Source organism: Drosophila virilis, chromosome 4 (assembly GCF_030788295.1).
Source record: "Drosophila virilis strain 15010-1051.87 chromosome 4, Dvir_AGI_RSII-ME, whole genome shotgun sequence".
Taxonomy (NCBI): Eukaryota; Metazoa; Arthropoda; class Insecta; order Diptera; family Drosophilidae; genus Drosophila; species Drosophila virilis.
Genome location: NC_091546.1, coordinates 17,094,985 through 17,165,879, shown reverse-complemented (window position 1 = coordinate 17,165,879; position 70,895 = coordinate 17,094,985). Strand labels below are relative to the sequence as shown.

General features: G+C 38.6%; 5 protein-coding genes, 1 long non-coding RNA gene and 4 other non-coding genes across 11 annotated transcripts; 3 read left to right on the top strand and 7 right to left on the bottom strand.

Moving 5' to 3' along the window:
• Positions 1-229: 229 nt before the first annotated feature.
• Positions 230-1,005, bottom strand: LOC26531271 (uncharacterized). Its single transcript, XM_015173430.3, has 3 exons — positions 867-1,005; positions 527-811; positions 230-466 (listed from the first exon to the last, which is right to left on the bottom strand). The coding sequence occupies exons 1-3, from the start codon at positions 939-941 to the stop codon at positions 329-331; spliced, it is 498 nt and encodes a 165-aa protein (XP_015028916.1). The 5' UTR covers positions 942-1,005; the 3' UTR covers positions 230-328.
• An 11,790-nt stretch (positions 1,006-12,795) lies between these two features.
• On the top strand, positions 12,796-29,868 carry LOC6627511 (uncharacterized). The gene is made up of 12 exons (XM_002051588.4): positions 12,796-13,189; positions 17,366-18,030; positions 18,097-18,180; positions 18,279-18,392; positions 19,125-19,321; positions 19,383-19,503; positions 19,567-19,701; positions 20,011-20,142; positions 20,503-20,646; positions 22,353-22,900; positions 24,220-24,386; positions 29,757-29,868. The coding sequence occupies exons 2-12, from the start codon at positions 17,623-17,625 to the stop codon at positions 29,825-29,827; spliced, it is 2,121 nt and encodes a 706-aa protein (XP_002051624.2). The 5' UTR covers positions 12,796-13,189; positions 17,366-17,622; the 3' UTR covers positions 29,828-29,868.
• A 56-nt stretch (positions 29,869-29,924) lies between these two features.
• Positions 29,925-33,402, bottom strand: LOC116651619 (uncharacterized). Of its 2 annotated transcripts, none has more exons than XR_004304626.2 (3): positions 33,197-33,402; positions 33,059-33,126; positions 29,925-30,063 (listed from the first exon to the last, which is right to left on the bottom strand). It is a non-coding gene; the product is annotated as an uncharacterized lncRNA (long non-coding RNA). The 2 variants fall into 2 exon arrangements; XR_004304628.2 differs by lacking the exon at positions 29,925-30,063 and adding an exon at positions 32,650-32,990.
• A 2,051-nt stretch (positions 33,403-35,453) lies between these two features.
• TRNAD-GUC (transfer RNA aspartic acid (anticodon GUC)) lies at positions 35,454-35,525 on the bottom strand. Its single transcript has one exon. It is a non-coding gene; the product is annotated as a tRNA-Asp (tRNA).
• Positions 35,526-35,996: 471 nt separating this feature from the next.
• TRNAD-GUC (transfer RNA aspartic acid (anticodon GUC)) lies at positions 35,997-36,068 on the top strand. The gene has a single exon. It is a non-coding gene; the product is annotated as a tRNA-Asp (tRNA).
• Positions 36,069-36,392: 324 nt separating this feature from the next.
• Positions 36,393-36,464, bottom strand: TRNAD-GUC (transfer RNA aspartic acid (anticodon GUC)). The gene has a single exon. It is a non-coding gene; the product is annotated as a tRNA-Asp (tRNA).
• Positions 36,465-36,709: 245 nt separating this feature from the next.
• Positions 36,710-36,781, bottom strand: TRNAD-GUC (transfer RNA aspartic acid (anticodon GUC)). Its single transcript has one exon. It is a non-coding gene; the product is annotated as a tRNA-Asp (tRNA).
• Positions 36,782-41,383: 4,602 nt separating this feature from the next.
• LOC6627517 (adhesion G-protein coupled receptor G2) lies at positions 41,384-44,237 on the top strand. The gene is made up of 2 exons (XM_002051590.2): positions 41,384-42,469; positions 42,896-44,237. The coding sequence occupies exons 1-2, from the start codon at positions 41,407-41,409 to the stop codon at positions 44,014-44,016; spliced, it is 2,184 nt and encodes a 727-aa protein (XP_002051626.1). The 5' UTR covers positions 41,384-41,406; the 3' UTR covers positions 44,017-44,237.
• Positions 44,238-45,439: 1,202 nt separating this feature from the next.
• LOC6627518 (transcription initiation factor TFIID subunit 4) lies at positions 45,440-52,006 on the bottom strand. The gene is made up of 3 exons (XM_002051591.4): positions 51,769-52,006; positions 46,657-47,690; positions 45,440-46,564 (listed from the first exon to the last, which is right to left on the bottom strand). Exons 2-3 carry the CDS (start codon positions 47,687-47,689, stop codon positions 45,627-45,629), a joined length of 1,971 nt encoding a protein of 656 aa, XP_002051627.1. The 5' UTR covers position 47,690; positions 51,769-52,006; the 3' UTR covers positions 45,440-45,626.
• Positions 52,007-53,095: 1,089 nt separating this feature from the next.
• Positions 53,096-54,279, bottom strand: LOC6627519 (uncharacterized). Its single transcript, XM_002051592.4, has 2 exons — positions 53,801-54,279; positions 53,096-53,741 (listed from the first exon to the last, which is right to left on the bottom strand). Exons 1-2 carry the CDS (start codon positions 54,225-54,227, stop codon positions 53,161-53,163), a joined length of 1,008 nt encoding a protein of 335 aa, XP_002051628.1. The 5' UTR covers positions 54,228-54,279; the 3' UTR covers positions 53,096-53,160.
• Between the last annotated feature and the right edge of the window lie 16,616 nt (positions 54,280-70,895).

Sequence of the window (70,895 nt, the reverse complement as noted above, 5' to 3'; positions counted from 1 at the left end):
AAGAGCACTCGACAGTATCAGTCAGAAGTTGTTAAACTATGAGAATGTGCTTAAGGTCAGGCATGCTACGCAATGCTTAATGGATATGCCCAACTCATGTTTGCAGAAGTCACGCTTTATTGAAGGATGCGTAGAGAAGCCAACTCGAAAGATACCGACACCTTTTAAATTAGCTTGTAGAAAAGATTGAGGAAGTGCTTGGCTCTGCCAGATTTAATAGAATGTAGAATTACTTAAGGAAATATTTTAATATCTATTCTTGCATTTATGAAACAAATAATTGCAATTGATTGCAAAATATGTTCATGAAATTGTTACTTAGCTAAAATCAGTTCAGATTTGGACGCAGATGCAATACAAAAAATGCTCCATCTCGCGGCACAGGTAGTTTATTTAAAAAGGCGCCATTATCGTAAGAATTTTGATACAGCTCCTTAACGTTTTTCTTTTTGATCATAATCGGTGGCTGCAAAAGCAAATTCGAAAATTGTACATTAGTACGCTGGTGACTAAGTAGTTAGCTTACCATTACTGCTTTTATTTTTGACAAGGTATTTGCCGGTGGTGATTTACAAAACGGCTTCAGTTTAAACATCTGCACTTGACTTGATTGCAGTAGATATGTTAAAATATAGTTTCGGGCAAGAGCTTCATTAATATTTGGTGGACGGGTCTTCAGCTTAGAAACCCAAGCGGAAGCCAATGACTTGTCAGGAACCTCCAAATTACTGATCGAATTTTCCAAACGCAAAATGTCACGTTCAAATTGTCGATTTAGGTTTCTCAACTTGCGCTGAGTTTCGCCAACTTCCTGCCGGACTAGGATATTACTACACAGATAGGATAAAATCTCGTTCTGGCTTTACCAAAGGTAATCTCCCAGCGGTAGCGGTGTCATTGCTCTTACGTAGTTTTTTCTTGAAAACATCTTTCGCGAACATACCAAAATTTTGTACATACAACTTTGAAAATTGTGTGAATTAGGCCTAAATATATACATATAGATGTTTAAATGATATGAGTACTAGATTTTAAATAGCTCATTGGAAATTTTAAAATATTTTAAAAGCGTATTTTTAAAAGAGCGTAGTAAACGAAGAAAAATATTTGAGTAATACTTTATTAAATTTAATTATAGCGATGCAATATGTAATATGAATGTGTGTTTTGAATGAAAGCGTATTTTTTAGACATACTAGTTTTCATTTAGTTAATTTGAAACACTCAGTAAAAAATGTTGTTCTTAAATTTATCAATTTGAAAAAAAATGTAAAATGAAATACAACTAAAAATATACCTTTCGCTTTATATGTATACAATAGCCCCATCAAATGTGCTTCACTTTCGACGGCAAACTATTCAAAAGTTTTGCGTTGCTATTGATCAAAAGTTTTGTACAGCCAAGTGCCTGAAAATTCATTACTTTCTCCTGATATAAAATTGGTCGAATGAAATGTTAGTTTTCATAGTCCAGGGCAAAGTTTGGACCACTCAATATCACACATACAGTTCAAATTAAATTAAAATGTTGAAAGGATAAATTTGAAGAGCAGGTGAAAGATTCGACAGCTGCCGTAAGAATTAAAACTTTGCCAAAACTTTCCAGTTTGGACAAGGTAATCAAATTGAATAAAAAACAACAACAAACCCTAGCTTCTAAGCTCTAAGCTCTTCAGGGCTTGACATTTAAAATGTATTTAAATTTGGCATATAAATCAGCATTCTACGCACGTGAGGGCCAAGCCAAGGACCGATTTGATTTGTTAACAAATTAAATTGAATTTTTATATATTTGGCTTAGCTCTCAGTGTGCTTTACGGTTTGGTCAAGGTAAAAACGACCTGAAAGGCCTTTAAATATTGAATAAGCAGCTCGACAACAACGCACAAAAAACAATGGAGTCAATGTGCGTGTATGTGTGTATGTCAACACAATCAGTATAATAACTGAGGGTCGCATGCCCCAAAGCTGCAATAAAAGTGGATTAAATGCAAACATGTGTGAGATTGTTTGGTCCATTCGGGTTACGGGTTCCATACCCCAAGATTATAAGAGCCACCCGCAATGCCCTTAGCATTGATATGGCTGTTCCCACACGAATTGATCCCCCGAATGCCAATGCCAAAGGCTACGCCAAAGTCAATGCCTAATGACTTTGGTTACATGCCAAATTAGGCCTCACAAATGACAGCCCGGCTCTAACTCAAGTTATTTGGGTTCGAAGTTGAAGTGGACAATTTCCTCCTTTGCTGCGTAACTGAGTAACCCTTTGACACAAATAAATTTCGCATTGATTGTGTATAACCCGTTTACGGTTGTGACACATTTCTTTTCACCATGCGCAGATTAAAGCTGCGTAAAATAACTACATGTTTCAAAAAATATTACATACTTGCACTTGCAAATTGTTATTTTACACCAAGCCTTGGCTTATCTGACAGTTTATTTTAAAATAAAATCCATTTGTGTATATTGGATTTTAATTTCTACACTAGCATTGATCAGGTACACCAAAAATGTTCATATACGGTTATGTCTTGATGTAACTATTTAATCTTTAAAGCGCTTATCCATGTTAGTTAGTTTTGACATTTTCTACAAATTAGGAATTAAAAGAAACTCCCATCAATAAAAGAAGATATACCCAATTAATATCAGCATTGAACTATCTGAAATGGAATGCATCGCATGTCGTGACTGCATAAATCAAAAATATATCTGAAATCATTTGGTGCTCATCTTTCATTATCCGGCTTTCTTTGGGTTACCAGGACTCGATTTTCTGATTATACTTTATGACCCTCGAGCATTTTTCCTTATTTAATTAACGCGCTCTTTGTTTTGCCCACAAAAGCGGAAAGTAAAGAAAGTCGAATAAATGTGTCGGGAATATACCCCAGGGTAAATGCATAAAGAAAGAGTCTTAACGGTAGCACAAAACTTAAACTTACGAAGCTACTTTAAGCTGGTAAGGTGAAAGATTTAAAAATGTCCCAAGTAGAAGAATTAAATTATTTATAATCATACTTGATAGCTTAGCAAAATATTTACTTTAGTATTGTCGGTACTTTTGAAAACATTAATTAAGTAAAAGCTTTAAGCTTAATCTACGTATATGACCCACCAGATAAAATTACAGAGAAAAATATTTTTTCAATCTACATAAATTAAAACCAAATATTCACATTTTTCTTTTTCAAGCGGTAGATTAACTAACAAATTTCATGGAATTAAGCATTACATTAATTCTGAAACGATGTTAAAAAATTTAAATTTGAAATTAATTTTTGTATGCAGGAACAAAGAAATGTTAATTCTGCTTATTACACTACAAGAGAACTAGAGACGGCAAAATAATCCATACAGTTATTGTGACATATTAATTTCAATCATATTCAATTCTGCTTACACAAGCTCAATACATCTGCTATTTATTTATTAACTCAACCAATCTACTAATTAATTTAGCAGATATTGCATTGTCACTTGAATGCGTTAGGTTGGTATAAGCTCCAGGATTCAATCACCACCAAGAACACATAATCGCTTATGCAAGCAGTTGCCCTAAGGCTGGAGACGCAATTATCTTTGATTATTCGCCTTATTTTGACTTATTTTATTATGCCTAGCATGGTGCGTTGACCCAGGCAATTTGGTGACTGATCTGGCTTTATTCTTGTCCCATCTAATGGCCGACACATAGCACTGCAGCCGTCAGGATTTTTGTCATTTCAAGCCAGGTCATGAAAATCAATGAAGCACCGTATAAACCGCATAGAATGAAGTCAAATTGCATCTAGAATTTTATGCTGTCTTTTAAGAGTTCATTTCAAGCTTGAAATTAACTTCAATAGCTAGTTGCACGAGTTCGTTCGATTCGCATTCGTATTGGAAAAAACTCATAACTGTCATTGTTATTGCCTCTGTCTGGGTCATATTGTTCCAATACTTTGACTTCAATGAGGCGTAGGTTGCTCGTCTGATATTATCCCCATGCTGCATGCAGAAAATAAAAAAAGCTGTGATAAACCTACATCGACGCCCGTTTGTTAGTAAGTATATCTGACCATTTATCAGGCTGTGTCAAGTTGCTGAATGGGCATTTTGTCGTTGAGCGCAATTTAGAGTGAAAAAATGTTTTTTACTTTTTACCTTATTCTCTCGCCTTTATGAATGAAATTCTGAGGCTTTGAATTTTCCAGACCATTTAAGATAGAGGAATACAACAAGTCTGTGCCTTTTGGAATATTAAAAAGCTTATGAACAAAGCGCGAAAAACGATGCTGAATATTTTCCAAATATACACGGCGGTTAAGTATGTCTCACTCTTTAACATTTTCCTTCTCTTTCAGCTCTCAGAATCCCTCACAGTAACGATTAAGTGCCCAAGGCGAACAAGGTGTCAGCCGCTGTTATTACTTTTATTACAGTATTGAGTGAAAAGATTATTTGCCGAATTTAATTCTCGTTTGCTCAGGATTAGAAATCGATTGCTTTGTTAGTCTACCAAACAAATAAAAAACAACAATGATAAGCCCCAATTTAGTATATCTTACAAGTCAAAGATGATATTGCTGGCCATTCTGGCAGATTTGGAGCCTGGCAACGTTTTATTTCATGAGGCATGCCCTTAGATGGTTTTAATTGTAAAAAAAGTTTTCCATTCACTTTGAACTGCCGAATCCCTAAAATCACAGTTTAATTGCCAACAATTTTTGTTACTGCTCCTTTTAGCGCTTCACTTAATTGTAAACGAAAATTATTACAAAGGTTGCCCTGGCTACCTATTAAAAAATGTATTTGTAGAGTTAGTATTTAAATGTCCATGATTATAAATTAAATATGCGTTCATCTAAAGCTATTTATATTATGATCATTTTGAAACCTACCCATAATAATTTGCATGTGTGAATTTCATGGTAATCATCATAATTAGGTTTCCCTTCTCGAAAGCCCTGGCCATTTGCATCTGCAAATGAAATAATCCGTATGCATGTAAATCACAGACCTGTTAATTACCTGTCTAATTACATGGCTCGAATGCAAAGCGTCAGGCCAAGGTAGATATAAGCTTTCAGGAATAACGAAGAGCATCATCATTCACTTTCCAATAATATCATCCAAAGGCCCATTAAATCAGTTACATCTACTGCGAATGGAATTGCATTGGGGCACGAAGGAAAATCAATATTTGAGATGCTTATAAATGAGATGAGCTATTAGCCATTCATTTGTTGACCTTTTGCAGCACCGTAAGTGGTAATTTGTTCAGAGCATAGTCATTACATTTTTGTTATTTTACTTGTATAATAATGGGTTTCATTATCGCCAAACCAGACATACATGTGGTTGGAATATTATTGCTCGTAATAGTGTCAATATAATTTATAGCGCCGACATTAATGGAAAGTAATTTAATTTATTGCTGCGCAAAATAATTTTCCTTTTAATTTACGCATTACAAGAGATGCTATTTAATAGAAAATTAATTAAACGTATGTAAATAATTCGATAAATAAAACGATGTAGAGGCAAAATGTATAATAAAGAGCTGATTAATTTAGGACAAACTTCTGTATCTCAAGTTTCGTTAAAATGTTGTTATACTAATAAATGTTAAAGTATTGTAAGCCCTTAAGCTTTTAATTCTCCTGAGCAGCATTATTAACATGGATATATTTTAATATTATTTTGCAAATTCAATTTTATTTTAATTGCAGCTTAAATACACCTGAAGACAATAACCGAACAGAAGCCCAAATTAACCTCGAAAATGCATTTAATAACAGAGCACAAAATTATACAGCGGAGCTGTAACCAGGATTCGACATTGCAATTCGTAAAGTCGCATCGTCGCATTTCAATTGAATTAATTAAATTTTTAAATGCTTTTTATTTCTTCGTGTTGCCTCTTACATGCAAATTTATTGGTTTTTGTCGCTGGCATACGTATTGAATAAAAAGACTACCCATTTTAAAATTGCAATCGGCATTAATTTGTGCGCAAAAATCGACTAACGAAGGGGTAATGGATGGCCACTTTAACGAGGTGGAAAAAAATTTATTTATTTTTTAAATTTTTAGGGAAATGCCAATCAAATACACGAACAATTTTAAGCTCAATTTTTTAAGCAAACAAAAAAAACTTTTAATTTTACCTAATATCTTGTACTTTTATTTCATTCAAAGCAGTCAGACTTAAAACTTAACTTGAAGTTTGAATTAATTATTTCTTTAACTTGCATAATTAGGTTAGGGCCGAAACTTAGGCAAAGGATCTTTGAAAACAAACTTTACAACATTTTACGACAGACAGGTCATCCGAAGATTAACTAAAATTTTCTTAGTCAATAATTTCTATCTACAATTTATTCTGACATTTTTCTTCTTAACTTTTCGAGCGGAGTTAAATAACTGTTCGAGCTATATGCGTATAAATATATTTAAGCAAATGTTTAAATATGACTATTTTATCAATATTATATGCAAACTTAAGAAAAGTGCAAGTTGCATAATTATATCACACAATTTTTTCTACATCTGCCATGCTGCGCAAAGCTGCCTTAGTTGCTTAGCTCTCTTTGTAAAACTAATCCTCCGGCTAATTATAAAAACTTTTTTGGCTGCCATTAAATTTCGCACAAAAAGCTCATTAAAAGGAGCCAAGATTCTTGAACTTTGGCGAAAACTTTTACACCTTCTGATGTGCACTCAGGAGCACTGACAAATACCACGTGACTTGATCCACACAGAGATGCGACAGCAGCTGGGAAAGGTTTTCGGCAGTCCGACAACTAAAGTTTACAGTTTGATGTCTTCCACAGGCCACAGCTGGCGCTGATTGTGCGTGCTTGCTCCTTTTTGGCAAAATTTACTGGCCAGTTGTAAAATTATCCGAATGTGTGCAACGCAACAGCAGCTGCAGGCGGTTTTTGAATTCTTATCAACTATGTTGTAAAAGTGAATTCATCAAAATTCAATTACTTGATGCCCTCGCCCATAAAAGTGCGCTACATTCTTTTTGACATTGAAATTTAAAAATGTCTTACAGTTTCGTCAGCTGACTGCAAAGAGCCGTCAAGCAATGCCAGCTTTACGACCTTTGCTGGTCGCTGTGAATTCTATGCTTTTGGTTACTTGACTTGCCATTTAGTCCGCTTATGCTTGACACTATGCTACATTACTCTACTCCATTTTTTTAATTCTTGGCACGTACAACTTCCTGGCACGTGACCGTGCGGTTGGCCGGCTATTTTACTTAGCTTTGTCACACTTGAGTGGCAAGTAACAAAACACAAACACAAAACCAACAGCATTTGAGGTAACTTCTTGACCAACATAAAACAATTTTTAGACCTCATACAAACAGCACAGAAACAGAATTATTTTTTTAATAACACAACGAACTTAAAAATACATATTTATTAGTACGCTTTAAATATAGAGAATAACCTACTTGTTTCTGGTTATTTTTTTAGGTCACATACTTTTTAAGCTTAACGGGCATTAGGAAAATAAGGTCTCAAGCGCGGAGCAGAGGACTCGCGTGTTGACCCGTCATCCCATTCATTTATCTCCCAAAGCTCACTTACTGATTTTAATTTCACACTGACTGCTTCCTCGTTACCACTAATTGCAATTCCACTCATTAACAGCTCTTCTCATATTATTGTCGGTCCAGCAAGCTAGGGTAACCAGCCGTTCATACTAGTCGACAACTAAATTGTTACGCTCTTTAAGACACCAGGTTTTTAGCCAGAACTGAAATTTGCAATTTTGGTCAATCATTGTGGCAAAACAAAGCAGGGAAGACTAAAATGTTTGCATTTGCATAACATTTCACATAAATTCAAATGTTCATAAATACTTAGAGTCTGTGTCGAATGTAAGCAACGTAAAATGTTCGGCACACTGCAAAACCAAATATAAAGTTCTCTTTTATACGAAAATCTTATCAAATTGAGCTTTAAATTTGTAAAACTGCTAAATTTTTGTGCATATTATGATTGATCCGTTATCCTGCGCTCATTCGTATGGATGCTGCAGCTTTGAAAAACTTTTCCATGAACATTTTTTGGCACATTAGAAATTATGTGAACCACTCTGGCATGCACAACTTGCCTTGGACTTTGTTGTAGATCTTCTTTGGCTGTCGATTCTTGGCATGCTTTCCGGAAATTGCTTGCAACTGCAACAGCTTTTGCAAGATTCATTAATTTATTGGAAAACTCGTCATAGCTGGCATTGGGCTGGAGAGCCCGACACCGCACAAAACTCAAACTGGAGAACACAATCAGCAAATGTTTCCCTCTAGCCATTAGCATTAATATTTCAATGGATGGGATTGCGCCTGGTCCGGGTGTGGCTGGGCTGGCTGTGCAACTTTTGAGCTACGCCATGGTGCTGAGAGGCGCATAACAAGAGAAAATTCACTACTTGTCAGCTGGTGCCAGATTTACGTGTTGTTATTGTGGCAACATCGGTGGGGTACAAAAAAAAAAAAAGAACAAAAACAACAAACTCGAAGCGCTCATTTTTCGCCCGAGCGTGTTTCATAAACAAGTTTTTTCACACAGAGCCAACCCCAAGCAATGGCAAACTGGGGGCTGGTTATAAATTTACATGCAAAATCAGGCAACAGCAGCACGGCGGGTGAGAATTGTCGACTTAGGACCCGAATGCAACTTATTGTTGTTGTAATTGTAGTTCTAGTTGTTGATGTTGAAAGTTTTCCTGAATTTATTATGATTTGCTGTAGTTGCCACTGTGTATAAATTATTGTTATTAATTTATAAAACTGTTGCCAGAACTGGCGCACAATTGAAATATGAGTATGTTACACTCAAACTCATCTGCAGCAGCTGTTTTTATAATTCTCATCTACTTTCCGCTGGTTTTCCATTATTCCATGCATTTTCGGGTCAGACCTGTCTTTATTAGCATTCGCCGGCAGCCCTGCCCCATTGTGTCCATTGTGGCTGGCTTTGAATGTTCGTTTCCCTGCGGTCGTAAAACTTGATTTGCACACAATTTCCGCTTGGCAAATGAAGAATGACATTAACCATTTTTGCTTTGCATTCGTCCACTTGCCATACCTGAAATAAGTCACACTGGTGACAGCTGACCGTAAGTTTATCCACAATGTAGTATTGTAGTGAGAACACTTCAACACCTTTCTTTGGCAGCACATGGCGTATACTTAATTATGTTTGCTAATCTTAGTTCCACTCGCACGCCTTTTGTTATGCTCCTTGCCACTTTACATGTTTTTTGTGCATAAATTATGGTCGTACATAAACATACGGCAACAACTTTATCAGTAATCTGATTTTTTTTTATAAATTTGAATGCAATTTGGAAAATAATAATGAAATAGATGCAAGATATTATGGTATTGTTTTCAATATTATTAAACTATATTCAATTAAATTATTAATATCCAAAAAACTAAATGTAATTTCACACACACCTTCTGGTCCGTTGTGTGCAGTTTAATGAGCAACAATCCAAAATATTTCGACATTTCCTGCCAGGATTTCGGCATAATCTACTTATCAACTCGAGCCTTGCCTAATGAAATTGTATAAGTAAATTAATAAATGCTGAAAAATAATTCCATTAAGCTGGTACCCGTCTCAAACCGGTCTCCAATCTCCAGGTTGTCTCTTCAACATCGAAATGGATTGGATTTATATTATTTTCAGATGCATTGACCTGTCGGCGATGAAAAATATTGGGATCATAATCAGAACGTCGAGGTGGCAACTCCAAATGGCCCTCATCGGCATGTCCTTTTTCTGACCCCAAGTGTAGCATCCAGAATGCCAGATATATTGTGCTCACAGTCAAACGCATTCTGTCAGCAATTTTACAATTTTGAACCAACATAGGGTAAATGCAAATGCAGTTGCTTTTATACTTGTTTTGCTGTTTAAATAAAATTATACTATCTGGATAACGAAACATATGTAGATTTCATTATAATTATTATTTTTTTTTTGCTGCTGATTTCGAATAACATAAGCAAAACAATTGTGCGACTCAATCCAACATTAGATTAACGTTAATACAGAAGTCACTTTGCAGAAAACTGAAAGCAAAAAGGTTCTATTGATAATCAAACCCGGTTAAGTCGTCGCAGTTGTAGCTTTCTAACTCATATTTCTATCCACAGCGTATAGAAATATGCAACTGCTTCTTCTCCTTTTTAATCACTTAAGGGTGGATGGAAGTTATGAAAATGAAATCAACTTTGAATGAAATTCGAATAATGAAATATTCATGAAACACAAAAATATTTGTCAAATCTTAAATGAGTTTTCGCTGCATCATTGTTTGTGACAATGGAAACGACTGAAATGTTGATGACAAAGTGAAACCAAAATGTTCACCGCATTTTTCAGTTGCCATGAGGTGGGAGTGTTTAAGCCAGGCTATGTGAGCTGGCGCTTCTGCCAATGCCTGTGGCGGGTGCACGTGTATGTGCGCGTAAGTGTGTGGCCGTGTTTATGAGAAAATATATACCCCTTATCAAAGCAGACAATAAAGGACTTCATTATAAAAACAAAATTCGGCTGACATTTGGTTTGTTTACAGATGTTCGCTATTTGTCAAGCCCTTATTAGCTGCATGTGCGCCGAATGACAGTCGCTGCGCTAATTGAAAATATGTTTTAAAAGCCATCCGCACGTTCCGAAAGCCCTGTACAAAGAGAATGGTATTCATAATTGTTGATGTGCCATTCCTTGTCATCCGTACTAATTAAACCACATTGCATCTGCCGAATTGAATCAGGCACTTCCTTTGCAGAGATGTGGGCGCCAAAGATTAAGTACCATGACAGAGCCTTTAAATGATAAGCACATTCTTAAAAAATGGATAAGTAGGTACATGCATATATACAGATATATAAATCAAAATCTGCGGCAGTCTAAGTCTGACGAAATTGGAAAAAATTGTGAAATTAGCATTACGGAAATTATATTTTTTACATAGCTTGAGTATTATATGGTCAATTAAACTTCACTTTTAAGCAGAATGTAGGATATCCCTCTACTCAATTTGACGAAGCTGGATAATATTAGGTTTGGCACGTCTATTTCAGGCACCCAAAAGAATCTGTGCACACATTAAACTTAAGCAAAGAGCAGCTCTGGTCGAAATAAAAGGGTAAACATTGTGATTTTATGTAAGCATCTTAGCCAGCTCCATTTGGCATTCTCGCACGGATAAAACTACAAGTACAACTTACTTAGCACCCGAAAGTGAATTGCAACATGATATGTTGACATATGAGAGTGCTTCGTGTGCATATATACCAATGTAAACATACGCATGTGTAGGTAACTACGTAATTCAATAGCTAACTTAAGCAAATGCTCTGATGCGTTAAGCTTGTTGGGGGGCAGCACTGCCAATGAAGAAACATCAGTCCAATGGACAGCCAAGCATCAACCCATCAACCCATCAGTCCTTCAGCCATCTTTCAAAGTCGCTCTCTAGTCGCTGCCAGTCATGCTGGATTAAGCAATTGAATTTGGATTAGACACAGTGCCAGGGTATGCAGTTCAAATACATACATTTCGAAATTATATGCATATATTCGTATATCGGCTATCTGAGCGCCAGCAGCCCAGCCGAGTAACATGTGAATTTTCAAGGGATTAGACATATGTATGTGCAGCTGCCTCAAATGACTGCACTTCAGAGTTTAGTTAAGCCGAAAGTAAACTTAGTAGACGACAGTTTTAATTGCTTAAACTAAAGCACTGAAAAGAAAAAATGTTAAAAAATCTGCGATCCCGAAAATCATAAACTTAAATGTTAAACAAAATAACAAAAAAAACAATGGCATACAAATTAATCTTCACTAGTTTTTAAAAACATTTCTTAATGCAATTTAAGATCTTAGAATCTTTAAGTTCTACAAAGTCTCAATTCTTTCGAAAGCTCAAAATCTTGAAGTAAGCTAAATTTATTTTAAAGTTCTATATGAAGTTAAAGGACAACAGATTTAAAACCCTGAGACTGGTTAACATGATTACAGACTAAAATCAAATGGACAGACGATAATGGTATCTACTAAGCTGTTGATGCAAATCAGGTACTGATACCTTTCAGGAACGGAGATGTCCCCATCTACACGTTATACATTTAATGGCAAGGTTTTCTACAAGGTTTTAAATTACAGCTTGGTTGGGGCAATAAACAATGCAGCCAGTCGGCCAAAAAGCAATGCCAGACAGTTGGCAACGTAGTTGTGTAAACAAAGATATCAGTTACTCGGCAGGGTAAAACTTGGCTTCTGTGATGAAGTATTTACTTAACAAAGAGACACACGTGTGTCTACCAAAATTTGTAAATGTTAAAATTTAGACATGGGTCGACTTATTATGCTCATAGTTTTTCCATTATTATTTCGAACTTCTATTTCGCGCATCTACAACACGTTGCAAAAAGCATGTGTTGTATTGCAACTTGTTGGCATCTCTTATTTGAAAATGCCTTCAGATAATTTCCCAGTATGGCAGCAGGAAAACCCAATGTCGGGCACAGCAGCTACAACAGTTGGGGCAAATTTCGGATGCAGGCGGCACAAGTGTCTCGAACATCTTGCTGGCTTGTTCATCACGCAACATGTTGCATGAGAATGGCTGTATTGCAACTTGTTTTCGCTTCCATATGGAGGAATTTCCTTCAAAAATGGCAGCATACAACCATTCTGTAACGCCAATGTCGGGCACTCCAACTACAAAAGCAGCTACAACAGATATGCCAAATTTAGTTCATTGTCGACTTTCAAAGTGTGCGGTTCGTTTGGCGGTTGGTTAAGGGCGTTCAGCTTGTAGAGTGAAAGAACTGTATAGAAATTTAAAAAATTTATAAATTAAATAAGAATAATCAACGCAACGAAAACTTGCTGAGAGATGGCAGATGCCACTGTAAATCTCAATTACGTCCTAGCCTAATCATGTAATACAGTGAAAATTATTATGATCAAAATGTGTTCGAGGAAATAAGAAACAAATAAATCAAAGAAAACAGGTTTTCAAAATAAAATACAAAATAATTAAATGGTCACCAAAGGGTGAAAACAATAAAAAGCACAGCTAGCCGACAGCTGTCAAGAGTCGATTGCGACAACAATAAAAATAATTTTAAAAAAGGCTTATTCCAACCGCTTGCGCCAGTAAGTATGCAACACGCGATTAAGCCGTATTATCTGCAATAAATTCGCATATGGCGCATATCGCACGCACATATATAAAGATATGGAACCCAGCTGATGTGAAATAGGAACTTGTTTTGTAAATCGAAGAAAATCAACTTATGTCACTATAGAAATTTTATATACTCTTGACATCATTAATGATATCTGTGAGTGTGTGTGTCTGTGAAGCAAAATGTTTTCGTGAATGCTTGTGCATAAATTAGAAGCATTTGTTGGGTTGTTGTTTTAAGCATGGTCTTATTTTTATTATTAGTTCCGAATATAGAATTTAGTGCTGCCGAATTCGTGCCTTATATGTCAAATCTATACAAAAAGCCAGAAGCAAGTGCTAAAATAATAAAATATTTCAATTAAGTGACAAATTTTATATCTATCTGTTTAACCTTTAGTTTTTCATTTTATTTATTGGTAGTAAATTTAGTTTGTTTGTTCCACATTTCACGTTTCAAACATTTTCGATGCACATTTATATTCTTATGGGCAACCAGAAGCCAGATAAAATTGTAGTATTCTCTTTTCTTAATAAGTTAAATGGCAACCGTTTTTACTGTACCTTATAAAACTTGTTGGCCGAGCTGTAAACGTAGCCATCGCATCAAAAAATGTGTCAGGGACAAACTATAAAATGTAGTTAAAGGTGCATTCCGCTTACGCCTTAAAGCCAAAAATTCTCAAAAGTGCTTGAATAGAAAGGGGACTAGACAAAGTCAATGAAACTTTTAGAACTTTTTAACTTTTATTAGCACTCAATTTCTCCCTCGAGGGCCAAAGCAAAGAAAAACAAACAAAAAATGCTAATTAAATCTAATTCAAATGATGATCGTCAAGCACTTGTGCAAACAAACAAGCAGCAAACATTTCAGACTTTGAGTTGACAACAAGGGTGACAAAATGATTTTTTTAATTGTCGATCGCATAAGCGAAGGCGACTTCCTGCGTCTTTTATCTCAAATTATTGTACATTGTTTCAACAACTTAGACAAGCTGCACCTGAAATGAGATAAAAGTACGACCGGGTTGAAATAAGTAAAAATCAAATGAAAAATAGAAAACATTTGGCAGAAAAAAATAGAAAACAAAAAAGGCTAAGAAAAAGGAGAAAAAGTTAGCATCACAAATAAAATCAAATGGAACATAAAGTCAAGTAAAATGTGAGACACAGCAAATGCAGATAATCGACAGAACGGAAAGCACAACAAATACGAGTGCCGACAAAGCGGAAACCCCAAAAATACATGAGTATCAACGAAATGTGTTGCACGATTTTCTTTAAACTGCAAAACTGTAAACAGATTGCGCTACGAGCACTCTCTGGCTTTATTTTATTTAAAAAAAATGGCAAAGCATCAAAAAACAGATACACTTCTAAAATATGGCATGAAAATCTCTTGTCAACAACTTTCTCAAGAAGTGCAAACAGTCAAAGGAGAAGAATTGCATAGTTCGAGTTCAAAAACAAATACATTTAACTGTTTTTTTTTTTTTTCTGGAAAAGTTTTTCTTCCTGCTAATGTAGCAAGAAAAATTACATCATTTGTTGTTATTATCTTTTGTTTACTGTTTGCTGTTGTTTGTTGACGTAGTTGCTGCTCTGCTTGTTCACAACATCGTCAGCATAAGTTCACTTTCATTCGCTTCACTTTTATGCTAATAGATTTAAGAAATTTACAACAGCTGCCGTCGTTCTTGACAACCATAATGATTTCATGTTGATGTTTGCCACAAGTTTGGAGATAAAAATCGAAAATGTTCAATCAAAAGTTTTCATTTTGTAATTCTTTTTTATATATGTTAGCAAATTTAAAATATTATTAAATTTTCATATTTTATATAAGCTGCATTGCATTATTAAAACGTCAATACTTAACGTATTTTTGGGCCACAAAATATGATTCGAGTAATTATTCAGAAATTGAATGTGGTACTGGAAAAAAACGCTTTCGAATTAAAATGTTATCCAACAATAATTCGATTCAACTTGATAAAATTCAATTTATTTATTATTGCTGTCAATTGGATACAAATAACTACTCCGATTAAAGCAAACACTGTATATTTCTCTTTAATTTTATTATGCATATTTCAACAATCAACATAATAGACAGTTTAAAAAATTTGGCTGACATGAAACCAGAGCTTTAATAAATGTTTTTATAATCAATTATGAACCAGGCACAGAAATTACGCTGAAAAAAAGCTTGTCCGTACGGACACACACATAACTCAGCGAAAATGTTGGCTAACGGAGCTTATCTAATATTAATATAGTCACGGCGAAGTCATTTGCCACAAATAGGCTTCAGACTTTCACTAAATTGGCAATAACACGCCCACTGCCGTTTGCCCCCAATTATGTATTCTCCCAGGACTTGGACTGGAGATGTTGTGTCAGATAATATGCACACAATATATAATTGATTGATATTTTCCATGCTCTCGGGCATAAAAGTGTAGACAATGCCGAAGGCGTTGAAACAGCATCAAATAATGTCAGGCCAATATCTATTTTTGTTTTGTTGTGCAACCAAACGAGAAAATATTGAAATGAGTTGAGATGGGATTATCTGCCTTAATGCTGGACAAGTGCGTTGTCAATATTCAAATTGAAAACATGCCCTGCGACAGAATCTGCCAAGCAATGTATATATTTTCTTAACCCCGCCTGTTTTTCAGGCTCACGACATGTTGAGCACGCAGTTCGCCGTAAGCATGATTGGAATTTTAATAAGTTTCTGTCATAAGATTTATTTTATTGCCAATCTTTTTTTTTGCAAACCGGAAAAGGGGAAAGTTTGGCACTGTGCCCAGCGTAACGTATACAAGCTTATGGCACACATCATATCATGAGTTATGTGCTCGCTTGAGCATCAGAATGTCCAGCCCCGATATGTAGGCTACACAATATGTAAATGTGTAAATATATAGATGTAGATAAAGTTGGAAGTAGAACCAAGCAACAACTGTTTTTTTCCATAATATCCTTGCACATTTAAACCAACCATTTATTTGTTTGTTTTTTTTTTTTTAACAATCAAAGCTGTTTACAAGATGATTCTGATAAAAATGTTTGTGCTGCGACACCAAATATGACTTATATTTGCGCTAATTTATGGTCGGCTTAACGTTAAAGCCCTTCTGTACTTAATCTATCAGAACGAATTATGTATTAACCGGCTGCCGCTCGAATCACTTGAATATAAAAATCTGTATTTGATTTTACTTATCAGCAGTGTGTTCAAATAAGCAGCTGGACAGGTGTGAGCGTAAATATTAAGAAGAAAACACGCAAGTCATAAATAAATATGTACTGCCAGTCGCACGTGTTCATTTTCTGAATACACTCATGCCCAAGCTTTTGAATATATTATGAAATATGTCATAAAACGGGTGGCGTTTGTGCGCAGGTGATTTTTATTGCGTGATGGTGAAAGTTCTGCGAAGCGATTGTATATTCAAAGCTAATCTAAGGATTAGACGCGTTAAAATCTTAATAGTTTATTTGCTTTCTGTATTTTCAATTATCAATAACATTTCTTTCTGAGTTATATCTATTTATATTTATAATAATTATTTATTAGGCCTATGTGCATTGGTTGTTAATTAAAGAAAAAATATATTTTTTATGCCAAGTAATAACATTTATAGCAACATTCGAGCTAAAGTTGAACACACTTTAATTTGTCCATAAGCATGGAAGATACCCAGAGTTCAACTATAAATGTTTCCATGGGAAACGATGTTGTTTTTTGTAGCAGATTTCCGAACATCGGCAGAGATTCAATGATTCCTATCGGCCAAAGTTGATGGCAAAACATTGAATTGAAAGGCTGTCCACCCCCAACAGTTCTGCCCTTATTGATAGCGCGCACACACACGCACTTCGGAGAAATCTGTGGCTTGATGAGTGCCAAGTGGTCCCAAAGGGATAATAGTCGTAGCCTAACGGATGTGATTTAGTCAGGGCTTGCTGGCTTGTGCTTGTGTGTGGGTGTGCGTGTGTCAGTGTGTGTTTTTATGAGCCACATGACGTATGAGTAATGTGCTTCGATTGACCGCAGTGCTGACTTGTTGCCGCGTCAGCGAGTCATAAACTGCTACAAATTTTTTTAAAGACAAGATTTTGGATCATTTCAGGAACTGGAGGAATGCTCGACTTTAAAATGTGTGCACAACGCAAATGAAATGTGATTGCGCACGCACCTGACGAATTTTAGCTACGTGCGGTGAAAGATAGCATTACCTGCATTCCAAATTCCAGCATCGACAGCCTTCCAGCTGTTCAGGGCGTGCTTGTGCATTTAACACGCATATTGCACAACCCAATTCTTAGCTAGAGCCAGGTAACCCAAACACACATGACCGTGCTACGGGCGGCAACCAGAACGTGACACATGGCGATGTACTTTTATGCCAGTAAGATATCAGCCATTGTCTGCGGCACGCGTTGCAAGCAAACCGTGCTGCAAAAGTCGCGTGGTCAACGGGATCGCGATAAGGACAAATGCCGACGCCATCGACAGCGTCACAGGAGTAGAAGACGCAGCAGATGCCAGGAGAGCAGCTCCGATAGCGAGACGAGCGCCGATGATGTCTACTGTGGCCTCGAGCTGGATGCCACACCTCAGCCGGATGTGGGCATTTTCCTGCTCAATGCCAGCAGCTCGAGTACGGAAGCAGCACAGCCTGGCAGCCTGGGACTGGAGCTGGGATTTGCCAACGAGGGTATGCGCCTGCGACGTCGTCACAGCGCAGAGCAGCTAAACGCACATGATTTGGAGCTGGGACTACAGCATTTCAAGGTGGAAATATAATATAAATCTCGTGAATCATCCCATTTTTAATTTGTGATTAATTTACATCTGCAGCCGCTCGCAACAAAAGACGATCCTGTTCAATATGATGTGCCCAAAAATACGCACAAGCGCAGTCTATGTGATATCAGCTTTGAGGTAATTTATCAAAATTATGTTCACTGTTGCGTATCTTCTGTAAATTGTTTTAGCTTTTGCATACATTTTCTGAATATTTATTGACGATTTGTTTGCAGAGTTCTGTTTTGGGTTCCGGCGGAATCATGTACATAAATGGTAAAATAGTTTCCGGCCCAATAGACTCATTCCCTGAGGTGCTCAATCCTAAAAATGTCATTGATTTAGATAAGGTAAGAAAAATAATTAAATCACAAAATGAAAATGTAATGCATTGCAATCCTCAAAGCACGGGCTAAGCGAATAAGGGAGTAGAGTTGTGTTTGATTTGAAGAATGAATATGAAAACTGAATCGAGAAATGCAGAGAATATTTTAATAAATATATAAATTTTGTATACTTATTTATGGTTATAATTTATAACCTTTAAGGCATTTAATTGGCGCAATTTAGTAATAATCAAACTTAGGAACCAACTACTTGATTTAAGGTGTTTTCTTAAAGAGAGCAAGTCCCTAATAAGCTATCCAAACTAAAAAAAAATCGTAAACTACAAGCCTCACCAAAAATCTAATTTGTTGGCACAAGCGAACGCTAAAAACAAAGAACAGATAGTATTCAACCCTATAAAGCAGTCCAAGGCAGATAAGCTTATAATCCAATGAGCAAAGCGCAGAGTGACAAACAGAGATAGATACAGAGAGAGAGAGAGAGAGAGGAAGAGTAAGAGGGAGCGACATTCCTGCGGCAAGGAAAAAACCACAAGCAGAAAGAGCAAAAATAATTAGTTCGTTGCAAGCGAATTGACAACGCGTAGCCCTTTAGCCAGAGCAATAGCCAACAAATGAAGCTAATGGAATACTTTACTCCCACCCATTATGTGTCATAAGGCTAAGGGAATTCCACTTCTGGCTGTGGGTTTATTTGAGTTACACTAATATAGCACTTGTGTTTATCTATTGTAGGAATTTCTGTTCTCATTCTTATTATCATCACGTCTGTTCTTGCGTCCCCATGAGCTGCTCGGCAAACTGTTGGCATCGGTATCCGATGGCCAGTGCTTGGAGACATTAGTTGCCCTCTTGGCCGAGTGGACGCAAAAGTTTCCATACGATTATCGTGACGAGCGCATGATGAGCCATGTAAAACATATCGTTTCTAGGTGAGTGCAAGCCCAACTGGTTGAACTCTTAACTTGTAATCGAGCCAATTGAAAATTGCAGATGTTCCGATTCGCATTTGGAAGTCGTTGTCTCCCAAGTACTAAGTGCCTTACTTCAACGCTTGACTGATTTAGAACAACACGAGGCCGATCTGCGTGCCTGCCAGACCAACAACGAAAAGGTGAGCTCTGCGTGTTTCCCCACATAATTAGCATTACCAACTTATTGGTGTTCTTTGGCCCAGCTCGTTGCTCCAATCAACTGCCCAACAGCCACTCAATATGCGCAAATATTGTGCCGACTGGAAAAGAAATTGGCCAAGCACATAGGACCAGAGGAATTTGTGCAGTGCAGCAGCATGGTACTCCTGGATAAGCAGGTAAGAGCTAAAAAATACCCTTTAATTCCTAATAGTATCGAGTATTCTAAGGAGTAAGATATTTTAAATGAACACCATTTTATAATTTATTGTTATTTAATACATGATGCACATTATATTAGATAAAATATCGCAGATACAGGGCTTATAATATAATATATAATATTGCGTGATATTGTCGAAAAGTTATACCCCTCGACAAGAATATGAATTTATTATAAGCATAGGCAGCTTCATTAACTATGCCCATTGAACGCCTCAAATGATTAAAACAACAAATTGTCTCGACTATTGGTCTCCCAACCGCAGAAGAAATGGGACCAACCTATATCATCGGGTGGACCACCGGGTGCCCAGGATCCAAAGAAGACCTGCAATCTGGAAACGTATCTGGACTGGTCGGCACGTCTGCGTCTGTTTGTCTGCAATGAAATACTGCAGGTGAGCTTATAGCCAACTCTGCATGCTCTGTGTCACGCGTCCAGGTCGGCCAAGTTAAACGTAACGAATGATGCCTTAGACCCTGCGGATTGAATTAAAATCCCATGCTTGTCAAATATGCTCAGCTACGTGTCCCTTGATGGACCGACCAACGCATGTGCCGCATGTGTTTGCATAGTCAAATAGGACGAGCTGGCATATAATTTATGCTGCTCGTAACTTTCTCCATCGACAGTTTGTCAGTTGGCCGTGTAAGTGACTCGTTAAAGTTTTAGTAAAGTCACGTGGTCCGCATATTCTATTGTAATGCCGTCCAACTAACTTCCATATGCAAACAACATCTGACAACTTGATTTTCAGTGCACCGGAATTGAAGACCGTAGCCGAACAGTGGAGCTCTGGAGTGGGGTCGCCCAATATTGTCTACTTGTGGGCAACTACAACAGTGCCACAGCGATCTTAGAATCACTCGAGTCGCCGGCCATAGCCAGACTCAAAATAACGGTGAGTGAATTGACTAAGGATATTATTAATTTACTAAGGTATTAAGGTAGTAATAGCTGAGCATATTTCTATTTTAAGTAAGCAACTGTGATTTATTTAAATTGAAAAATTTACAGGCAGAAGCTCGGTGAAGTACTTATATATTTTATATAATTATATATTTTATATATATTTTTAGACGCTCATTTTAGATTCATCAAACAGATAAATTCGTGTGCAATTATGGTACATCAATAATATGGCAACTCTTCAACAAAACAACAAATTTCTGAACAGCTAGAAAGCTTTCAAGCTTAACATTTAGTACAAAATGATTGTTGATTGCAAGCATTGTTCGCTGAAATTTGAAATTTAATTTCAAGAGTTGCTCGTTTAACGATTTCTCCTGATGAAGCATCATTCGACATTTCCGGTTGCTAACGCAATTGATGGGAGCATTCTTTCTTGAAATCACAAATTAAATATGAGTAAAAAAATTCCAAAAAAACATAATTTATATCTGAATTTATGTAACTGCAGGCCATCAGTTATAAAAGCAAATAAATAGGAAAAGAATAGGAAAAAAGGATAACCACGCCCAAGTAACCGCAATTCCATCAGCCCACGCTGCGTTGGCACATTTTTTATCAAAATTATATTTTTCCTTTTTGTTTTATTGTTTTTTTTTTTTATATACATATATATACTTGGCATCTCGCCCGCAAATGCTTGAATGGGGAATTCGACGTTCACTACTCATTCGGTGGTAAATGAAGCTAGTTTTCATAACAATTTTTGTAATTAGTTAATGGATGCCCTTTCTCTGTGCTGAGCCCTCGCTTAACACTCTTCTGTTGAAAATGAGGAATTCACTTGCCTCAACTTTTGATACTTTAAATGCCTTTTGGCTTATACTTTATTCATTATGCAATGCAGGTTGAGAATTCTTTTCATTTCACCTTTTTTTTGGTTGTTATTGTTGTTTGAAAAGAGTAAATTGCACAATGCACAAAGGACGAACAAAAAATGGTTGCATGAAAAAATTAAACGGAATCGCATAAATTCAGAGACCTACGCAATGTTTTTGTAACAGCAGGGGGCGGGTGGTTTATGCATTGTATGGCAATTTTTTTAGTTTTTATTTTTGTTGTTGTCATATTTTCTGCAGTTGCGTGTAAAGTCTACTGAAATGTTTATGACTAGGAAATAACCATAAATATGTCAGCATAGAACATAAAAATTACACTCAAAAATTCTGGTACATGCACATGTTTGATTGCTACCGAGGAATTGAAAGCAAGTTTAAAGGGCGTTAAAACATTTTCTAAACAAATCAAAAAAAGTTGCAAAATAGCGATTAAAATGATGTATATAAAATTGAATTGAAAAGAACATAAAGATTGGCTTTTATACTAAATTTGAACTTTACATTTCCTGTAATTATTGTCCCATTTAAGAATATCCAAATTAAAATCTTATCTAAGGCAAACGCCAAATGTCGCACCATAAAATGCGATAGAAAGCTTAAGCGCAAATTACAGACATAAAACTGGCGCAAAAACAAAACCATAAACTTTTACAGCGCGCCGAAACAAGGCACAAATAACAAAAATAAAACGAATTAAAGATATTTTCCATTTGGATGGAACACAGCGCACACACAGTAAACACACCAGTCACATGTAGACAGACTGTTCATTTATGTACGTATTTCCATTTTATTACAGTGGAGCAAATTGCAAGTGACATGTCAACAATTGGATTGCATGCAGCGGCATGCCGAAGGACACGGACATTTATGGCAGAAGCAGGCAATTGTTCTCAATGAGCAGCAGCATAGTCTAAAGACTGATAAGCAGCCTAAGGCCGCATCACCATCGATAACGGAAAACTCATCATCAACATCATCTGCAGCAGCAGCAGTAGTAGAAGTAGCAGCAGCAACAACAACAGGAACAACATCCTCAACATCCACTGCCCTAGAAGATTTGGATGAGCAGCCTTCGACAAGTACCAGTGGGCAGCCAGTTGGCTTAACAGGCATATCCGGTTTCAATGCAATGCCAGACTCACTGGAGAGGCCATCGTTAGAGGTGCCAGCGTCTGGCAACAACACTGTGGAAGCAGCCGCAGCCACAGCAATACCACCAATAACAACAACAACAACAACAACGGCAGCAACTATTTGTGGCAAGCCCAATGATTGGGTTGTTATTCCAGTGTTTGCGGATATTGTTAAATTGGCACTGGCCGAACGAGAAAACTGTTTGCAGCGGTGAGTTTTTCATTTATCCCACTTTACCTGTTTTCTCCTATTGATTCAATTAAACGAAAAGTCTGCAAAAATTAAACAAACAAAATATGTATAGCCTCTTTTTGCCAACGGTTCGCATGATTAATATTGCGCATACGTCACGTTGTATTCACAGTTTTGACTGGCTCCATGTGAAGAGTTGCTTTTATTTAATTAACCACAGAGTGGAAAAATAAATAATCATGTTTGAAATAATTTCAAGTGTAAATGACACGGATGAAAACATGTTCATGCATATTAATCACGTATGCATATCGCCTTTGCGCAAATTATTTATTTATTTTTATTTAATCGTAAAAAATTAACTTACTGCATGGTAAAAAGTGCACAATAAAAAGTTGAATAAATAATCATAAATATCTTGCTATACATATTGCTGCCATCAATAAAAATCTGCGTAAAGAATAAACCACATTGGGCATACTCGGGCCTAAGTCAACAAATTTCTTTAACACTATTAATGAATAAGCGATAAAATATAGACGAGATATTAAACTACATGCCCTTTGAAATATGAACAGGCACAATCCACGATTATTCGATTAGCCCCTTAAAAGCTGGAAATTTCACTAAACAAGCAAACACTAAACATTTACCCGCAAATAAAACACAAAATTTGTACACATTTGCACAAAATTATTAAATAGCAGCTCAAATAAAATATTAATTTTCTAAAAACATGAAGCCCATTTGGATGTCATTTGAACCTCACAATTACAAAATAGACGAAAATGTCAACGAAAATTAATTTTAAATTGTATCAAAAGTGTTGCAGCGAAGTTAAAAGCACATTGATTATACCTATGAATAATTGCAATTTATACACGGCTTTTACAAAAAAAAACCACAAGCCTCATCAGCTGAAATAAAAGCCACTTAAAGTTTGAACAACACACTAATTTTTACACACTCGTCAATCAAATTTAGTCGAGCTCAGCTCACATTGAAGATGTGCGATATTCATTAACTGGAATATTGCATTTTGTGGAGCAATTTAGTTGGCCAACAGCAAATTCATGCCCAGGCTTAAGCACATCACAAATCGTGCATTCGACATGATGCGTGCACATAAATTGCCCATTCGAACCCACAATTACCGAGCAGCCACTGATTTTAATAGCTGCACTGCATAGAAGAGTAAAATATGCATTAAATTGGAGCCGTGCATATTTTAGCGGCCCGACACACAGTGAACAGGCTGCTAACAGTTTTGCCTTTTATAGTACATTATTTGCAACAACTGTTTCCCCCCCCCCCCCCCCCTCTTCATCTACTTGCAGTTTACAAAATGGCCACATCAATGTGATTGCCTTCGATCGAATGGCGGCCATTGTTGGCGCGTTCACCAAGCACATGCAGGCAATGAAAACTACACAGGCGCCATCTAGCGGCGAGTACGAGCACTTCTGCACCCATATGCAGCGAACTACAAAACTTGGCGAAGCGGGTAAGTAATATTGCAAGTCAAACTTTACGCTAGGCGCTGTCGAGAGAGAGCGAGAGAGACTTCCTTTCTATATGCATTTATTTATTGTATTTCTGCACATTTTTTTCTTTGCACTTTCCACGTGCTTTATCGCATTTTGCACATATTTCACTGGCTCAAGTCGGCCATTTTAGTGTTTGTTTGTTTGTTCGGTGGAAACTTAAAGTGCACCTCGGCCAACTGGCAATGACTTCAAGTGGCCCGGAAAAGTGCCTCTGTGAATGAACATGTGTGTGTGTCTGGGGCGTGGGTGTGAGTTTGTGTATTCGTGCTACTTACATTTTTTAAATGAAAAATTAAATGCACTGCAGCTGGCACAGCACACATTAAGTATTATTCCACAAGCAGAGGCAATTAAAATGAAAACAAGAGCCCTAAGCTAGAAAATACTCTGCACGCTGCCGCATATAATTAGAGTTGGGCGCGTGTCGTGTTTGCTTTCATCATAGAAATTGAAAAGGGCTTAACTCAATACGACTTACATGAGCAACGCGATCAAACATGAATATGTTTTCACATTAGTATCGCGTCGCATCGTTTCGTATCGTGCGTGTTTTCCATTTATGGTAAGACACGTTCAAATATAATTCAGTCTCGATGTCACCTCTACTAACGAGTGCACTTGTAACTTCATTTCCCTCTTCGCAGATCTACTAATTGGTGCTATGGAGAGAAACTATTTAAATTAATTGCAATGAAATTGGGAAATACATTTTCATGCACTTTAAGCTCGCAAAGAGTTGTGGCAACAATCATAAAATCCAAGGAAATAATTCTCAATCCCCTTGCAGCAGCGCGAAGCAGTTTGTTACTAATTAATTTGAATGAATAACCGCAATAAAATGCCAGAAATACACTTTATGACCACGAAGCGGTACATTTATGCACACATTTTTGCCCGCTTAGCAGCCCTACCTCCTTTTTGACAACAATTCATTTCCGCCCCGTTGCTCGACAGACTTATTCTTGGTCTTATGTAACTTTGCTAGGGCTAATCTATTTACTTTTTACATAAATATCCAGGAGAAATAAATGATGTGCAATTTAGTTTAAAGCAGTATTTAAAATTTAAATACATAAATAAATGCTTCAGCATTGAATTAATAGTTAAGCTATCAATAATTCCCATGCTGAAGCTTTAAGTTTATATCCCAACTGTCCTTGGCGAAAATAAATGCACAAACACTTGCAAGGTGGAAAAAACAACAAGTCCTTCAGCGCATACTGCAGGATACGGAAATAAAGCGATTTCACCATAGAAGCGACGACAACAACACCTACAAGAAGTTACACCATGTGCAGTGCTGCCAGACCGCAAAAAAAGTTTTTAAATCCTTCTTTGAGCTGTCAGCACACCCTGCACATTAAGATATTTTTCACGGGTTGTGCACACACACAAACACAGCTCTGCAGCGGCATGTGTCTGGGTGTGGGTTGAGCGGTGAAGGACGAGACATGAATGCGGCAGTGACGACATCAAAAGTGAGAGAAACAAAAATAGTGCCATAGTGCTGAAATGAAAGGTCCACATAGACCGAACTCATTATAAACCCAGGAAGCTTAAGATACTTTGAAGGCTTTTGCCGCAGGCGACAAACAACAAAGTCGTAAAAAAAGCAAAAAAAAAATGATGTCTTCGGTGCAAAAACGCATCCTGCCAACGTCAAGGAAAAGAATGAAAAGTTATGGCTCAGTTCAAAATTTTATTTTTTCTCTTTCTCTTCAAATAGCGAAGCCTCAGCTGCGGCTGAGTCTTAACATGTCGCCCAAAAGTTTATTAAATGCTTGATGTGCAGCTTAATATGAGGTAAATGCAATTTATAAACTCATGGGTTAGGTTTTTTTCGGTAAATGTGAGGCAAGAAGATAAAAACTTTACCGAACAGTTAAAAAATGTGCTTCGAATCAAGAAAGCTAATCAAATGGTTTTTGTAAAAACATTATTCAATATATTCCAATATATTCATATACATTTTTTTAATAGTTTGAAATGGAGTTGAAATGAAATTCTAAGTCAGCCAAAAAGAAAAATCATATTTGACCAATATCAATCTATCTTATCTAGATGCTATTCTCAATCATATCAAATATCCAGTTATAATTTAATTGTATCAAGTGGCTCTACCCCATTATATAGAATATCCATTATAATTAATAGTTTGTATAATTGAATCGTAGCTTCGCAAACAAAAATTAGCTTGGCAAACGCAGTGCAAATTTTTTCCCAAATTGTCGACGTCAGAAACTTGTTTTCATCTATCGCATTTATTTTCCGGCATTAAGTTTTTCTGGTCCAGCTATTCACAGGAACTTCTAAATCAGTTTCCTTTCGAACCGCAAAACTCAAAAGTGTCCTTTAACTTCGAAGTTTCGCTCAACTTGAAGGCAACGTCAGCATCGTGAAATGCAAAAGAAGTCTCAAAAACTTCCTCCTGTCACGTTTAGCGCACTTTTTGCCTGGCTGCTGCTCGCTATAAATAAATGTTTTTCCAGTCAAGTCATTTTTCGTTTTTATCTAAGTAATTTTCGCAGCTCTGGAATTTTGAAAATGCAGCGCTTAGCTTTAAGGATTTGCCTTGGCATATTGACAAGCATTAAGTGGTTTAAGGTACCCAAGTGCATAATTCTGGGATATCGCGAACCATGAACCACATTTAGGGATTTGTGTTCAAGTCAAAATATTACAAAAGTACAACACAAACTTTTTCCTTGAGTTGCAAATTTAATTACATTCTCAAAAATATATTTGTACTACTACAAAAAAGCAGACAAGCGTTATTCTATCAGCCCTTAGCATATGTTGAGATGCCACATGAAGGCAAGGATGAGGCTTTCTCCGGTCAAACTCTTGCCCTGCCTCATGTTGTAACAACTGTCAGTCTGAATGGCGTTAAAGTCGGACGTGCCGGCACATATCCTGCGCACACAGACAGGCTCAAACCCCGCATTGTTTAATGTCAACCAGCCTGCCGGCCTTATAGAAGGCTGCATATATATATAAGTATACATAGGTCCAGGGACAGCAACCCATTTCAGCACGAGGTCTGTGAAAACTAAATGAATTTAGCAAATACCAAAGCTGAACAAAATGAATCAGCAAAACGTTGGTGAGAAAAATGAATAATGTGTATTTGCCTTAACTAGGAAAGGAATTTAAAATTGAAATATTCAAGTATTGTATCTGCACTTATGAAATTCTCAACTACAGTTTAGATACTTCCCGACTGTGCGTGTGTGAGTTTCTGCCTTAAGGCCATGTTAAATGTGCAAAATTTAATGCCAATTTGTATGACAATTTTATTCACATAACAAATGGCCTGCCAAGGGCAGAAGCCATTTAACACTCAGCCAGAAAGGTCGGCACACTAAGTGTAGCCGAGTTAAATTTTCATTAAAATCATCCAATCAATTGTACTTTGTTATCCAAATATGGAAGCTATTATTCATGCAGAAGTCGGACAGCAGCCACAGAGCAAACAGGCCAAGGAATTTTCGGCCCATGCAACAGCAAACAGGCTAACTTAAGGGAAATTCAAGTTTAATTTTACTAATTTATGCAATGCATATATGAATGTTTGTTATATCAATTCTACTCATTAGACACACGCCCATGGCATTTCATGGCATTAGAAGCATAACAAATACATTCTCGCATAAGTGTATATATTTATGAGCTATTCATTAATCTGGTATTCATTGTGACTTGCGATTCGGGACAAGGCAATTAAGTGGCAGCAAGCAAAGGCTTTGCTCTAATTATTGTCTATATATGAATATATATGAAATTAAAATTAACTTCTCGGAAATAGACACAGAGTCTACACATCTACACACTCGCTCGAACTATTTTCACTTAAACTGGAATATAAAAATGATTTTATTCATGCTATTGCTCAAAAATTCGAATAGAAACAATTGAAAATGGAAAATTGAATTCCTTACCAATCAGGTTTTGCATTTCTTGACAATTCCTAATCAAAAATCGTCAGCACTTTATTGGCATCTGCACAGCAATCAAGCTGCGGTCCTAGGGGCTGCGGGCTCAGGCTTAAGTTGGTAAAAACTTAAAAAAAAAAATGTTTTAAAATTTTTTCGACTTGCTGTTGACCCTCCTCATAGGCGCTTGTTAGGCTCAACACTCAAAATATTCGTCAAGAGCACACAGGATGTGGTGTACATGGTACAAAACCAGAGCGGCTACCAGACCAGGCAAAATCCTCAACACATGAAGGAGGTGCACAAATATTTACCCACACGACTCTATTAAAAGTGAACAAGGAAAAAGTAGATACCATAACCAACGCTTTAATCCTTTCACAAACAATGGCAAACCTTTTTTCTTCTTTTAAGCTAGGACTTCAAAAATGTTCGTTCCATGTGCGTGTGTATTTTTTTGTTGTGCTCGAGCATACTAAAATGCGGGCTCAAATCCTATAAACACGCCGGGACAGGGACGGGAGCAAGGACAAAGAAAGGCACAGGGCCAGGATGCCCAGTGGCATTCTGTGGCAAGTCAAGAACACATCTGTTGACCAAACGCTGACCAACAAGCAGGCGCTTTGCATCATTCTAGAATTTTAATGCTCTCATGGTGTGAATTGGACATGGCTGCCACATTTTGCCGCAACACTCAACGCACACACACAGGATACAACGCACAACGCACTCGAGGCACACATCTTTCTTCTGCCCTTTTTTTTTTTGGCTAGTCGCCAGTTTGTTGTAACTTTATTAAACCATGTTTTTTCATTCTTTTGTTTTTCTATTAAAATGTTACAATCTCAGCTGCACGAAACTCTTGGGTTCCGTCTGCTCTACACTTGACCGCAAGGCAACAGTGCATAGGGCATAGGGCCATAGACCATAATCAGCTCGGTTCAAGCAGCGCGTGTTGACCGTTTAACCAACTAAATACATATATATATATATATATTTATATATGTATTGGGCTATTAGAGCAGCTATGTAGTGTATATGAGAAACTGTCTTGTATTGTCGAATTAAAACGAATTCACTTTTAAAAAGCAGCGGGAAAATAAGGATAGCCTTTACGGTTTTACAGATATTTGAGAAGAGTGAAGCTCGAAAATGCGGAATTATAACATGATATATATTATCTTGATATCATATATATCATTACAAAAAATGAGATATAATAGGCATAGATGAAAAAAAGGTCTTTGGCAAGCCTGACTGTGTATAAGTTTTCAAATAAATTTAAGTTGTTATATTTAAGCCAGTCAAGCCAAGGCAGCAGATTCTCTTGATCATTATATAATAACTATTTTGTGTTTTATCATAGAGCATACAATTTTTTGCATATTTTTCCAGAGCTCATGATGGCTTCGTTTGACTGCGAGGAACCGAACAATGCAGAGAAGCTAATGTATGATTTAAATTAATTTAATAATAACAATAAACGCAATAACATCGCATGGAGGCCATGGAGGCGTAACTCATAGGGCACAGCTGCTGACTGCTTCTACAAGGTAAACCCAGCGCGATCCTTATTGATCAGGCGTCTCAAGTCGACTCACTTCCTCCCCGCGGAGGCCTCCGGTAACGTTTTAACGAGCAACCGCCTCTAAAACGGCCAAAGTGAGCGGCGCTCATCTTGTTAGATGTTGATGTTGCTGTCCTGGGATAAAATGCATTCATCTATTTTATAGTTTCAATTACAATAAAATGTATTTAATTATATTAATAAATTTGGTTGCACAATTAAAGTGTATATTGCTTTTTAAGTTTTCTACATACTCTACAGCTCTCTTTTCATCAGCTCAAGTAAAACATAAAATAAACTTTAAGTTCTGACAATCTACAAACTAGTTGAACGTGAGTGTTTCAAATGAATTGTTTAATCTACCGGCAAAATAAAAAGCAGCTTAAGCAACGGAATTTTCAATCCCTCACATCGTTTGCGTCCCCCCTTTGAGCTGTGCCAAGAAGGCAGGAAATTTCTTATGTGTGTGATTTTTTGGGCCAAAAATGGAAAGCCAAGCGCACATCGCAGCAAAAGCGCTAAGTGTCGAAGCAGTAAGAAAAAAGACAGCAGCAGCACAAAATCAGCCATAATTCCAAGGACTCCGGCCTGTGCATGTGAATGTGTGCGTGTGGGTCTATGTCCTTCCCAGTGTGTGCGCGTGTGCCAGTAATGTCTTTTGCCAGGCCGTGAATTATGTTACAGTCAGCAGATATTTATGCAGCCTAATGCATTCCATGTAATAGGTTTTACAGATTTACAGCTGCCTGCCACGTGGATAAATGTGGCAGCATGATCTGCTCTAACAGCTAAAGGGCGCACAAAGTGAAGGCATTATGAGTGCAAAAGCGCCAAATTAAGATCCAAAATGAATTATATTCATACATGAGTTCAAGACATCTCCGACCCCATAAAGTATATATATTCTTGATCATCATCAACAGCCCAGTCCGTCTGTCCATCTGTCTGTTTCTATACGAAAAAGTCAATCAATTTTAAAGCTATCTTAAGGAAACTTTGCAGAAGTCCCTCTTTCTGTTGCACGCAGCACATATGTCAAAACCAGCTGGACCACTATATCAGGGTATTAGATCTTCGGCGTGCCGAAGACAGCCTTTATTTCTCGATAGTTTAATCATGTTGCTGTAACATAAAATAGTTTAACTTTTTATTTTTAACTTGATTGTTGAAAGAGTCCAAGAGCCATATGCTTTAATATATTCACAAGCTTGGTTATATCTTCATTTATCTTCACTTATCTTCATTTTATAAAGACTAATAAGGTATTTTCAAATAACTTATGTTATCATCTGATAAAACACCATGGCTTACCAAACTAAAAACTGTTTAATAAAAGTAACTAAGATTTATAAATTATATATCTTATTTGTAGTAGACACAATAAATATGCATTATTTATTCAACTTTTTGTAGACACAGCCTCAAATTGTAGCTTAAAATTCTAAGACAATTTCGACAAATAGATTTTAAAATGTTTTATCTACAATTGTGCATAGAGATAAGTATCTCAGTCTGGTGCCTAAAATAATTGCATTATTCACTATCTGTGTCCCAAGTTAAATGTTTATGTGCGGGCAACAAATTGCTTTAAATTTGTTGGTCAACTGTTTTACTAGACGTACAACTAAAACAATTTCGTTTCTGCTAAAAGCGCACAAAACTTTACACTGAAACTTCTCGGTTTTATTTATATTGCGGTTGCCATGTGTTGCAGCCAGCTACCGAATTTATGTGCAACACTTGTTACACTTGTTACACATACGACATGTTGGACGTGTGCACAGTCGAAGACAAATCGCTTGCTTTTACAGCTACATATCTTACGCAGCACAATCAAGATCTTTGACATAATTTATTGATCGTTTTGCTGGGCTCGCTGCAGAACTAGCAAAAAAATAGGTGAATGCACTTAAATTAAAAGAAACGTGATTGTTTCTAATTGAAATCATGGTTTGTTTTTGTTTTAAGACTAAAAGAAAAACCTTTTGCAGCATTTAAACTGAGAGCTGGCAATTATATTCAATTTATCGTCGAATAGGCAACTTGTGACATATATTTCAAAAACTTGAAGCTCAGCAAACTTTGCAAACACGGCTTAAAATTGCCTAAACTGGAAAGGTTACTGGCGCCTTTTTCAATTTTTAATAAAGTTTTGCAATGGATATTAGAAACTGATGTCACTTTCTGCCTTGTTGTCATCGTGACACAATGGCAGATGCAACCAAGCAGGGTTTTTCTTCATAAATGTTGAAGGGGCTGTGCAGTAAAGAGGCAAAGTGTCAGCGTCAAAGCACGATGAAGAGAGAATATCTTAATTGATGTTGCAAGCTAGACAGCAGCTGCGTGACATTTAGAGGAAAACTAAAGCAAAGCATAGCTCAAAGCTGGCAGGCGCTAGTTAAATGCTTAGAATACAAACCGAAGAACTCACAGAAACTATTTTTGACATTTTTTATTTTTGGTTACTTTAAGGGCAGCTCTTAAAGATTATATGGTTTATTAAATTTTGACAATCACTTGCAAAACTGTGAACTTTTGTGCCACAAAAATAAATATGCATTTTTTTTCACATATGAAGCTTGTCTAATGCACAATAATTTCAGCACATTTCCCAACGCTCTAATTTAGATAAACCTTTTTTTTTATTATATATACTCAAATAAAGGGGCCAAGAGCCATAAAAACGTTTATGCCCCTTTTATGAACACACAAGCTGTGGAATTTCGCGCAGTTATACAGTTATCGTGGACCCAGCGTGGACAGTGTTTAGTTTCATTGTATTTACTTTTATTGCGACCTAGCTCAAGGCCCTTGTATGGGAATTATGTTAATATGGGTATGGCAGAGTCCAAATACGAAAATGTCCGCAGGGTAGGACGATGTTGTTTGCGTTTCACACACACACACACACACCCACACAGGCAAGCGCATATCTCAGTTGCAGAATGGGAATTGCAGGCAAAGTAGAAAGTTAAGTGGGATATTTTGCATCTACTCGCATTCTCCATGTAATACTCAACTAATAGGGAACTTTGTATGCACGAAAGTTACACAAGGCATATCTGTACTTAAGTTTACCTATATAGTCAGTGGCAAGAGGCATTGCGACAGTCCCAATTCAAGTACTTACAGTTTTGCAAGTTTGAGCTTATTTTCTAACTATGCCAAATGCTGCAGCTGTCCTCGCTACATTAAGTCCTTTTTTGTAAAGTTGTTTTAATATTTTCCATCAATCAACTTACGCCAAGTTGAGCTAAGAGTTACTTACAAAAACTTTTCTAATTAGCTTCGGGCGACTAGCAAAGGAAAAAGCTGTTAATAATATGCCTAAAGACAGAACGTCCAGTAAAATCTTTAAGGAAAACAAAAATTTTGAAAAGTACCAAATGAATTGCTCAAATCTTTTCTTCAACATTTTTGCTGTTGGCACTGTGGCCACACATTTGTCAGAATTTGTTTGATTTAATTAAAATTTATGCTATAATTGTTTGACTGTAAATTCCTGGGCATATGTCCTGTCTGGTTGCTGAAGTTTTATATCCCGTCAAAAGCGTAGACACATTTTAAGCTCAAGCTTTTTTTTGTACTATTTAGATACGAGTTGTATTGCGTGGTGCGAGTAAAAGCAGCTGGTTGAGAACTTAATTAATTTTATTTATTTAGCAAATGTTGATACATTTAGTATAACTTCTTTAACTGGAGCACTTCTTACAGTATGCAGTGTGGCTAAATTAAATTAAAATATTTGTGCTTCGGAAGGCTTTTGATCATCTTACTGTGATACCTCTAGCTTGAAGCTTGTGGTTGAATCATTATTATTTGTTTTCTATTTTTTTGTTTCTTGCCAGAGCTGACAAGGATATATTACATATGTAACTTCCACTAGCCCGCTCCAAGAAAACGCATCATCAATTTTAATAAAAATAATTGCTACTACAATGCTTTCAAGCAACACGAGCTCTGTCTCATTTTACTAGACCAATTTGAAAGAAATCCCATTTCGTTGTCTTGTGCAGAATTAAATGCAGCATTTCTATTTTATACTTCAATATATATTTTGCTTTCAATATTTTGCACCAGTTTCGTGTTCGATTCAATTATTGAAAACTTATAAGTTCTCATATTTATTAGTCGCATTTATTTCGTAAGAACTCTTGTGTTCGATTGCAATTAACAACAGTTGCAAAACAATTGCACAACTTATCAATAATGGTCATCAAAAGAAATCAAGCAAATAGAGCAGAAAAATAGCAAAATGGAGATGGGAAAAAAAAACTAAGAAAAACAATTAAACTAATTGACAGCAATTTATACGCAACAAAGGAAAGAACGCGACAAAAAAGTTTGCCCGGCGAAAATTGGCACCGTGAAAGTTTTTCCAGTGCAGTGAAGAGAAAACCGCTGAAAGCGAAGATTGAATAAAAAAAAAATAGAAGAGATCCATTTAGTTGGCCACTAATGAAACCGCATTGAAAGGGTTGCCAGCAGCAGCAAACTTTTAACAAAATGCGAACGAGGCCACATTGCAATTAGACAATTTGTATGTAGAGACACTGCATTCCTTAAAACATGCGTGAAACAAAATATTTTGCTAAGTTTTGAATATTAAAAATAAGAAAATCGTGAGATTTTCTTTTTTCGATTATGACGAACGAATCTTTACATGGAGAAACCCCTGTATGTCAAGTGCAAATCAACTTAATTTATTAAGACTATACACTTTGCTCTTGTCGGAATGAACTGAGAATATATTATATATATATTTACAAATTTTAAACATCACATGCAAAATATATTTAAGGAGAATCTGACATACACGTACTACTGCAAAATCTACCGCATTTCCTCTTCTCTTGTCAGGCCTTGCATTCGTCAACCACCTTCATCTTCAAACTCTAGTTACTTTTTAGTCTGACAGGTAAATTTGACAGAGCGGAAGTTCCAACAAAGTGCCAGCCTATAGACACATTTAGGAAGCAACTTTTGTAAAATTTGAGCACGTGCCGGTTGGCGCAACTAGCTTAAATAGACTTGTGTAAACTAATTAGCATGCACACTAACTAAGTTACTAAAACTTCTTGATTCTTATGCATCGCTGAATATTTACTATCTTACTTTTGATCGCTTTCAACACGTACATTTCGATAGTTGAATTGAGTTTGCAGCCATGTAAATGTACTTGTTCTAATTGAAAAGCCTTGTAAACATTTGCTTTGCAATATTGATTTCTTATAAATTGTTTATTTAATTAAATAATATAATATTCATTTATTAAATAATGTTTTTTAACAGTGCGCAAGACTTATATTTTGGAATATTTTAACGGTAGTAGGCAGCTACAGAAAATATTTTTAATCCACTTTACTTAGCTAAAATTTCTAGATTACTAGAAAATAAGTAACTAATTAATTAACTATTAATAACTACCAAATATAACATGTTTAAATATGAACAAAGTATTAAAATAATAATATAAAGATAAAATAACAAATATAAAATTTAACTCAAAATAATTTTACTATGCCCTCCCCGGCGGGGAATTGAACCCCGGTCTCCCGCGTGACAGGCGGGGATACTAACCACTATACTACCGAGGATGTTGTGCTGCGTTTGTCAAATGCTATTTTTCAGGGTGAACATACCAAATTTTTTCGTTTTTTTAAAATACCAAAGAATAAACAAAGTCAACTTTTAATGATTATTGAAGGTGTCAGATATAGTAACTCTCTGAAATGTTGATTTACTTTAAGCTTTTTATTTAATTTCTCGAATCTTTCATAAGTTTTAGGGACATTTATATGACAACTAATGTGCGTTTTGTTCTTTTAAGAATATTTTAAGGCAAATTTGTCTGCTTTTAAACATTTAATAAAACCACTAACAAGAAATAAGCTATAGATCTAGTCTTGAAACGTATCAAATGACTAATTTGATTCATAGGTACTTTTTTTTATTTAAAATCAACCACCAAATGTGTATATATGTTATTTAATTTCCACCCTTAAAGTAACTGGATGCTTATATTATACTCACCCCTATATTTGGTATTTGGTGAAGCTAAATCAACATCCTCGATAGTATAGTGGTTAGTATCCCCGCCTGTCACGCGGGAGACCGGGGTTCAATTCCCCGTCGGGGAGGTGATTATTAAATTTTATATATTTTTTCTGTTCCCTTTTAAAACGGTCGAATATGTTATAACGGCTTAGTTCGTACTCATAAATATATAAGGGAACCACGTACCTTCGCACGAAATATCTTTCCAAACGTCTAATTTCTTCTAGAAAATTCTTCTCTGATAATGTTTCAACAGACGAACGGAGAGGCAGGCAGATGGACGAACTTGGCTAGATCTACTCAGCTAACCAAGAATTTAGTTATTCATTCCTACAAACAAAAAAAACCTTACACGCAATAACAAAAAAGTGTGCAAAAAAATCTTGAAAAAATTAATACTCGAATATCTCCCCGACGGGGAATTGAACCCCGGTCTCCCGCGTGACAGGCGGGGATACTAACCACTATACTATCGAGGATGTTGGGTTTGGATTGCCAAATACAATATAACCGAGTGGGTATAAATTGTAGCTTATTGTAGCCAAAATATTTTATATGTTCTAAATGTTGTTGTTAAATTATGCACATCTTATTAACTATTAAGTGACAGCGGTATTTATTTCATTATGGCCATATAAACAAACAGAACAAGATTCACCGAATATCCCATCAACCTACCACTTATATTTTAAAAATCAATTTAATAAAAAAATACACCTTGTGTCTCCCCGACGGGGAATTGAACCCCGGTCTCCCGCGTGACAGGCGGGGATACTAACCACTATACTATCGAGGATGTTGAACGAAGCTGGTCAAAAATGAAATATGAGACTGCGGGATTCTTGTTGCTTATATGAGGCATGTAAAATTGCATTAAAATGTGGTGCATGCGAATATAATATATATTAATGTATTATTCATACTTAGCTGATTGTAAATTATACTTATAATAATCAACCACGCTGTTCTTTAAAGGCTGGAAATATTACAAGCTTCACTGTTAAATACGAAAAGGTGGCTTAAATATAATGTATTTGTGTCCATTAGTTAATCTGTCTCAATATATGCACTGTACATTTTACATACATTTTTATATGAGAAACATAAGAATCTAATAAGCGAGTTCTTGTTGTTTTCTTAATTGTTATTGTACTTTGCTTGTGACTTTTCGTCTTAATTATTAATATATTTTCTATACTCCAGCACTGAATGCAGCAAAAGCGTGAAACAATGTAGATTAAAAATCCTCCCGTGTCATTGATTATGTAAGGTTAAAAAGCTTTGACACATCTTATAAATTTCATTTTGTGGTAGAACACAATGTGCCTTGCTGCTATTAAAACTATCTCACATGGTAGCGCTCTGATAATACTGTTGCCTCAGAGTCGTTGACTCAAAAGTTCGAGCTCAGGTGTAGGAAATGGCGTAGTTATTTTTTTATTTTTATTACATAATGTTTTCTTTTTAGTTTATACGGTTTTCCGGCGCTATTAGTAAAAATTCGATGTGCTTCTCACTGTCATAAATAAAATTTTTGAATTCTAAAGAAGAGAAACCTCTTGAATAAAATATTATATGTAGTTTAAATATAAAAAAAACACGTATTTCTTTTTGCAAATAACTCTAGCAATCTACATTTACCTTGTGAATAATACAAAATCGTATTAGGATGTTTTATTAAAAACAAAAAAATACTAAAGTACGAGTTAAAGAACCTATTGTTATTGAAAGATTAGGATTTATTGGAACATAAGTATTCTGTTTCAATTGTGTGAATTAAACTATCCACATTTATGATTAACGTTTTTAAAAAAATTTTAATTCCTATTTATATAGAGTTTGATAAAACAAAACTTAATTTTATACGACTTTTTCCACAGCTAAAATTGTATGATTAGCATTGCTCGCAGTGAAGCCAACTTTCGAATTGACTGAAGACCAAAACAAACTGAGAAATGTTTATCCACAGCAATTCCAGTAGAACGCAGGCAATTGGCTTTTCCTCCCGTTGGGCCACCCACTTAAACAATAAGCCCCATCAAAAACTGCGCCCATTGCTCAATTACATGCTGTGCCTGCCTGCCTGCCAGCCTGCCTGCCAGCTAGACCACTTTGGTTAGGCGTTTCATTTCGTTTGCCTTGACTTTGGTTAAAAGTTGCCTTGTGGCATGCTTGAATGCATTCCGAGTGAAATTCAAATACGAGTGCAGCGTGTTCAAATGAATGCATCGAGAAGTGCAACTCGGAGGCCAAAGTGAATGAGTGAACAGTTGAAGCATGAACAACTACACTCCACGACAGGGCAGGTGACGGCTGAAAGGCTTTCAAAAGTGTCCTTGGCCTATGGAATTCGAATGTTGTCCTTGCCTAAAGGGGGACTGCTCCTCAATTTATGTTGCATCTAAACGAATTAATTCTAAGCGAGCACATCCATTGATCACAAAACTAAACGGATTTATCCCTTCAGCATCCGAGTCGTATTCTCCTAGGCAATTAGCTAAATTTGCTTACTATAGTGCCTGCAAAAAGTAAGACCTCAGACCGTCTGGACTAACTAGTTGGCTACTTGATGTGGTTGCGGTCAGTTGACAGTCAGTTAAAGCTACAACATTTTTTATTTAACTTGTACACTTGTATACCCTGTAATCAGTTAAGCAAGTCTGATACGGCTAGCTGGTCAGCAAGTTGAATTGAGTAGTTATCATCTTGATAACTTGCTGCATCCTGTGTGTTTTTCCTAGGCACGATCAGTCATACATATAGATGTGCTTCAAAAAGCTGGATGCCAGATGTCAGATGTCTAACGGAAAATATTTATATATTGTATATTTAGCAATTATTTACAGGGATTAAGGATAACATGTTTTTACTTAGAACTGGGTAAAGGGTATCTCTACGCCGACTACTCTTGACTGGATAATTGTTTGCACTCACTCAGCAACAAAATATCTCAGCTATTTGCTCCTGGAAGCCACCCAAAGTTCTAGATGCAATTAATGCAGCTAATTTGTGAGGCAATTTTAGCTTGCATCGGTTGATATTTTCGACTGAAAATTGTTGAAAATTCATCGTCGTCCTTGTCCAAGCATATGTCCTACACAAAAACACACACACACGCATGAGAAAAACAACAAGACAAGTTCAAACAGTTTCACACCATTCATTAGCATGCAAATTGGTATGCTTTTTAGCTGCAGGACGAGGTCGCGTTTGTATCAGTTCCGCCGGCATCATTTATAAGTTGTCTACTCCTTTGGAGCATAAGCCCGCATGACAAACTTTGCAGCACATGCCACAGAGCCCAGATCCAGACACAGCTGCCAGCGCAGCTCTGCTCAATTTTTAGCTAACATTATGGGCCTGGTCGGTGTTGTTGCTTTTATTATATGCTGTTGTTGGCAACATGTGCCATAATAACCATTTATCGCCTTGACCCAAAAATATTCTCAAGTGGCGAGCGGGCTGCACTGCAACGACAGTTGTTTAATAACTTGTGAGATATCTTAATATTATTTTAAGATGATGCTTAAAATAAAATTTCCAGCATATAAGAACACCAAATTTTCCTTGGTAGGGTTTGATCTTGCGATGTCGCTCAGTCCCTAAACTACGCAGTTCGTTGTATGATATGTCCGTCCTCCTATTGCTATTAGTACATATGTATGTTAAATCTCTACTCTGAAATAAAATTTAATTTTTAGAATAACTAAGGCTTTATGGTTACATGGACAAGTGTTTACTGACTAGATTGTCAATTGCCTGCTGATAAACTTAAATAATCAATTTATCAAGCCAAGTATTTAAGTTCCTTAAACTATTAAATCGATATTATTACCATTGACAAACAGATGTGTATGAATGTGTCTGAATATATTTATATATATTTTTATTGATTGCAGCTATTTGATGCTGCTGCCATTTGGCGCGTCAACAAGTCAACTCCGGCTGTCAATTGTTGCCAATTACTTATACGCCGCTTGTTACAGTCAAGTTTCCTTTGCGCGAGTGTGCGAAATATTACGCATGCACTCGCAATACCTGCGGGAATAGTTGCGATACATTTGGTTTATCACCAATAAAAAAGAGCCATACATAAAGTCAGCCGAAATTTATCGATTTATATGCCTACTGATAAATGGCGCTGGGATTGTTTTCGGCTTAACAAGCGAGACTTACTTACTTTAAGATACTTTTATGTGTGCTGTGGAGTGGGAGTTCTTGTTGGATAGTGTAAAATAATTGAAGTAATATTTACTGCGGATATTTTTGACATTAACCAGCAGCAGCTGCCTTTAAACTAGTCTCCATTTAGCTGAATTGAGTCATTTTTTTTTTTTTTTTTGCTGTTGAATATTTCAAAGCACATAAACAAGTCAAATTGTCATTTTCAAATCCAATTGGTTTTTCGGTTTGGGTTTCTATGTAAACTTGCTTTCGTGTAGTTTGTATTTCGCATAAGTTTTATCCTGGCAAGAACACAAATCTGTCCACAGGCTCTAAACTTTAGCCTGGCTAGAATTGAACGTCAGCATTGCAAGTGCATAAAAAAGTAACAAAAACTTGCGCAAAAAACTTCTGTTCAGATTTTCCATTAGTAGTATCTTTCGCTCTTATTGACGTTTTCTGAGTGAATAAATTCTTGACATTCTGTCTTTTTTTCTTGTTTTTTTTTTTTTTTTGCCTAGACGTAGATGTTGTCAATGTTTTCAAAGTTTTAAGTCTAAGCCTTGTGGGTTTGTTTAAGCAAAAGCTGGGCATAAGTCGACAGTTGCAGTTTCAAGTTTCTAAGTAAGAGTTGCCATAAGTATATTTAGATATATCTTTGAAAAAAGTAAACCAACTGCAAAATAAAAAACAAAAAACATGCCTATAAATATAAGAAAGTAGCTAAGCTACTGAAGATGCCATATTTGTTGTTTCTGGTTTCTCAAAGAGAAATCTGAGATCGTAATAAAGTTCATAATATTTGTCGAATGCGTTTAGAAAATAGTTTGGATAACTTGAATCCTTATGTCGCATAGAGTATGACATACATTTTTGTTGAATATGCTGTAGGCTGTTTCTACACAGTTAAAAGCAGCTCGAAACTATTTCCAATCTCATAAATGAATAATAAGAATATTAATTATAATATTAATAATATTAACAACAATAATTATTGCCCTTAGGCTCAGTTTACGTTAATATGATTAATTTATTAACAATAATAATAATTGATTGAATTAATAAATACAATCTTAACGAATAACAATGTGTATTAATACACGTGCACTTGTAGCTAGCTGATAAAGTACGCCAGTCACCAGGCTTAGACTGAGTTTTAAAAATAAAATGAAATTTGATTCAATTGTGAGTGTAGTTCGCTAGTTCCGAGCGCCTAAGCCGAGAGGCTAGTTGGGAATCGATCGCTTGGTGCTCAAGATGTGCGCGTGTCGCCTGCTGTGGCTGCTTCTGGGCATCGTGTCGGGCAGCGCGCAGCTGCTGGAATGTCCGCCCACCAGTTTTGTGCATGCCTACGAGGCGAGCACTGGACTAATCACCTTTGCCAACTATTTGCCAGCGACGGCCATCAACGAATTCGCCCTGCCCAGGCGTCTGTGCGTGGAGCGCAGCGGTCTGCCGTTGGTGCGACGTTGCCTCGCGAATCAACAGTGGGAGAAGCTGGAGAACATCACCTGCCAGCTGGAGCAGGCCACCAATGGGCAGAGCCAAAGGCTGAACGATTTGCAGTTCGATCTGGCCGAAGGAGTCTCCTCTCGTAGCGCTGGGATGAACTTCCCGCTGAACATAATGAAGAACATAAGCAACATAATCGGACAGAACAATCATCAAATCCAGCCTGTTGATGTGCTGAATGTTAACAAAATAATTATGGAAGTGGCCAAGGAGCCCAAGAGCTGGGCGCTCTGCACCGAAATGATCGGACTGTATAACAATTTAATGGCCACCAATAGCTCCGTGCTGGAGCTCTCGGCACGCCTGAATGCCACCAACAATCTACTCTACAGTTTCGAGGACTATACGAATGGCTTGGCGCAGCAAATGGTCTCGGGGGCGAACTGCAATCAACGCCTGCCAATGGCGATGCCCAAGCATCTGGTGGACGTGAAAGTGCATAATGGTGTACAGGTACTCATCGGCGGCAATCTGAGCGTCTTCTACTTGTTGCCCGAATGCAATCACTTCACAGGCATTGCCATCTACTCGAAGGCAGCAGCTGGACGCGAGGGCTGCCAGCATCATCGGTTCTGGTATCGTTTTCTGTACGCCAATCAGAGTCTGGAGGCGCTCAGGGCGGAGCCGGGTCTCCAGGCAGCCACATATGTGACGCATCAGCTATGGCAAGCCATGCGACGCACTGGAGTCAACTATCTGGTCTTCAAGATCTATGCCAACAGTGCGCTCTTTGTCGACGCCGCCACGGCGAGTGCGAAGGCCACGCCAGTCAGCCACGTGCTCTCCATAAACATACCCCAAGCTTCGAGTAAGTAAAAATCGAATCTAAGATTTTGTGCCGAGGACCCAGTCCTTTAGGCTTACGATGTATGAACCTATTCTAACTTCTTTGATGATAGCTTAAGAAAATAGAAGGATGAATTAGGCTATATGGAATCGAATGGGGCTTATGAGATCTACATTTCATGATATATGTATGCCATATATAAATATATACAATACCCATATCGCAGGCGAACCCTTGACTAATGCTTATTCGATCAACCGCATATTACAAACAAATCAATAAGAGCAAGCCTCATATAGTTCAAGTAATAACTGACTAATTGAATAGTTTAGGGAATGCCTACAATCTGACCAAGATTCCCTTCCCTCAGGCTGTTACAAATATTTGCACAAAATCAATATGCCCGTTTTAATCAGACGAGCAGCTCTTAATCGGCCTTAATTTCAGAAAACTTGGCCCATCCGCTGGTTTTTCTACTGCGCAACGAGAACTACGAGAATGCGAATAGGAACAGGAGTCAAATAGATGACTATTGCGGTTACTGGAACTACGATACATGGCAAACGAATGGCATTACTACGAATACAAATAGCTTGCCCGACAATCCGATCGTTGTGTGCCATACGAACCACTTGACACAGTTCGCCTTCCTGGTGGGCGCCAGCTGCAAGCAGCAAAATTGCGCCTACGACGAGGTTCCGGAGGAGGCCAAACGCAGCGAGTCCTTGCTGGATATTGTCACAGCGGTCGGCTGTGGTCTCTCGCTGTTCGGCTTGCTGGGCATTTGGTTGACGGCAGCCATTTCCCGAAAGTGGCGTGCCCTGAGTTCCACGAAGCTGCTGCTAAACATGTGCCTGGCCCTGTCCCTGCTCTTTGGCCTCATGCTGCTGCTGTATGTGAACGAATGGTTCTGGCTTTACTCCTTCGACCAGAGCCGCAGCGCCTGCATTGCTCTGGGCGCACTCTTCCAGTACTCGGTGCTGTTGCTCTTCAGCTGGATGCTGCTCATTGGCTACCTGCAATACCAGCGGCATGTCACAGTTCTGGTGGCCAGACCGGAGCATATTGTGCTGCGTGTGGCTGTCATTGCCTGGCTGCTGCCGCTGTTGCCCACCTTGCTGCTGGTTAGCCTTAGCCCCGCAGCATTCAGTCCAGTTAGGTCGGGCGACATAGCATCTGTGTGTTATCCGTCCGGTTCCGGTTTGGTCTATGGCGTACTGCTGCCCATTGGGCTGGTGCTTATGGCCAATGTCTTGACGTTTGCATGCATCTTCTATAGGGTGGCACGTCTGGAGGATCGCAACGGGCAGCTAATTTGGTTGCAGCTGCGCCTCTTTGTGATGCTCTTTTTTCTGCTCGGCCTGACTTGGATCTTTGGCATTTGCTCCTACTTTCGTTTGGGCCTGGCTGTTACGTTTATATTCTGCATGTCGGCCTCATTGCAGGGATTTGTGCTCTTTTTGTACTTTGTTCTATTTAACAAGGTAGCCAGATCTGCTTGGCTTCAATTGCTGCTTGGAAAACAACAAGCTGTTAGCATTCAACTAACAGGAAGATCTCCGGGTTAGAGTAAGAGTAACAGACAAAAAAAAAAGTGAAGTTTAATTGAGAAAATTACAGACAAAGATCGGGAAATTTAATAATAGAAATAGAATAAAAGTGTCACACAACTTGTCATAAGATTACTTTTAATTAAAGCTTGAAAAGGTTAGACTTACTTGAACTTATGAGAATTGCATAGAAGGGCAATGTTGAACAATTGTCTTTTCTCCAATTAGCAGCGTTTAGAATAAATATAGACATATATACATACATACACCATATCGTCATTCAATTAACCTGCCAGCTAATAGGTACATATATACTTAAAGCATAAGCAAACATGTTTTCTAGATTTCGCTCAAGTAATTGAACAGCATATTGAACTTTTTTCATGGTAAATTGAAAACTTTTACCACGCCCTTGTCCTCACACTTGGTAAGCCACAACTTTATAAGTAAGTACATACAAAAGTATTACTTCAATGTTTTGCTTTTGATTCTATATTTCCAACATGCACGAAGGCACAAATAGAACTTTTTCTGTAAACAACATTTGAATATCATAAATATCTATGTAGCGGAAAAGTAAAGAACTTCATTTAAGTTGTTTGCTGTCGAGAAGTCGACCAATTAATAGATGCAAATAGTACGGAAAAGCAAACCAAGTACATATTTTTGCTCAAATTTGGCAATTTGGATGAACTCAACAATTGCCCGATTTAGTTGGTCGATTTAGGTAATCGTGCATTTAATATATATTTTTACAAATTCTTGAATTAATAGTGGATCGTGTATTAGGTATTTTATTCTACATAAAGGCACACATACATTACCCCAATGCTAAAGGGAGGGTATCTTGGCTGAACGTAAATATGAGGGTTCTGGCACAAATGAAAGCTTTTTTTACTTGGCAAACGCAAACTTAACGAATAACTTTAACGAGCATTCAAAAACAATTACCACGCGAGTGGTGGTTCAAGTCTTGGCCATGGTCTTATAATAATAATTATAATAATATAAATTATAATAATATTAAACGATTCCATATAATAAACTGCGCTGATTTGCATGTCACGGTCTTACTGCATTAGCTTGAGCTTCTTAACGATCAACGCAGACGGGATATTATTTTGTTGTTCAGAAAGTGCTTTGTTTGATGCTTTTTATGGTAAATTGAGTTTCCGTTTGCAATCCAAACAATTCTATGTACATTGCCAAGACCTTAAAAGGGTAATATAAGTACAGAGAGCGACCAGGTGTAACGCATATTGCCCGACACATCTGTCGCAATATTTGGTTCAAAACTTGACTATTTTATTTAAATTGAAGTGATATTTCCTTCCAACAGGTGGCGCGCAACATAGCAAGTTTCCATACCCGTTTATAAAGTGAAGAGTAACACTTCAGAATGAGAGTATGCACGTAATTCCATGGATCTGAAATCCATTAATTATTAATTAGTATTTATTTTATTATAGATCTAGCAAAACTATGAGTACACACATAAACGGATATGCAGAAATTCGTTTAGTTTAAAAAATAAAAAGCAATTCATCGACTCTTGATGAAAATTCTTCGCTCGGCTGACTGGTTATCATTTGGTATGCGTTACAGCTGGCGGATATGCCCGTCTCGGCTTAGTGCAGACAGTAGGCCACAAGCAGCGTCATCAGGGCAGACAACGAGCTCAATTGGGACATGGTCTTCGATCCATTGTGGGCATCACGCAGTCCCGACTCCGCGGACAAACGCGCCGTCGTCAATCCCGGCATGCGCATGATGTCCGGCTGGCCGCCGGGTCGCAAAGGGGCCAGCGGTACGGATCCCTCGGGCACGGATAAGGTCGTTGTCTGGATAGGTGCCAGAGGTGCCGAGTCCGGCGAGGGCGTCACATTCGAATTGGGAGCCGCCTCTGTTGACGGCGCCGTCGCCGGGACCATCGCTGGCGCTGTGCCATTTGCGGGCGGTGCCGCTTCCGGCGGCGGTGCCGGATAGCAGGCAATCTTCTCCACTTCGATTGTCTTGGTGGGGTCCTTGGGATCCGGCTCTGGCACGCGCACTGGCACACAGATGATGCCGCCAGGCGCGGGTGGTGCAGCAGCCGCTGCTGGTGCATTGGGATCAACTGGAGGTGGTGCAGCTGCAGCTGGCGCTGCGGCATTTGCCAGACCTGCGCCAGCTGCCGTCGCCGCGATTGCGCCTTCCGCAGCTGATGGTGTTAGCGGTGCAAGCGGTGTTTGTGGTGCTGATGGAACAGGTGCCGGAGCGGCTGCCGGAGCGGCAGCCGGGGCGCCTGCCGGAGCGGGTTGGTATGCCGGTGCAGCGGGAGCTGCGGGTTGTGCGCCGCCAGCGTTGATCACCGTGGTGCCGGAGCCAGCATCAGTGGTTGTCACCGAGCCAGGAGGTCCATTGTTGATGATAATAATCTTGTCCTCACCACCTCCGTTACTGCCGCCGCCGCCGCCACCTCCGTAGCCGCCGGACATCGGCGCGTGCTCCACGACGCGCGTCTGCGTGGGCGTGAGCACGTGACCCAAAATGGCGCCACCCAAAGCGCCAGCAACGAGACCAGTGCCTGGAAGAGAGCAGAGAGCAGAGAGAGAGAGAGAGAGAGTTGATGAGCAAGTTGAAGCAAATGTGGGCTGGGTGCAGCTGTTCGCTACTTACCCAATCCCAGACCGGATGACGACTTGGGCGCTTGCGGATAGTAGGTCGCACCCGGCGGCAGTCCAGCGCCAGCTGGCAAATAGGTGGCACCTGCCGGCACCGCGGCAACCGGCGCTTGGGGATAGTAGGTGGCTCCATGGGGCACGCCTCCGCTTGGATAATAGCTAGCGCCAGGGGGTATCTGACCAGCCGGATGATAGCTAGCGCCAGCTGGTGCATATCCGCTTGGATGATAAGTGGCACCGGCGGGCAGGGCACCCGGGCTGTGGTACGTGGCACCGGCGGGTGGTGCACTATGATAGGTGGCACCGGCGGGCAGTGATCCCGGGCTGTGATAGGTGGCACCGGCGGGCAATTGACCAGCCGGATGGTAGGTGGCTCCAGCGGGCAAATTGCCCGGACTGTGATAGGTGGCGCCCGGATAGCTGGACTGCAGGCCATGCGTATTGGTTGCTCCAATGGGCGTGTGATGGTAGCCACCGCCGCCTCCCGTGCTGTTCATGCGTGGCCTATAAACGCTGGCGGGCGTATAATGTGAATTGCTGGACGCGCTGCCCGCGCTGCCCGCCGCCGGTCGCGAATTGCTGTTGGCCGCCGAGTAGCTTGGCGGCGGTGCATTCGCCTTGTACGACGGATTGTAGGCTGGCGGCGGCTCGTGCACATTGGTGCGAGCACCACCAACCGGATTAGTGGCCGAGTAGGCAGGCGGCGGACCCTGCGCCTTGGGCACGTTCCAGCCAATGGGCGAGGCGTTGCCGTTGGCTGGCCGCGAGACACTGTGGCTAGACGGCTGGGCGTGGGTGCCACCACCGTAGCTGAGACGCGTGTTATCCACATGGCCGTGTGATGACGAGGAGGATGACGACGATGAGGGGCGTCGCGCCGAGTAGCTACTCGAGCTGGATGTACGGCTCTTGCTGCCGCCGCCGCCAAACCAGCGCTTGGCCTGCGCATCTGGGCTGGCCAGCAGCAGGATCAGTAGACCCACCACAAAGGCCAGGCTGCTTAGTCGCCAGGGTGGATTGTGCGACATGCTGCAATGGAGTATTATACGTAAGTCAATTTTCTAGTATCTCAATTAGTTTTTCACAAGTTTCTATTCAGTTCCTCGGCCTGCTCGACTTTGACTGAGCTGCTCTCGCCAGGCTCGAGAGCTTAAATAGATTTTATGCTTATCAATAGATTGTTATGGACTGACGACCAGAAAAAAAAAATCCCAGCACGTCTAAAGCGCGATTTATAACAAAAACACAAACACACACACACACGCACATATATTTGCAGAGATCGCGATAAGAGGCATCTAGGGATGGGAGATTGTATGGGTTCCAGTTACCTTTCAGGTATATATGAAGTATATATATTAACGATTAACGTTAATACTAAATTCTAATGATTATACTAAATTCTATTCGCATACTTCTAAAGGTTGAGCACAATAAAACCTGCGGTGAATCTATCTAGATTTGTCAATTGTGCAGATTATTTTAAATATCTCATTCATATGAATTATATAAGTTGTACAGATATTTCCTAATGAATATATATATTTTAAATTTGCACAAAGTAATTATCGAAGTTCGAAGTATCGATGTTGTGAATTATTCCAGCATCGATCCGGCTTACTTTTGTCCTTATATCGTCCTTACAAATTGTATATTATTTCAATATTTCATAAATTGCCTATCAAGCCATATTTAACAATTAATAAGTATAACAGTATTTTTGACAGCTGCCAAAAATAACCATCTCCTATTAGCTGTCACTTTTGACAGCTGTCAATCGATCGATAAAAAGTTATCGACGCTTAACATTTCCGGGCACCCATCACCAACAGTTTAAGTTAGACTCTCACACGCTCTCCCGTTGTCATTCTTCATTTGTTTCTGGTGCACTTTAATTTGTTGTTTGCATGAACAATTGATTCAATTTGCGCTTATGACACCCAACACTCGGTACTCAGCAAACGCGCACTCTGACATTTCCCTGCCCGATTGTAAATGCACGCTTAGCGAATAATGTGGGATTATTAAGTGTGCCCAGAGTTGGAAGTTCTACTCGATGTGTACATTATTGTACACGGTATTTGCGTCATAGTTTCGGGCCCTGCCCATTTTTGACACTGACGCAATGGCACGCCCTGGCTGCCACATTTGGTGTCTGCCCCAATTCGTGGCGCGTTATCCATGATGTTAATTAACTAGCTTGGTGATTTGCTTGACTTGTCGCGTGGCTACACTCCATTGACTTTCGCAGCGAGGACTTTTACAGTTCAGGTTCGCCATTAGCTGCTATACTTCTAAGTGTTGTGTACATTGAAATTAATATTGTAGGAATTTAATAGGCACACACACACGCCCAGGCATCAAGAGACGCCTCTCGAGGTCAGAGTTCATGCCCAAGGTGAACGTTTCTAATTGTTGGGAATTTTAAAACAAAAACCTTTTTATGCATAAATCTTAGGGATTGACAGTTTTCCGAGTAAATAAGAATTTATTAAAATAAATTATTGAAGTGAAAATTGTATTGCTTTTAAATTGAATCAAAATTTTCATTTCTCATTCATTTATTTATTTTAATCGAATTAAGGGCTTACACTATTTAATTTAAAATTAAATTTTTGCTACTAAATTCATTAAGAAATCATTTTTCTCGTAAGTTTAAAGGGCTATAACATTTATAATATAGCATATATTTTTATAATTATATATATATACTTATATATTTATGTATATATAGAGCTATCTGCAGCAATTATTTCTTGTCTAAGCTGAACTTTCACTGTTGTTAAGGAAATTCTACCCGCAGGTGTGACAAAATCCTAACGGAAAGGAGAGATTAAAAGCATGAAGTTTTGGATATGAGCTCACTCACAAAGATCTTCAAGAAAATTCATTTGAGAAACTCCCTACTTAAGAACTTAATGAATAACTGTTTCAGCGATTTTGGTAATTCCACCCGCAACTGTGGAAATTAAGCGGAAGACTGTTGCATGACATTTTTTATTTATTGACCATCGAATCGGCTTCAAACCCATTTCCATTCCATTGTGAAAACGTATTTCATATGTTGTTCGTAAAATTTCTAGCAAAAGGCTTAACAAGTAAAAACCTTAACAAACCCAACTCTGATTAAGTCATTCGTGTCAACATGTATGTAAAAAGAAATGTGTACATATAATGAGTATTTTATAAAATGTGCAGTCTGTACCTCAGTCGCCACAGACCTTTGTTTATAATAAATGCATTTGTTCAATGCAGCTCGCAAAACTCGAGCTAAACAAAAAGTTGTTTATTGTGAGTCATCGCATGAAATATTTGCTGACCATGGAAACGGTTTGTGACGTCAGCGGGAACAATCGAAAAATCTCGTAATTATCTTCCAGTTCCAATATTTCTCGGAAATTTGCATTTTAAAAGCGAGCAGCAGACACTTTACAAATCAACGAGCACTAAGTCGGTAAATATGTACTTTATACAGCATAAATACTATATACTAATATATTTTCCAAGCGAATGTTCGCTTATCGCTTTCTGGGTTCAAAATGTCATGTTTACTATATCAACATGTCTCAAGTTGTAAGTGTGATGACTCTGTTTAACAGACAAAACATAAAATAATTGCTAAAATATAATGTTCAGCATTTGCTAGGTGAGAGATATTTGATATTTTTCTGTTTTTCTGCGAGAAATGGATTATTACGCAACACTGGTTTACTTTCCCAGAAAAAAAGTTACACAAACGTCGAATGCCAGAAAGCAAACGACTTGAAATTGGCAACAAAAAGTGGCCGCTAAAAAATACAAGACGTTAAATAAATAGAGCCAAAGTGGGTTAGTAACCGGTTGGTAATGCGGGGGTTGATTCAAAGCAACTGTTTTGCATACCCTTGCGGAGAGTTTTATGGGTTTTCTTATGAAATCTGTAACGCTTTGAACTTAGCTTAGGTTCGTCTTTCTGCAGCAGGCAGAAAATTATGAATTTGATTTAAAAATAAAGTTTCCTCTTTAAAACGGTCTATAGAAAAAATCTCCAAAAATTATTTGAATGCATTAAATAATATTTCCCAAATCCATTAGGTTGACACTTTTCAGCACTGTCATATTTTTTAAATATATTTATTTTTTTCAGTTCCCAATTCCTCGGCATTTGTAGATGTGCGACAAATATCGAGGGGCACAAATAAATGCGAGTGCCTAAATTTAAACCAAACCTGTTGAATCCCTAAAAGCAGAGCACAACAAAATGTTATCGTAAATAAAATGGAAAAATGTGTCTTTTTGTTGTTGACATTTTTATACGAATGAATGCATCGGAATTGTTGTTGTTGTTCTGTGTCCCAAATAGAATCTTTCCTCAGATAAAGAGCATGTATATACTATTATCTACCTGAAAAAACAGGCTCGAAAAGTGGTCATATTTCCCCTTAAACAATCATTTCATAGCAAACAGAGAACAGCTGAATGATTTTTGTTGTTTATGGAGCAGAGCATATGCTGAAACTAGTTTATTCGCATATGCGGCGGGTTTCTGTTTAAGACCCGATGAAATTTTCGCAGCCGCAAAAAAACCCAAATTCTTGCTAAGATATGCCACTTTTAAGCCCCTTTTAAAATTAAAGAAATAAAATTGCCACAAATTGAAACATTCCAATAATTATTCACTTTTAAGGCACAATATATATGTACATATACAACACATATACACATGTGTTGTATGTAAGGTTTCAAAAATGTGAAGAGCTTAATTTGCTTATTTGGCAGCACTGGCAGGTCTCCCATATATGAATTTTTGCACAAATATGTATGTACACACACTACATACATATACATACATATATGTATGTATGAAGAAACTGTTTATGCATTTTGTATTTTTGATTGACCTTGAATATGCCGTTGTTTTTAAATGAAACGCAAAAGCCAACTGCTATTTTGCTTAATTCAATTAGTTTCCAGCGCAACTGTTGCAGCTGGCTATGAACATAAAATAAAGAAACCGGTTGCGATTTACACTCATATGCACACATTTACATACATACTTATGTACTTAGTTGTATTACTTGCAGTTATGTATGTACTTAAAAATTATATTATTTATTTATTTATTTACTTGGATTTCAATATTGTTTTATGCTTCTGTTTGCTTGCCGCGTTCGAGCTTAGTTCCGTGCAAAGTTTCTCAAACAACTGAATAATTTTTATTTGGCGTGTTTTTTTGTTGTTCAGACGCGAGTCGCAACGCAAACGCAGCGCAGCGACTGCGACAGCGGCAGCGACCGCAACTTGTTGGTGTGCTTTCAGTTGATGTTGCTGCTGCTGCTGATGTTGTTGTTGGTGCTGTTGTCGTTTTTATTCCATTTGCTGTATTTGTCATCTCTGCTGGTTGCTCTCTTAAATGCTTGTTTGTGTGAGTGTGTGTGGGCATGTTTACGTGCGTGTGTGTATGCTTTTTATGTCCCATGGGAGTTGTTTTGCTTCACCGTTTTTATTTAATTTTAGTTTTTATTGTTTGGCTTAGCGTCGCGGTGAGAGGTGTGTCGGCGGAGGTGTCAGACAGCTCGGCTACTGCATTAGTTATGATATCACTTACGCACTTAAGTTGAGCAAACAAGTGGGGTTTGTAAATGTACAATAAATAATACACATATATTTATATTTACATTGTCATGCTGAAAGGCATGTACTATTTATAAATACTCACATTAATCAATACAACCAGTTTATTTAACTTTAACTTAACTTTAACTTTAATTTATTTGAATTTTGTATTTCTTACGCTGTGAATTATTTGTTGATTGTGTCCCGCCGCAGATGCTCAATGAGAGCACAGCAACTTTGTTTATTACTGTTCCCTTGTTATTGCGGGATTAATGAGCGCAAGTGAGCTACATTCGTGTTCTTGGATCATCCCACACACGCGCACACACGCACACTGAAGCTCAAATTGCTTTTGTATTGGTGCTCGCGCTGTACATTTTAGGTTTGCGGTCGTCGTCAACGTCAAAGTTGACGTCGCCGCCAGCGTCTCCGCCTGCTGCTGTTGACGAGGGGTTTGTCTTTTAGTTTGCACGCCGAGAGGCTTCGCACTTTATGTTTTTGCTATTGTTACTATTGCGTTCGGCCTTGTTGTTGTTGTTGTTGTTGTTGCTGTTGGTGTTGCTGTTGGTGTCCAGCAACAGCTGTCAGCATTTCGGATGTAGCGGCAGCAACTTTGAGGCGGGTTGCCGTCGCGTGCTTGTGGCGAATATAGCAAAATAGTGGAGTTTGAAGCTTTAAAGTTTAGCTGCGCTTTTAAATGTTAGCTTTTGCCGGTTATTGAAAGCTTAAACCTTTAGGCTTAACCGTTAAACCGTTAAACTTTAACGCATTCTACATGGGAACGATTGGCTGAATATTAATTCAAAATCAGGTTTGAATAATTAGATACAATCCTTAGCTTAGCTGTTAATCAGAAACTAACTGAATATTTATTTGCGTATTAGCTTAGTTGCTTAACTTATGACTATTCATGCGCAGCATCAACATCGGCCGTAGGGCTGGAAACTTCCAGTGATTCGCTCGTCTCAGAGGCACCACCAATATCGCCTGCAACAATTGGTGGCTCTGTGCTGGTGGTGCTGCCGCCCAGCTCCAGGAGGCACATCGGATCGTTTTGACAATCGACGGAATGTCTGGTGGGAGCCGGAAAGCAAACCACGCGCTCCACTTCGCGCACCAATTCGGAGTTCTGAGGATCCGTTTCATTCAGCATGACGGGAAAGCACACAATGCCGCCAACAGGTGGTTCGGGCATTGCGGTAGTATTTGCTGTCTTCTCCTCCTCCGCATCCGAATCATGCTCCTCTTGTTCTTCCTCCTCTCTGGCCAGCGGATTAACTGCCCCGTCTGGGCTGAGCGACTCATTGGGCGGCTGCTCCGTCTGGCCAGCGTCCTCTGGTTGTCCATTATTGATGATGATGATCTCGCGCCCATTGCCGGTGGCCACAGACTCACCCGGCTGATTCTGTGGGTACACATGCGACACATGATGATGGTGGCCAAAGAGCAGGCGGCCAGCCAGCATGCCGGTCAGAAAACTAGTGCCTAGGGTAGAGCGGAATAAGCAATTGCGAATCTTGTGCATATGGTGCACATTCACTCACCGGAACCCATGGATAGGGATGTGGGCGGCTGTGCGTAGTAGACGGCGCCAGCGGGCAGAGTCTGGGCATTCGCATAATACGTGCCTTGTCCCACAGCTGGTGCATAGCCGTAGCCCGGCGGCAGCTGTTGCCGTGGATAGCCGCCAGCCTGTGGCTTCGCCATGGACATGCCCTTCGCGGGCTGCGGTGGCGGCGGCGGCGGCGGCGGCAGCTTTGGCACAGTGACCGCCGTGTGCACTGGTGAGCCGCTGACCACGCGTCGCCCGCCACCCGACGACGAAGACTTGCTGCCGTATTTGCTGCGCCAGCCGCCAAAGAGGCCACCGAATGAGCCACCGCCGCGTCCACGGCCGCCACGTGCCGCACTGGGCACTGCCAGGCAGGCGGTCAACAGCAGCAGGCACAGAAGAGTATACGTGGGTTTCATACTGGCAACTCGCAACTGCAACTGACAATAAGCACAATCAAACTGGTGGCATGAAGGCAGCATCACGGCGCCTATATCCCGCGCAAGTCGTAAATGCGCGGCCAGTTGCGCTACGCTCTCAGGTCTAAGGCATTTAAATAGACTGGAAAATTCCAGTCCAATTGCGAACAAATATCTTGGTCTTAGGGCTGTTTTCTCCTACAGCGGAAGCACCTACAATTTTTAAGTTGTTTTCTGAGAAAACAGCCAACAGAATATTAACTAAAATTACATGGTTTCTTTTTATTATTAAATATACATTTTCTAATTGTTTATATTTTATTTATATGCGAAATATGATGCGGTTCATCGAATTAATAGATACTTGAGCTCGTGATGAAGATCTACTAATGAAAAATTATAACATGTATAAAGTAAAATATAAAAATTAAATTAATTTAACTAACTATTATTAAGTAGAAAACATGTAAGTTTGTTCATAATCATTTTTTCAATGAGTTTAAATTGGCTTTGAGAATGATTTTTAAAAATTTAAGAACTCAAAACACAAATCACAAATTTTTATGCATTTCCAAATCAATTGCAATCGTTGGCAAAATGTGTTTAACGATATTGACATGGTGGAAGGGCATCAGGTGGATCGTATTGGCCACGTGTCAAGTGTCGGACCATTTTATACGTGTCACGCAATTTGTATGTGACAGCAGAGCGAGGGACTGAAATTCATACCTACGTGCCCACATATCAAAGAAAATTGAATGAGTGTCGTCGTGTAATAATTCAATTGCCACCAATTGAGCCGCACTCAAATTCTCAGATTTTCTCGAGCCGCATAGACAACAGGAGCAAAACAAAAAAAAAAAAATAGTATAAATATATGTATACATATATATGTATCTATATGATATTAGCTCGTCGCCAATTTGCCAAATGTGTCGCATCAAATTTCATTTGGCCTGCAACAGTATATAAAAAATTCCCCATAACATTTGCGGTCGCTGCGATCTCTCCGGGCTGGGCTTAGCTGTGCAGCATCACGTTCCACTATGTAATCCACTATCAGACAGCTCCGGCAAAGATCTGATGCTGACCCATTTGCCGGGCACACGAAAGCGTATCTGAGGCCACGAATTAAGTGTGCAAATGCATTGCCAGAGTGCCGCCTTGAAGACAGACAACAATAACAACTCAAGGCGTTGCGCTTATTACAACCAATCAATCGAAATTGTTTAAATAAACGCGCTGAGCATCTATTAAATGCTGTGATACATCAACCTGGTTGATAAACAAACTATTAAATATACATTTATTTGTTATTAATTTTGTTCACAGAGTATCGTATCATAGTTTCAGCTGCATGGCTCAGCATTTATTAATTTCGAGCTTTCATTCGGTCCAGTATTGGAAACTATCATTAGCAGCAAACACTGAGTGTTGCAAAACTAATCAAGGCATGCGATGTGCGAGTAGAACCTTAAGCTTCATCTTAATATTGCCTCTTTTTAAGCTTCAGATATGTTTCTATTAATAAGTATTAAAGGAACCTCCTTAATGGAATGGGCTGGAATCGATTTTTGCATTGGTTACATCTTTGCAATATGTTTTACAACACTGCCCGAGAAATATGTTGATGTAGTCGAAATTTGGGCAAACTAGATTTTCATAAATGTAACGGAGAACTAATTTAATTAATTAATAATTAAATGAACAAAGTAAATTGAAATAGTTGCTCTCCATACTCATGATTTAGCTATCATTTTAGAATAACACTTTTAATTCTATATGCTATGGCAACTATAGTACAATATCTTATATTTAAAGATAACAATTAGAAGAATGAACTAGGGTGACCCAATTCACCTTCTACATGCTAATTATCTATCCCTATATGATTCTTTGTCGACCTTCTCGACCTTCACCTTGACACCTGTTGGGCTTTAAGTTTTGCATGCACAGATTTGCATATAAATTTATCACGTACATATTTTATCTTCCAGCATAACTAAGATGCGTACATTTGCTTGTGCCACCAATCTTGTTTACTCATTATGCGGCAACTTAATGTCCATAAATTTGAACGGTATGGTTTATTGATTGCCGACCAAGCAGCAACATTAAAATCGCATACCGGAGCTGCGGAGCGGGCAACCCGGAACAGGCTGTTACTTCATTTAGAACGTTTAGGCCATTTTGAAAGACATTTATAATGAAATGTAGATGTTGAACCTGCACCCAAATAAGTCGTACGTCATCTATAAAAGCAAAAATTAGTTGCTGGAGACAAACCAAGAACGAGCGCGAAAGAGAGAGAAAGCCGGCGCAAAGGCGAACTTGTATAATATTTACGAGCTCAAGTGACCAAAGCTATTGCAAAAACAATGGCCAAAAGCGGAAAGCATAAAAAGTAACTACTTTGTGGCTTACGTGTGTTGCCATCCCCAACTGTAAGTGTGTGTGTGTGTGTGTGTGTGTGCGTCTCTCTCTCTCTCTCTGTCTGACAAACTCAAAAGCTAGAGCATACTCTTAGGCGTTCATAGAAAATCGCTGTTGGTTCTGCTTTGTGTGTGTGTGTGTATGTGTGTGGCACATTTGCGGGCGTCTGTGCGTGTGTGTTGTGATTGTGTAATAAAAAATATCCAGCTGACATTTTGTGTCAAGCACCTTTTTCATTTTGGCACTCAGCAAAGCGTGGCCAAGTCCAACTGGGTGCCCATTCTACATGCCGCCACGCTCGCCTGGCTCCAGCCTGAGTGATGACAAATTACATTTGTCAGATTTATGACCAATTATGAGCGTGTTATATATCACAGTAGCAGCAGCAGCAGCAACGGCATCAGAGCCACCTTAATGGCAAGCGCTATGAATAAGTCGCCATCGTTTGTTTGTGGGCGCCGAGCTGCGGCCAATGCACAGCGTACCAGCGACTTGATGGGAGTGGCACATGCCACATACTATATACCTATATGGCAACTGGTAATGCTGTACGTTTGTCTGGGCTTTGCGTCTTCGCCTATATCGCATTTCGTGCACTTTTGGTGCTCCATTTCGGTTCTTGCCCAGGTTTATTAGGCCCGGTTTTGAAAAATGCCCGCCAGACGTCCTGAGAAATGGCCGGGCATATCGCCTGTCCTTATGTCGCACATTCGACTGGTATTATTTATGCCACTAATGCGTTGAAAATAGCTAAAATTGCCTTTATTACATGCGCAGTTAAACTTCAATTACAGCTCTAATAAAAATACATATGCCTAAAAGTATTAAAAGACGAGAGTCTTGCGATACAAAGCCAAATCATATATCACACCAAACCATTTATTAAATGTCCTGGCATCCAAAGCTTAAATAAATAAATCAATGTAATGTGACCTAGAGAATGGTGTACAAAATCTTACATCTTAATTGTCTTCTATATTCGTAGCTAAAAGTGTCTTGTTTCAATTTGTTTTGTTTTGCGCAAGTATCGATCATTACCTTCTGATCTTTAAAAAATATTAATTATATTATTCTTCAATTATTATTATTTTATACATATAAATCTTAAATATAAATCTTGCGAGGTCGTCTATTAAGACAAATATTTATTGTGGCTTTTAGCAATCGCTCGTTCCGAAGAGAGAACGAAAAGTCCGTACGGTTTACTCAGTACTTGTCGCGCAACCCTCGCTGGCAATAATAATTTTCGCCTTTTTAGTGACAAAATATTGTTGCCAAAGAAATATGTATATGCAAAAACGGGGCCTATAAAACACGCGGCAGAATTGCGCCAATTAAAATCGAGAGGCATAAATTACCGGGATGCGTTGGCGTCTCAGTTTCCGTTTCGGTTTGGGTTTGGCCACTTTTTGTTTTTGAGACTGGGCGTGGCAGCAGCTGCGCCCCATAAACATTAATAAGAGCACCAGTATTTTATGCTTCATTTTGCAATTCAATCAGTTTCAATTTCCACCTGTCGAATACATTTCCGTTTTACTGTTTATTTAAGCGCTGGCTACTGCGGCGTCGCCGGCTTCTGCTCCTCATTTTTATTTTATTTTTTAATTCAACTTGAATTTCAAAATTCAATTAGCTTGAAGGCCCTACGCCTGGCAAAGGGAGGAATGCAGTGATTTACCCAGCCCACCACTGACTCGCTTTGTTGTTCGCTTTCAGTTTTGAGATTTATGTTTTCAGATTTTAATAAAAAGCCACATTTTGTGTGGATTCTCGGACGACCCAGTTGTGCGCATAGACAGCGAGTCTGTAAGGGGAACAGGCCGAGAAATAGGGGGAGAGGTGGGGTAATTAAAGTGCCATAATTTTAACCACAGTGAAAACAAAGAGAGAAAGAGAGAAAAAAGGCATAATCCACACCAAAAATACTTATATTTCCCTAAATAATGTAGTTCTTACCAAGTATATAAAAGCAAAGGCTACATATTAAGTTTGACCAGGTGCTTTTTAATATATTCACTAAACGATGCAGAATATTTTTTAATTTGTTTTGATTGTCACAAATCTATAGGAAATATTTCTAGCCGGACATAAGCTCGTTTCTTTCGATTGCAGCAAGTGTACATATTTGCGAGAAAGTAGCGTAAAAGTGAATTAAAACTTCAATCGAAATAAAAGGGAATTTAATTAAATTCAAAAAATAGACGCAGACTCTTTCGATTCTAATTCCCTGCGACTGCTTGCTTTGTGTTCGTATTGTGCCTGTATTGAAATTCGAATGGATTTGAAACTAGTTTTAAATCATTCTTAAATTAGTTTGAAGAAATTAAAATGTAATTTCAGCTCCATTTTATCGTATGATTTGCATTCAATGAGCGCTGCTTTGTTGCTGCACTTGAAATGCAATTGACTTGCCGCCAATTAGGTGGGAAATTGAAAACTTGAGCAGCAGCTGCAGTTTTTCCATGTCCCCTACGGCAGCAGCTGTCGCTGTCTGCGCTGCCTGCGGCCCGAACACATGTCCATCAATTTTTCACACGCAACAGCAACTACAACAACAACAGCAACTGTTGCTGCTGGCAACTTGAACAGCAACAGCAATGAAAACGCATAAGCGGCTCTCGAGGCGGGGCACCAACCGGTGGATAAACAGACAAGGATAAGCCCGAAGGGCTGGCAAAAACTGTAGCCTATAACTATGCGCTTCAGTGGGCTGCTGCTGCTGTTGCTGTTGCTGCTGTTGTTGCTGTTGCTTCTTTGTGTTGGTGTTGCTTTTGAGCCGCCTGGCAACGGCACATTACCATTTCGTAGTTTTTCATGCATTCATTTTGATGGCCGGCCTAGCGGCAGTTCACGGAAAATATTGCCAACACCGGCAACTGCTGCCACTGTCGCTCCGCTGCTGCTGCTGCTGCTGCTGCTGCTCATACACGTCGGTTGGCATTGGCTTGACTGATAAATAAGCATTGGACGGGGGCAGTGTCTCCTGTCCGGCGCGCATGTCTCCGGTTGCAGCGATGTTGCGTGTGCTGCTGCGGCTGCTGCTGTTGCAACTTGACCCCGGGTCAAATGCAACAAGATGGGGCAACATGTACGTGTCCGTGTGCATGTCCCTGTCCCTGTCCCCTGCCCCTGCCCCTGCCGCTGTCCGTGCTGACGTTGTTGCAAATGAAATTTTTCTTCAATTAGTTTATTTTCACACCAATGATTTTGATTTCAGCCCCAGCTGCACAGACTGCCAAACGACCAGGTCAGTTGTTGGCTGCCGTTGCGCCGGCTTGTTAACGAGTGCGTGTGTGTGGCAATTAAGGCAACGCGTAATTGTTGCCAGTTGCAGATGATATTGATGCTCCATTGCATGCACAACAATACAATAGCAACAGCGGCAACCAGCCAACCAACAACAACAAGAACAACAACAACAGCAACAACAACAATAACAACAACAACAACAACAACCACATCAGCATCCACATCGGAGCACTCGTTGTTTGGTTGAGTGGAGGTGGGCTGGCTTTTCATTGAACAGTTTGTTGTGAAGCGCAAGTTTTTGATTGGCTTACACTTGAGCGCGGCATGGAAACGGCCATAAAAAATGATTGAATTGCGCTTCAATTTCGAGACATGCTCGCACTCACACGGCCGCTCATTATGCGCGCAAATCAGCGCACAGTGCAGGTAGGAAGGTAGGCAGGTAGGTTCTGCCATTAGCTTTAGTTGAGACACATTACGCATACGCCACGTAAGGCTGCTGCGAAATGAATTGGATTTGTCATCGCGGCAAACGGCAACTACACGAGACCATGAGAGCCAGATGGAAATATTACAAATAAGCATGCAATACACGTGCTTTGGCAATTTGTCACATGAGCCTCTAAAATATGCCCCTGGGTGTTTGGCCAAAAACTTGACACACAGCCCCCGGACCAAAGTGAAAAAGCATTAGCTGTAGCAAGACAGCACCCACATGGGCGTGCTCCTCAAATATTATTCGCCCCGGTAACGATATCAGAAATTTGCAAATATCATAAAAGAGAATATAAAACGAAAAGTAATCGAAAAGTAATCGCAATTTAGCTACTTTACTTAAATAGTATTTGGGGAATATTCTAATTTACATACTTTGAAAATTGAACGAATTTGTATAAGTATATTGTAGTAAAACATTTGCCGATCAAAAGTAAATTGCAGCTTAAGCACAATTAAATGAGCAAAAAATATTATTCTGGAATTGACAAATATTTCGTTTAGCGCATTGGGTGCGATTTCGTTTTGCGGAACATTTGCGATACAATACATATTCATATGGCAGGCGGCTTAGCAACAAGAAAAATATGAAGTCTAGCTCAGATTAGATGATTTTTCAGGATAAACGCGGCAAGTTGTGAGGCACTTGGCTTTGCGGCACACACAATGCCACACATACATGACGCAAACTGAGCACGTACTTGTGTTTGTGTGCGTATGTGTGTGTGTGTGTGTTTGGTTGGTTGGTTGTTTGTCTGCGTGTGTACTCATGCCTTTGCGATGCAAATGAAGCCATCAATAAAAAATTTTAAATTTAATTTAGACGGTCGCCAAGCAACCGTTCAAGTTTTGCAGTTTATTTGGCTGCATTTGTTGCCATTTTCTAGACTTTTGCTGTTTCTCCTATTTATTTTTCATTTCAACAGCACACACACACACACACATACACGCAGCTGTAATTTAATTTCACATGCGTAGCTGGCGTTAAACTTTGCCCTCTCGTCCTGCTCGCATTTTAAGTTATGTAGATTATAATTAGAAAAGTTCCCTTTTATAGGGAGGGATGTGCGAGTGGTGGCAACAACAGCAACACAAAAGTTTGTTTACCGCCGATTCCGTCGCTCAGAAAGTCATAAAATTATAGGCAAACGTTTACGTGCATTGGCACGCGATGCCAGACGCCGGCTGGGGGCATGCAGGATCTTGTGGGCGCTCGGGATCTGTGGCCCTTTTACATAGCCCGCCAATTAATTATCGCGGAATTTAAAAGGTTTTGCTCGGTTTGCCATCGGCCTCGCATTACGGCCGCTGCGAAACAAAATTCGCAATAAGAAATAAGAATTATATAAATGGCGCAATATGAAACTAATCACATTTAATTGCTGCAGCTGAAGCAAATTATGGAAATGAAAAAGCGACCGACTGCGAAACCTTTTTTCGTTGCCCGCCCAGCCCCTTGGGCTTTATATATTCTTATTCATTTTTTATCGCCCAAACCAGCCGACTTAAAGTTATGTCTGCTATTAAAATCGAAAATTATGCTGCCAAAGTAGCGCCAAAAAGTTGCGTAAAGTAATTACCAAGCGCTACAATTTATTTAAGAATCTTGTACAAGAATGTAAAAGAGCAGGCCAACGGATTGGGTATGGTTTTTTATTATATATTTTAGGTAGGTAGTATAAAATATAATTCTATAAATGTCAACAATTATAATGTATATTAATCTAATACAAAATTGGGTCGCGTTGTCAAAAAATTATCATCACAGTCTGTGCATTTTTATGAAAACTTACAGCTTCGTGGAAATGTACAGCTCGCTTCGCGGTTTTAGTAACCAGTCGAGCTTTTGGAGTCTTTTGAGGCAATCGACACTCGTTGCTGGGGTGTGGGTTTCCCAGATGAGGCTGCGTTCAAGGTGTGCATAAGTTCAAACTCGGAAATCCGAGCTTAAATAAATGCATATCCAAGGCTTTCCTCTCCTTGATTTAAGCAATATCCTTAATTCGTTTCACTTTGAACTTTGTTATCGAATCGAAATGAATCGATATATTCATGCTGTGTAACTAAAATAGCATTCATTGGGACTCATATTGACTGTGTGGCCATCGAAATAACGTAAAGAACTGCTTGATTAATCGATACATGAAGTGCTGTGCATGCCAATCGCTATTTTTTTTTATTAATTTATTTGTTTTTGTTGTTGTTGCTGCAATTTTCACACATTTGGAAAAAAAAACCGCAAAGCAGCCAATCCAAACAAGAAAATATACGAAAAAATACATTACGTATACGCCATATCTGACGCGCGTTTGTATGGTTTGCTGTGGAGTGTGTTGTTGCTCTTCCAGTTGTTCTCATTGTTGTTCTTCTTGTTGTTGTTGTTGCTGTTGTTATTGCAGTTGTAGTTGCTCGCTTTGTTGCTGTACGCTGTTCTTTCATTGCGCTGATTTACAGTGTGTTTTTCTGCAGTTTTTTTTTTACACCTCGCGTGTTTGTTTTTTACGACTCACGTGCAGCTATAAAATGGCGCAGTTTACCGTGTCTCTATGTGTGTGTGCGCAGATATACGTTTGTTGTTAATTATGCTTTTAAGCAAATTAGCAGCTGCATTGATATACGCAAATAATGCGAAATCGATTTGGCCTGCAAACCAATAAATTTCGTGCAAAACACAGCGCAGACATCAACAACACGAAAAAACGCAAAAAAAAACGAGCGTTTGCCAATACGCGTGTTAAAATTCTTGTTTTTTTTTTCTAGCATCATAAATATTGGGATAAGTATGAGCCTGGCAAGGCTTAAATCTGTTTGCTGTGCGTATCTTTAATAATATAAAATTATTTTTGGCTTTTTTTTTTTCAGCGTTGCCAATTTGATAATTACAAACGAAATCCTATTAGCGACGTTTATTTATGCTAATTTCGTTATTTTCGTATAATTTTTAAAACATGAGTGCCTGTTATCGTCGCTCCGCTGCGCAGCAGCTGCCGTTAATTTAATTTCCCATAGAAACTGTTGACACATCCGCACACTTTTCCACCGAGCCATTCAGTATTTGAATAAGGCAATGCGTACATTATAATCGTCTATTGGAAGGCGAGCGGGCAGACGGCAAAAGTTAAACGTGCACCTGACTCGATCTCTCTGTCCCAGGCCCTGCCTTACACAGCTGTCGGCGTTGCTACATGGCAGCCATGTCGCATTCAATTATGTCACATGCGTGCGGCATCTTCATCTTCAGCTTCAGCTCCAGCTTCATGCTTCGCTGGCGAGCCAGGCATAACAATCACTGCCCGGCTTGCCATCGAGTGTGCGCGAAACAAAAGGTCTCGATAGCCCATGCCATAGTCTTTTGATTTTTTACCTTTATCACTTTATGACAAAATGTTGTGACATGCATAAAAAATGCTATCAAAGATGCCAAGTGCCCGCCCTCTAATTGACAATGCTTATTAATTATTAATTAGGTGCCTCGAATATTCTCGGAACAATTTTTGGGGTCGTATCACATGTAAGCCTTCAAGTCAATGCCCACGTTCATTAGCAATAGCTTTGATACCGATTTCTAATTAATATTTCAGTTAACATGCTCAGCTTCGCGATATGAGTGAGACTTTACACCTTTGACAATCAACGATCTTTTAAGAGTTATCCTTGAGAGCCTGAAATAAAAATCAACATTTAATATAAAAGAGAGGAAACTATCATAATAATGAATTTATTTGTATAGAAATATATTTAAAATAAATATATGAAAAATAATAGTAATAGTAATTTCTATCGAAATGTATTAAAAGCAAATCAATTATATTTATTATTTTCTCTTTTTTTTTCAGTTCTTGCATATCTTATTCTTTAGTATTTAAAAGACACATCATTTGTCAGGTAAAGCTAAAATATTAAACAGACCTCACGTAGACTCGAAACTTTTTTTACAGCTACAAAATGCATCGTAAAATTAATTAAATCCTCTGTTGGGCTGCTCTTGTTTAGAGGATTTCGTATGCCTTTGGCGGGCCCATTAGATATTTTATTATTATGCAAGGGCCGTAAAGTTGATTTTGTTTTACGTTGTCGAGGCAAAGATCAACAATTCGGCTGCAGTGTTTCAATTTATTATTAACTTTTATACCTTGTACAGAATTGGAACTTTATTTACCAATAAATGTGCTGACCCCGCCCCTCTTGGCAGTTTACTGGCAGGTCACTGTTCGCCCAGAAGCTGCGATATTTTTATGGCATTTTAAGCCAATATCCGTTAACGCCCCGATTGTTGCCATTGTCGACAGATTGTTCAAGTCGAAGGTCATTAAAATGTCTGCTCGTCTTGCTTGTTTATAGAGTTTTTGCATCCGACTTGCTGGCTTTGGCACATACAAAATTTTGATGCTCTGCTAATTGGACCAACCAGCAGTCAGCAGCCAGGCGTCCTGCCAGCAAGTCACCAGTAAACGGATTCGGTCGCCTGTCGCCTGGCAAACATTTTTTGGTTTTCTTTTTTGTTTTTCGAGCTGCGTTTAAGCTACAAGTTGATATTTTCAGAGTAGCAGAAAGCATGCTTCAGTTGGTTTAGTTTTATTAGCAGCATTTTGTTGTTCTTGCCAGCAAATACTTGACATTTTATTACGTAAAGGGAATGCAAGCTGCTCACATGTAGCATGCTACGATTTTGTCATCCTGGCCCTGGGCGCCTTAAATAAAAACGAGCTAGCGAACTGTGATGGCAACCCCAAACTACATGAGCAGGAAGTAGAGCTACACAAAACTGAACAGGGCTGAGCAGAACTTTGCAAAAAATTACTAGCATAATAACGCAAATATTTTACGATACTCATACATACACACACACACACACACGCACAGACGCACACTCGCATAGAACAAACGACAAGCCAAAATCTTAACTAGCCGCGGGCCAAGAGCAGAAACAACATAAATAAAATTTCATTTCATTTTTGTGTTGTATATTTTGTATAGCATACTTTTAGGTAGCAGAAGCATTGCTTGCATTGAGGTTAATTTCTGTGCGGAGTTTTTTTCTTCTTCTCTTTATGGGATGGCTGGCGGGGTTGGGAGCGCTATGGATTGGCCAACTGATTGTGTATGCCGGCGGCGCAAACGCAATCAGCTGCATGGCTTGGGGCCGATGATGCTTCATTTAAAAAGCAAATAAAATTAAAATACGCGCATATTTTTTCAACAGATCAAACAGTCGAATTATGGGCAAATACTGGCTATAAAGCAAGCCAGGCAGCAGCTGAGACGCCAATCGCATCGAATTGTGCCCACAATCGACGTGTGTGTGTGGTGGCAAATTAAAAGCAAATAACAGGCGCACAAAAAAAAAGGAGAAAAAAAATCAATTAAAATCAAATAAAGCATTGTGCAAATATGCAGCTGATTTAAATGTATTTTTATGCCCTGCGCTGTTTTAACGCAGCCCACCTCCTTAACCCTCGATCCATGACTCATTAAAGCATACAAATTATTGAATGACCAGCAATTGGCAGCAGCCAGCGGAACGCGCCACTTGTGCTCGAAAGTGACGACAACGACTGTGTTTCAATGGGACGTCCACTCGACTGGCCAGCCGCATCCGCGTCCGCATCCGTGCCTTCGAGCCCTCTCAGCTGGCGGAGACCATTGTCGACGCCTTCATCATGGGCATCAGTCAAGTGCCATACTGCAGTGAATAACCCGTCGGGTACGGACGGTTGAGGACAGCAAATGCAGTCGCGCCCAAAAGATCCAAGGAAAGCGCGCAATTAATAAAAAAAAAAATGGAATTCATTTTCATGACTCACGCTTGCAATGTCAACAAGGCTCAATGGCATCGTGTTCATGTTGGCAAATTATGCGGCGTTCAACGTTCTCGATTTTATTATTAATTTGATAATTATGGGGCGTGGACTTACTTCGGCTGTCAGTCAACTTGAATTGCGGTTCATAAAACACTTGAGGTACGTAATGGCACGTTTGAATAAAATATCGCGATGGGCTTTTGCTAGAAAGTGTTTTCAATACAGTTACTAAAACTGCATGGAAATTCTGTTTCGTGGATACTCAGCACATTTTTAATAGAGTCCGAGGGTTAAAACAGTAAATAAACATTTTATTAGCTGGTTTTTTAAATGCTTTCGCACCTACGATGTCAGCGCCAAAAAGCATCCAAAAAGCCTCCCTTTAAGCCAGTTCCGAATTTTGAATATGGCTATTTTGCATTTTCTTTTTGGTTTAAACAGAGGCATTTAATGATATTAGTAAATATTGGTTACATTTTATATTCTCAGTGGCATCTTATATTTCGTTTTAAAATCTATCTCAACATTGCCCTAATGCAAATAAGCCGGAAGCTGAACTTTTGTTTATCTGGAAGCCACGAAACACTCGAAATGTTTATCTCTGAGAACATTTTCTTAAATGTTTTTTTTTGTGGCCACCGAATTGGCTTAAAATGTCAAGTTATTCTCCGCTGTGAACTAAAAATTAAAATTAAAAATTATTACATGCAATTCAAGAAAACTTTTTGCAGTTCTTTTATTTTTTTCGTTATTTTTTGTTTTTTTTTTTGCTTACGTTTGTTTGTGGGCACTGCGAACAAGGTATTGCAATGGGCCCGTCGTCGTTAAACAAAAGGGCAAAGGCAACCCTTGAGCAAATAATACTTAAACCCTCATTAAAGTAACTGAAAAAGGGGGAAGAAAAGTGTCACCCTTGCTCAGTTAATATAAACAAAGGATAACAAATACAAAATACAAACACGGCAGCAAGTCAAGCAAATTTGGCCAATTTGTTGACGCTGACATTGCCCCGCTGGCCCCTTGTGACCTGTTAGCCGCCACAACTTCAGGCAAGTAATTAAGTTTTGTTTGAAATTTTTCTTACGCTTTTCTGCCGGACCGGACACTACTTGGTGGGTTTTTACATTTCCGCCATTTGCCGGAGATCCTTGTAAATTATTTGCACTAAAAGTGTTGGCCCAGCGCAAACAAAGGACGTTAATAGTTGGCGCCCCGGTATCCCGCGAGCGCCTTAATGAGCGCAACTCTTTAACGCATTAGCTGCAGCCAGGACCGCACAGAAAATGCGCTTAACATTCCCAAAGGCTCCAGCAGTCGCAGCACCGGTCTCCACGGGGCTCCACAAGGCGCCGCAAATCAGCCAATAATATCACACACAAAGGGGCGTGAAAATGCCACAAAAAGATATAGTCAATGGTTCCTTTGTCGTTGTTGTTGTTGTTGTCCTTGTCGATGTGTGCCATAAATAATTCGCATATTTCGCTGTGCTCTATCAGTGCACGCATACATGGATACATAAATGTACCGATGTGTATGTAAGATCTTTTAATAAATAAATTTCGGCTTTTACCCGCTTACGCAACGTATCTCTGTGAATGTGCATCTGAATGTGCCAGTTCATGTGTATGTATGTGTGTGCACACTTTTGTCATCATGTATTTAATTACTCAGACAGCTTTCATTAAATGCTGGACCGGGACTCAGGCCTGGTTTCCGCTATGCATCAGCCCATTCTTGGCCGACCATAAAGCAAGCGAAATATCTTAAAATTATATTTGCATGTGAGCTCAAAGTGTTTGCCAATGGGAAAAGGCGGGCGAGAAAAATTCAACAGGAATGCACAAGTTGCAAATAATCAACTACCAGATACCACGTAACTTAATTGGTAACAATAACAATTTTCAATAATTGACAAAAGCGAAAGATATGTTAGCACATAAATTCATTAAATTAATACCAGTTTACCAGTTTTTTTTTGCTCTACAAAAACAATTTCTTAATATTTTGTATTTATGATTCCTTTAGTTAAATACCATATATGATCTTTGACTAGATATAATCAGATGAACCTTTCACTCATTTGCTTTAAAAAACCTTTTCCAAGTATCTTTCCCAAACGCAACGAAACCCAACTTCTATTGCATACCTCTTGTAACATGTACATACCCTTTAAGCAAAATCTTTTCACGCGTGGTATTCGCAGAATTGACCGGATGGAGTCAGTGGAGCGGTGAGTGAACGACCCACTGCACCACCTGCCTCTGTAAATTCGAGCTGAAAATGCATTTTTCATGCGTTAATTTTTCATTTTTAATTATTCGATTATAAAGACCTTACATAATTGAAAGTCTGGCAGCCAGCACGCGCCGGTGGCAAAAAAAAAATAAATATATAAATTGGCCAAAAGGCGCTTTAAAAATGTTTATTTTTTTTTTTTTTTAAATCAACAACAATTGTTCTTTATGGAATGGTAAGCATACCATAAGTCATTAAAATTGCAGATTGCAACAAATTATTTAACACGCCAATTTGTACACTTTCGTTGTGAGCCAAAATATGTTTTAAGTAAAATCCAAAGGAAAAGCATATTGGAAAATTTTGACAGAAAAAAAACTTAAAAGCTAATTTCCATTAAGTTGTCACTTATTTAAATATTTCAATATTTTGTTAACCATTTTTTGTCTTATATAGTTTGTGAATATATTATAATTGTCTTGAGTACTTTTTCTTCCAAATCGTGTCATTTTATTAATTTATTCATTTTATTTAATAAACAAAGAATGATAAGGCCCTTAGCTACGTGCGGAACTTAAAATTAATCGATTTAGTTTTATCTTACAATGTTTAAAAATGTATCTGAAATAGTTGCAAGTTTTTAAAATGTTATATTTTGATGTGTATGTCAGTTTGTTTTGGTAATTTAATAAGTGTTTCTGCAGATAAATGCAGAGTAAAAATTGGGAAGACAATGAAATTCAATACCCAGATTTACTGCACTTTTATGGCGTCAAGTCCACGTTGTCGCTGTCAGAAGACTGCACTAAAATTTATAATGCTTTAGCAAACAAAAAAAAAATAAATAAATAAGTATTTCATAAATTTTGTATTATTTGTATTATTTGTTTAGCGTAACTCAGTCAAAGGCAAAGGCCATAATCCAAAAATATTTGCACAAGTCGCACGCACATACACACACACACACACACTCGACTATTTTACTAACTATATAACTATTTGCTGGGTAAATAAGCTTGCTAAAATATCGCCAGCCATGGACTGGCAACTATTTGTTAACGTTTATAAACTAAACTAAACTTCATATTTAACTAAAGTCAAGCAAAGCAAAGCGAATAGCTCCCAAAAATGTTGTTGTATACATTATTTTTATAAAAATGTTACTAAAAATGCAACTCAAGGCAAACATTTGTGCCACATATTTTCTGTGTGTGTGTGTGTGTGTGTAGAGCTAAACTATGCTGCAGCCGTCGGCATTCGCCTTGAATGTGTTCCGCTGCCCGTCCCTCGCCGCACAAATATAGATGTCAGGGGAAATCTTGCGCCAATAACTTGCAACTGCTTATGAGTCGAGGACGAGCCGCATCGAGTTGATCCAGCGGCGCGACAAGCGCTGAGGCGAAACATGTATATATAGAGTGTGGCACGGTGTCGTTGCTCGACAGTTTTAACCGAATTCGGGCGAATTTCGCCAGTTGTGGGTGGTGTGCGTTGTCGTGGGCGTTGTTTTAGCTGCCACAGCAAGTGCTGCAAAAATGTGCAAGTTTTTATGCGCATTTTTATGCTGCGTCGCGCTTCATTCATAAGCCCTTCGGCAAAGGAGAAGAGCTCTGGGCAGCTGCCTGTCAGCCGGATGAACAGGAAGTTCTACAGCTGCTTTGCCAATTGCCAAATTGTATGTAGCTCAGCTGTCAGTCTGGCTGACCCAAGCTCTGATCCAAAGCAGACTGGCAAAAAGCACCCATTCATCAGTTTCCACTTAAGTACTGAAAGCTGTATACTCTTTCCTGTTGCTTAAAAGTTCTATTTCGATTTGTAAAAATTAAAATATAATATTTTATTAATTTGAGTACGAATCAAAAAGTGATACAAATAAAATAATTTCTCATTTAATATGTTTTGCCACAATGATTGATTGTCAGCAACTTTAGCTACAACATCTATCTTATGTATATAAAACTCAATAAATTAAGTTATATATAGAAGAATTAACATTATATTTTAAAAATATCCTTAATCAATGTGACTCCGCTTAAGCTGTTATCGTAACAAACATGCCTTCGTCATAGATGCATTCTTCAGTGTGTGGAAAGTACATATATGCTTTAAAATGTTTTCTGTCTCATTTCTGCATATCCTTTGCCATTTTACGTATTTATTTATATTTTTGGCATGCTACAACGCCTTGAAACTTGCAGCTTCTTGCCATAATTGCCTTGAGCCTGGCGATGTTGCCTCGAAATTCCCCTGGGCTGGCTGCAGCCGCAAGACATTTTGCTACAGACTGTTGTACGGAGAAGCTTGTTGGCAGTGAAGTGGATAACTCGGAATGGATAGAGGCAGGGGGATGGGGGAGTTACCTAAAGGAAAAGTATGTCACGCAATAATAAATGGCAGCAGCAGCCCGGCAGAGAGTCAGCAGAATGTGTAGTGGCATGTTGTGCATTAGATAAGT

Excerpts from the sequence above, each read along its gene's own strand:
- LOC26531271 (XM_015173430.3), bottom strand. The coding sequence starts at position 941 with ATGTTCGCGAAAGATGTTTTCAAGAAAAAACTACGTAAGAGCAATGAC. Across the intron at positions 812-866 it reads CCGCTGGGAGATTACCTTTG|GAAGTTGGCGAAACTCAGCG; the intron begins GTAAAGCCAGAA and ends CTAGTCCGGCAG. Across the intron at positions 467-526 it reads CAAAAATAAAAGCAGTAATG|CCACCGATTATGATCAAAAA; the intron begins GTAAGCTAACTA and ends TTGCTTTTGCAG.
- LOC6627511 (XM_002051588.4), top strand. The coding sequence starts at position 17,623 with ATGGCGATGTACTTTTATGCCAGTAAGATATCAGCCATTGTCTGCGGC. Across the intron at positions 18,031-18,096 it reads TGGGACTACAGCATTTCAAG|CCGCTCGCAACAAAAGACGA; the intron begins GTGGAAATATAA and ends TTACATCTGCAG. Across the intron at positions 22,901-24,219 it reads CGAGAAAACTGTTTGCAGCG|TTTACAAAATGGCCACATCA; the intron begins GTGAGTTTTTCA and ends ATCTACTTGCAG.
- LOC6627517 (XM_002051590.2), top strand. The coding sequence starts at position 41,407 with ATGTGCGCGTGTCGCCTGCTGTGGCTGCTTCTGGGCATCGTGTCGGGC. Across the intron at positions 42,470-42,895 it reads AAACATACCCCAAGCTTCGA|AAAACTTGGCCCATCCGCTG; the intron begins GTAAGTAAAAAT and ends CCTTAATTTCAG.
- LOC6627518 (XM_002051591.4), bottom strand. The coding sequence starts at position 47,689 with ATGTCGCACAATCCACCCTGGCGACTAAGCAGCCTGGCCTTTGTGGTG. Across the intron at positions 46,565-46,656 it reads GTCATCCGGTCTGGGATTGG|GCACTGGTCTCGTTGCTGGC; the intron begins GTAAGTAGCGAA and ends GCTCTCTTCCAG.
- LOC6627519 (XM_002051592.4), bottom strand. The coding sequence starts at position 54,227 with ATGAAACCCACGTATACTCTTCTGTGCCTGCTGCTGTTGACCGCCTGC. Across the intron at positions 53,742-53,800 it reads ATCCCTATCCATGGGTTCCG|GCACTAGTTTTCTGACCGGC; the intron begins GTGAGTGAATGT and ends GCTCTACCCTAG.